The sequence below is a fragment of the Leptodactylus fuscus genome, chromosome 8 (assembly GCF_031893055.1).
Source record: "Leptodactylus fuscus isolate aLepFus1 chromosome 8, aLepFus1.hap2, whole genome shotgun sequence".
Lineage (NCBI taxonomy): Eukaryota > Metazoa > Chordata > Amphibia > Anura > Leptodactylidae > Leptodactylus > Leptodactylus fuscus.
The window spans coordinates 26,299,567-26,371,655 of NC_134272.1; the positions used below are offsets into that span (position 1 = coordinate 26,299,567).

Here is a 72,089-nt window from a genome sequence, read left to right on the forward strand (position 1 = left end):
CCTCCAGCCTCTGGACACTACGCTGACAGACACAGCAAACCTTCTTACCACAGCTTGCATGGATGTGCCATCCTAGATGAACTGCACTACCTGAGCCACTTGTGTGGGTTGTAGAGTCCGTTTCATGCTACCACGAGTGTGAAAGCACAACCAACATTCAAAAGTGGCCAAAACATCAGCCAGAAAGCATTAGTACTAAGATGTGGTCTGTGGTCCCCACATGCAGAACCCTCCTTTATTGAGTGTGTCTCCATAATTGCCAATAATTTCCATCTGTTCTCTATTCCATTTGCACAAGAGCATGTGAAATTGATTGTCAGTCAGTGTTGCTTGGAGTTACATTGTATTGCTTAAGTGTTCCCTTTAGATTTTTGAGCAGAGTATAATTTGACAATGGATTTTTTTATTTCTTTTTTACAAAATATTTCTTTAATGTGTATCTGTGTGCTTCTATGGGCATCTGATCTACTAGTATGGAAGGCTTTCTATCCAATCAGTAATAATTTTATTATTCCTCCTTTTAATAATTTTTATACCCCCATAAATTTTCTGAACTAGCCAATAAAAAAAACAGATCAGCACTTAGTGGATTAACAGGCAAGAGATCAGTAGAAGGTACTCTGAAGCAGAAAGACACAGAAACAAACAGAATGGAGGCCAAGAAGGCTGGGCACAGCCCCGCTTTGCCGCCAATGATTGCCACTGAACCACCAATACAGATGGTACTAGGTACAAGTCACTGGTCAGGGGGCATGCGGACAGCACGGACCCCACTCTCTTTGCACTTCCTGAATGGAACAGAGTGGTGATGGCTACTTTAAACTCGGGAACCATGGCTCTAATTGGTCAGATATACCGATCAGTTGATCTGATTGGTCAGACAGCATCAATATTCACTCTCCACTGTGCCAGTGGTTGTTGGCCTTGTTTAGCTGTGATAAGCCAGTTAGAATTGACCGACCAATCACAGTGATCATGAATGTGGGAACCTAACATACTAATACGTCACGTGTTGGCAAGGGGTTAATGAGTTCTCCCCTTTGGTCAATCCCTTTTTGTTAGAATTTCCTCCAGTAAGCCAATTACCCAGTGTCCATCCTGAGACCACCAACAATAAACTGTAATGTGGGGGAACCCAGAAAGTGCTTAATTTCCCCACAGTGCTACCACTGGTGAAATAGGCATCTTGTAACAAATGGTAATGTTGGGGAGCAACATGGAGGCTCAGTGGTTAGCACTGCAGCCTTTCAGCGCTGGAGTCCTGGGTTTGAATCCCGCCAGGAACAACATCTGCAAGGAGCTTGTATGTTCTCACTGTGTTTGTGTGGATTTCCTCCCATTCTACAAAAGACATAGTGATAGGGGAAGAAATGTACATTGTGATCCCTATATGGGGTTCACAATCTACTGTTAAAAAAAATAAAATAAAAATGGGAATGTTGGATCCTCCAGAGGAAAAGGCACTATTTGCAACCAATTTTTACTAACTTTATGATAGGGTAACGCCCTACTGAAGTTGATGGTCCTATAAAAATATCTAATACCCTGCTTCCCTGAAAATAAGACACCCCCCTTCACCTCCTGGACCACCTACAACCGGTGGACCTACAAGTCATGCCAGTGCTCCACTAAGGAAGCGCTGGCATTGACTGGGATTGTCCCCCGCTCCAGCCGCAGCATAAGACATCCCCCGAAAATAAGACAGGTCATACTGTATATTTCGGAAGATAATTTAATATAAGACACTGTCTTATTTTTGGGGAAACATTATTATTATTATTATTATTATTATTATTATTTTGTGGCTTGCTATCCTTAAAGTGGAACAATTGCGTTATGAGCAAAAATATTTAATAGCTTGAACATCTATGGGCAGCTGAACCTACTGGCACGGAAGGCTTTCCAACCAATCAGTAATAATCTTTATAAATAGCACACCCCAGGCTCTATATGTGTTTGCAATGCCCAGTACAGTGTAGTTTGCAATGAGCACTATACACTTGTCCGCTCCAGTAGTAAATATACAGTCTACCCCCCTTTACTGGAGCAGCAACTAAATACGTCTGTGTGCAATAAAAGGGTTAAAGGGGAGTAAAAAGTGCTCTGAAACAAGATGTTGGTATAAAGATGCCAAAGGTGTTTGCTAAATATAAAGCCTTTCCCAGCACGGATTTACAAGGACATGAATTATTGCTGTGCACATATCACTGCTAAACAGCTGGACCCCACAGCCCTATTTAAGTGTCAGATTTTGTCCTAAAGTCACCACAAAATCTTCCATCTCAGGAGGAAGGAACTGGGGCTCTTTGTAAACCTCTGTGTTCATCTGCAGAGAAGACATGGTCTGGCAGTGGGTTTGGCAGACTTGGAGACATTTGTCTTTGATAATAAGGCTGTGACAGAATGTACAGGCAGGGCGCAGCTTTATGATCAGCAAATATCTTACATTATTTATAGCTTAGACTATATAGATATACCGTAGCTACTGAAATACCTTATTGAGAGATATTGCAATGCATATAGTGACATGATAAATTAGTAATAAATCGGCTGACTTTTAAGACATAGTCTTTTCCCATGCATATATTATGTAGGAATGAATAGACATGCACATGTACATAGACATACTGCATATATTAGGATATAGAGATGTCTATGCCTGTTCTGTAGACAATGGCACCTATCTGGGCACAGAGGTTTTGCATCCTGTAGGAACTTCTGGGAATAGATCATGGAATGTCTAGAAATAATGGTTTCCATGAGTCAAGTTGCTTCTTCGTGTCTTGTATTGTGAATTAGAAGATGTGTCTGTGTCAAGGGATGTTAGGTCTCCTTCAAAATGTAATTAATATACAAAAGCCGGGAGGATGGGGGCATGTGCGTACAGTACATTCTCTCTGAAACAGGAGGAGGTGACAAGGACGACTTGCCATATACGTCTGCTTTTATTTTTAAACCCTCGGGCTGCACACTGCTTGATCAACACTTTTCCGCAAATGAAAGGAAGAGAATTGGGGGAGGGCGAATAAGACTATGTGAAAAGGGGGGTGGTGGGAAGAACAAGGGTAAGGGGGGCATAGACATTTCTGTACCCCATTCCTAGGAACGCAACATTCCATCCTGAAATCACATCCTCAGGGAGATCTTGGCATTTATGAGAAGGAAGGGAAGAGCTTGTGTGATTTACTGCAGAGGAACAACACAAAATTCCTGCAAGAAATTGAGGGCAAAATGTCCCCACCTGCAACTAGATGTCAACAAGAGCTTTCCAGGCAGCTTATTCATGTGTGTTTGTCCTTTACACTTATCCTAAAAATCCAGGCAGGGTGAAAAAAAAATAGAAGTCCCGTGGCTTGATGTAGCCCTGACCCCCTTATATTCCATTTATAGTCTTAGTCCTTATGACATCCTCCTTGCCTGGGGAACTGTCCAATCCAGCAGCATGCCTGGAGATTGTGTTAGGTACTAAGCGAAATATAAATATGCCCTAATAGTGAAAAACACACTGGGTCCCACTTCTAGGCTCTGGGCTGAGGATCATCCTGATCTTGCTTCCTCCTCAAGATAACACTTGGGCTGGTTTCTTTTTGGATCCTTAACTACCTCCCCTGTTTAAACTAAAGCACAATGGCACCCAAGAAGGACGTGAAGAAACCTGCTGCTGCCGCTGCCCCAGCACCAGCCCCTGCCCCAGAACCAGTTAAACCCAAAGAACCAGCATTTGACCTGTCCAGTGTCAAGGTAACAGGGCTGCAATGGGATGTGATGTGTCTCGGTCACTGGAATCTTAGGGAGATAGGGAGAAGCTGCCTTCTGTAGCTTGCACAGAAGACTAGATCCTACACTTTGAAGACTAGATCCTACATCTTATAGTGTTCTTCTGGGTATTTTGGACAGATTTTGTGGCTTCCGTGATCATTTTACTACAGTTTTGGACATAGGGATAACATATATTTCATGAGATGGATATTATTCTGCAATACTTTACATTGTAAAGAGAAATAGGAAACAAATATCTTATGATACAAGGGAAAGGCACGCTAGGACTAAGTTATACAGAACTTATGTTACCATGAATCATGCAGTACTTGTGCCTGGTGCATTCGTTCTACTTACCATATAGTAACATATTAGCCATATACTTGCTGCTCTACACTCATCCAACAAGGTGTATTATTACTGGGGTTATTGGGGTAAATTCACAATACTTTAGGATTTCCAGTGACTGTGCACGAGCCATCTCTCTACTTTGTGTGCTGTCAATGACTGCAGTGTGAAGTGTGATGTGTCTTCAGAAAGATTGCTCCTTGGAGTGATAGTAAGACAGACAGGTGGCGAGTTAGTTACACGGGGTCTCTCCGCTTTCCTAGACTCTTATTGGTCTATAAATGTGGACAGAAAGCGGGTGACCTAATATGGAGCAGAAAGGCTTGGCTTCCATTATCATCAGGGCTAAGGCATAGTGGGGTGTCACTGTAAAGGGATACGGATCCTAAAGTACATTTGTTGAGCCATTGAATACAATGTTGTGTATAAGCAGGGATCAATCTATAAAATATCAATATCATGGTCACTTTTTCTCCCATATCTCTAGTTCCCCCATACATGGTTCCTCATTTTATAAGCTGTGGATTTTAGGTTTATAATACTATATTATATACATATTACTATTATGTTGATTATTTGCCATTTATTCATTTTATGATTTATTATAATTCCGAGTCACTATTAGCGTCATGAAGGAGCAATGTTTTTGAGATAACGTGATGTTTTGATGTGATAATCTGCATTAATTTCTATTATATTATTAGAACTAATCGTAACCTGTACACCTAATGTAATATCTATAGGAAAGGGGACTTAAAGGCAGCGTCCCATCACGTGATCGGTTAGATCTAGAAAGTTACATTTGACATCCATATAACTTTCCGCTGCTCGGGATACATAAATTCATTAGTAATTGAGCTAATTGGTTTGGTTATAAAATAACGTGAATGTCACTAAACTCTTTCCACAATGAATCTGTTTGCTTCAAAGACTTTAAGAGTCCTGTTTAGAGAACCAGCCACTATATGTGTGTCGCTATAATGGCAGCTTTGATGAGAATTGCCTTCTTTAATTAAGCATCAAGGGTGTTCTTCCAGGAGACGCGGAACAATATATTTCTCCTGATCGCAAAGGTTGTGTGTTCAGTGATACATTAAAATACTTAAGGAGCTAATAAAACATCAATGTTTATACGTATTGTCATTTAGCAGCTGTTACTACAGAATGTGCATTACATTGTCTAGCAGCTCAGACGCCCAATTAAACCGCAATCACAGCTGCAGGCATAGCGCGCCATCTACTGGCCATGTCCCTGCACTGCATCTATCCTGACATATGCAAATTAGCACCTCTCTATGAAGGATGAACACTTTCTCCTATCAGCCAAACCATAGGCTCTACCAAAAGGAGGAGAGCTTATTTACAAACTTCTTACCCATAAATCACTGCCCGTCAATAAATCTCCATATACAACCTAGATCTCTTCAATGAGGACCAGTACCCCCATGAGCTATATAAATGAATATCTTTCATTCATATTTCTAATTGTACATTTGTAAGACCAAATTATTTTACCATACCAATAGTATTCAAGTAAAATTCACACCTATGTGGTTTTTTTTGTGTTTTTATGCATGTTTATTATGCAGCATGGAACTATTACAGATAATGTTTTATTGTATTGTGTGTGTTTTTTGTGACGTTTTATGATATGGTCACTTGCCAGACCTCTAGACGCTGATGGGAGCCTGCAAGTCCGGAAATAAAAGATTACAGTAAAGTAAGAATTTAATGGTGGCAATGCATTGACAGACTATGACGGGATGATTAAGATGATTGACATTTATGATACACACAGGATTATTATCTGAGCTGTTAATGGGTTGTCTGTTCACATACTTGTCATCGCACATCTCAGAGGTGCCTAAATCTTTTCATCAAGGCATCTGGTATGTCACATTATGTCATCTAGTCCATTATTGGCCATCATAATGGCAATGAACTGCAACTACTACAAAGAGTTAACTTTTACACCTATTAGACCAGCTAAGACAGGAACCAGGGAAACCTGCGCCCTCTAGTACAGCAGTTGGTATTACATCTTATTTATAGCAAGGGTTCATGTGCAATTAGTCTGCTTGTGTAAGAAGTCTTAGCAAGCAAGAGCCATTTTGGAATGTCTGATCATGTGACTCCAGGTTACTCTTATGACGTTGCACTGAGTGCCATTGGTAGATAACGGTAAAACGGTGCTTGTGCCCCTGCCCCCACTCTGCCCACATTCACTGAAAGCGGTGAGTGAGGGTCCGAACAGGGGGTCAGAAGGGACAATGTGACCAGGTTAACACCTATCTGAAAACTGGCATAGATGGGTTGATAAATTTCACTATATATATATATATATATATATATATATATATATATATATATATATATCATACCTATGTATTTACTACATTAAATGTAAGGTAATTATAAACATGAGATAATACCTTCTACATGTAATTATAATAGGCGCCAATAGGTGGCGCCACCACTACTACCCACCTCACTTAATATCGGATTGCTTACATCATGTGATCACATTCTGATATTAGAAAATGAGGGAGCCAAATATAGGACTCCTAAGGCTACAGTCAGGCAACCAAAGTCAGTCCATTGTTCACAGATTGTATATAGCTATATAATAGGGTATATTATAGCTATTTATAGATCCCATTCACTGACATTGAATATAATGCTAACGTGTGACATCCATTAAAAAAACGGACATCACACGTCCATTATTTTCTGTTGTGTGAATGTAGCTTAAGCCCTTCCCCGCCATATAATTTAACAACTTAATTGATCTTATATAGTGACTAAAGATATAATAAAGTATTAATATTTATTTATACACATATAAATGTCTTTTTTTTTTTTTCAAAATTATGTAATAAGCTTAATATTATATGTATTTGAATATTACATTACAGGACAAGAGACCCCTACAGATAAGCTGTGGAGTTAATGTATTAAATAGGTTGTCCATAAATAAAGCCTATCCCATACTTATAGGATTGGGAGCTGAGAAAGTCACATGATGGGCACCAATGGTACCCAGCAGACCCCATTCTTGTATGATAGAGTCTGTGGGATGATATGGTCTAGAAATATATGATGATTTATTTTTTTCAGCGAACATGATGTCTAAAAGAGTTTCTATCAATAATGTGTGCGGTGTAAAGACTGTATTCACATGACGGTATTTTCATCATTTGTTTGAACCCTTATTTGTAAGACGCCATTAACATGACAGTGGCGTACACGCGGCCCTGAATAAGGTACTTTTTTCATGGCCAAGTGTACCCCAAGGGTAACCCATTTTCAACAATCCCTTATAGACTCAAGCCTCTTGAGAGATGAGTAAGAACGGTCTGAGACGGTCCATTAAAACAATGGTGGTGTGAATAGATCCATTATAGTTGGTCATGTCCTGGGGCAAATCCAGAATAGGAAAAAATGCAAATCTTGATATTTTATTTTTACCCTACAAATCCTATATTCATGGAATAAACTAAACAGAATATATAGATGTCAAAGTGGAATATACGTCAAATATTGACCTATAATAGACACATCAAGCACTAGTTCATTACTTGTAATATATATATTTTTATATATATATATATATATATATATATATATATATATAAAATCTATCTATCTATCTATCTATATTAGCATACTTGTGATTTTAGGCTTCTCATGCCATACACAATACCTTGACTATCATTCTATAATTCACTTTAATCCCTTTAAAGTGAATTATAGAATTATAGAATTATATTTCACATACTTGTCATCGCACATCTCAGAGGTGCCTAAATCTTTTCATCAAGGCATCTGGTATGTCACATTATGTCACTAATTATAGAATTATAGAATTATATAACATACTGCCTACAGATTGAACAGGTGACAGGTTCCCTACCTGTCACCTGTTCAATCTGTAGGTAGTATGTTATAGAGCAGAAGGAGCTGAACAGATTGATATACAGTTTTGTGGGCAAAAATTCTGCATAACCTGTCATTTATCCATAGAAATCTCTGCTCTTTCTATGCTGAGAAGTCCAGGGGGCGGAGCGATCAGTGATTGACAGCGATCAGTGATTTGCACCGTCAGAGCTGTCAATCACTGATCGCTCCGCCTCCTGGATGTCTTGCCATAGAAAGTGCAGAGATTCCTAAGGATTAAGGAAAAATTATACTGAATCTTTTCTCCGGAAAATCAATCTGCTCTATAACACTCTGCCTGCAAACCGAACAGCGCCGCTCATGAGTCCCGTATAACGTAGAAAGGCCTAAGGACATCTGTACAAGATGGTTTCTGTAGATGGGAAAGAATTTCGGAATTACAAATAGACTTTCTTCCCGATTATCACTAGCACATTCCAGTGATCGCACAGCAAATCCTTTAATACCAGCAGCTTTGGAAACGCAATTTTGCACGTAGACGACCACTAGATGGCGCTAACCACCAAGCATAGGTTTCACTAGAGTCTTAGAAAGTGTGCAAGGAATAAGCAAACAAACCAGAATTTTGTCCACAAACTTTACAATATTTGCTAATATTTACTGAGATTTATTTAGAATTTTATGGGTTTTTATAGCTTTATTTATATTTTTTTATTATATATGTCATTGGGACTCTTAAATAAAATAAAACATAATATTTGCAAAACTATCTTATACTGTTTAATATAATTTTGTTTGCAAATGTATCCGTATACCACTAGGCAGTCACATTGATTTGTAGCAGATTTGTATTTCGATCAAATACATCTTTCCATATATTTGAGGCTTCCTGGCCATTAGTTCACATCTATGGGCTGATTTATGTCATTTACTACTTTTTGTCACTGTACGATTGTGCAGGGTTCTCATAAGAAGGGAGTAATAGGGTGCAGGGTATTTTTAGACCCGGTCCCTTGCACAGTTGTAAGTTTTGCAACAATGGCTATTCCTGAAAAACTCACACAGCCCAAAATTGTCCCTGGAAACCTCCTCCTTCTTGTTGAAAAAACCGCTGACAAGTTTCTAAGTCATTAAAGCATGTCAGACCCACTTCCTACTAAAAATAGCTCTCCAAATTGGTGGTACTGGAAGGAGATCCCTCCTTTCCCTTTGCCCTAAGAAAGCCAAAAACTCACCAAGAGGAGGGGCTAGCTTCCCCTCTGACATCTGAGATGGGCGGTCATGTCACTGCCCCCGGATAAATAAGAGGAGCTCGGCCAGGGCAGAAGGACCACACGCTCAAGCCCTCCTCAGGACAACTTCTCAGCTCCCTGCTCTTCTCCCAGTCCCAGGCTCAACATGGTGGGTGTCGTAGTTTGCTTGCACTATGCAGGGTAGAAGAACTTGAAGACTTTACCTAAGACCTTATGTCTTAGGAAGACTAAATCCCTTACAGTCCTTAACTTTGCATAACACGTTACGTCTAAATGGGTCTTTGGATAAAGTAAATCTTCCATTGCTACCTATGTAGTATAATAGGATCATCCTTGCCCATGTTGTATGGCTAGTGCTAGGCTATATAATATATGAAATACTTTACATTTTTGGATATTAAACTTATTAGCCTATAGCCTGTTGCTTGTATATAGTATATTATACATAGTTAGTGCCTAGCATCAGTGCAAAGGATTCTGGGATTAAACTAATGCCATATGTCTGCATAAGACACCATACCAGTGAATCAATAAAACTCATAAACATAGTAATAGCAAACCCAGTACGTCTTTAGATGCTTTATATTGATACATTGTATTCTGTCAATGCACTTGCCACCATTACTAGTCTTTGGCTTTTTCTCTTTTCCTTGCAGTCTTTCTCCGCAGATGAGGTTGCTGGTAAGTGATAGCTGGAAGTGAAGTCATGCCTTTACATCAGGGACAAGGAAAATGATTATTTATTAATAAATGACCCCAAAAAAATCTCTCAAGCCAAAACGAAAGGCAACGAGTCGCACCCAGGCATCTCCTTCATTGCCGGCCTTGTTTGGTTTCCAGCTTGCTGTATGTCCTCTATGCATGGACTTGTCTTCTGGACCTCAGAAAGCTGTGAACCCCAACTTCAAAACAGGCCTTTAACTAGAGCGTTTTGGGTTATTTTCTTTTAACAGATTGAATTCTCTCAAGATCAGCGGGATGGTAAGTCAAGAACTAGGCTGCCTTTATAGATACTACCTGTTCACATTGGGAGGTGCTGTCTGAATTTTCTGGTATATACTACTAGGTTATGATCTGTGCATAGTCAATAGTACATATATATGTATATGATGAAACAGCTTGTGTGCAAACCTCGTGTAAAGCAACACATGCCATACTAAGGATGCCATATCTAAGTTTGTATTTGCCACCAGATTTGACCTAAAGCTGTTTTATGAGCTATACATTGTATACCCCATGCTTTGCTGTCTAAGACTATTTGTTGTGACTGTCTACGTCTTATAAGTGCAGGCTCTTAGCTGTAAATGTGGGGTCACTGTAATATCAGAACAGATATTGATAGTATGAGACTAGACCAAGTTTGGGCACTTGGGTGTAATTGACAGAGTATACCATAGATGGCAGTGTGAGTCATTGAGGGTATTCTGGGGTGCCTTAGTGTTGCCAGGGCATACCCATTACATTGAAAAGTTAAGGCCACTATAAATCTGTCATCAGAGCTGCCATAAAGTTCACTGTCTATTCCCTAGAGTTCCCTTTTGCACTTGGTGTAGCTACAGACCCTCTCAGGAGTCACCCCCTACCATTCTTGGGGCACTGCCAACCTCTACTTTTGCATTTGTCATATCTGCACTTATATGTAATTTCGTCTCACAGAGAGGTTCTGCATCAGCTGAGGCTAGTGATTCTCCATGTAATGGCCAGGATATGTACATACAATGCCTATATATGTAACACTAGCCTTGTCATGTTGTGCCTGACAACATTCTATGATAATTCTATATTATGTATTTTGATCATTAGTAGCAACCTTATAGCAAGATGAACAAAGGGAATGGATAGATGACACCATATAGCAGTAATATATAGATGACTAAACCTGCCAGGTGCAGCTCTGGTGTGAGCATGGCGTACTTGTGAAAGCAAATGCTGACACTGTCAAGCTCTTCAGTGGCGACAGGTGCCTATGTTAAGTATGTTAATTGCTCGCCACTCCGGCACTTAAAGGGTTAGAGCCTGTGCATCTCTTGGGTTAGTGCTAGGAATAGGATATCCCATTACAGGAGCGCTGACCCTTCGCTAACATTAGCAGCTTTTTACAGTCTGCCTGTAAAACCATCTCTGACTTGATTTGGAAACCTCTCAGCGTTACTGAAAATAACTTCGGTTCAGATGTCCCAGGCGGAAAAGTCGCTGAACCAGCACAAATTCCATCTCCACTACTACAAGTGGCCATTCAAGTGTAACCTTTAATTCAGGACATCATATAGTCAATACAGAAAAGGCTTTATAGATGTAGCAGTGCTGGATTTGTTATGACGCATCAAGTCTACCCACAGATTTACTATGGAAAACTAGAAATATTATGCCATGTTCTCATGTGGAGTTTGCAGTGAAAAAAATTAAAACTTACCTTTATTTTTTGTTCTTTTCTACAGACTTCAAAGAGGCTTTCCTGCTCTTTGACAGGACAGGTGACAGCAAGATCTCCTACAGCCAGGTCGCTGATGTCATGAGGGCTCTTGGCCAGAACCCCACAAATGCTGAGGTCAAGAAAGTCTTGGGCAACCCAACTCCTGAGGGTAAGTCGTCATACTGGATATATAGTACATAGTAAAAGTAATAAATAATAGGTAAATACTATACTATAGATTCCTTATGAAGAGTTCTCCGTTCTAGTTCTAGACTGGCCATGTACTTTTATATAATCCTTTAATAGTCCCACTATGGGGAAATACAGTGTGTTACAGCAGCATGGATAATACAGTAATATATTACAAGAAAAAACACATACAAGCTCAGAATAGCAGATAGAAAAGATACTAGGAGTCATAGCAACTAGGAAGAAAAGAAGACTCAGGATCATTTAGTTCTCTGTACGGAGTGATCTTCCTTTAGCCTGATGTCGATTATACAATCTCTAGGCTGTTTCTTGTAAAAACACGTAACAGACTAAGATATAAAAGAGAAAATTCATATATTTAAAAAATAAAAATATTAACTAAATTATAGTTAATCTAGTTATTTTACGATACGTCTTAGTCATTGATGCTGAGTTTATATGTCATGTATTCTTCACAGAGATGAATGCCAAGAAGGTTGAGTTCGAGCAGTTCCTGCCCATGCTGCAGGCTGTTGCCAACAACAAGGACCAGGGCAGCTTTGAAGACTTCGTTGAGGGTCTCCGCGTCTTTGACAAGGAAGGCAACGGCACTGTCATGGGTGCTGAGCTGCGTCACGTATTGGCCACACTGGGTACATTTTTGTCTTCATTGCCGATCAATTCTTCTTATGATCAACGGGGAGCAGATCATGACCATTTGTTATCCTAATCCCAATAGGTGAGAAGATGAAGGAGGAGGAAGTAGAAGCTCTTCTGGCAGGACAGGAAGACTCCAATGGCTGCATCAACTATGAAGGTAACAAGCGATATCCACTGTATCCTAGAATATCTAGTATATCTGCATGCTTGGATCTTGGCTGTCATGTTCTTATACTCTTTCTTTTATTTCCTAGCCTTCGTGAAACACATCATGTCCGTCTAAATCTATCGTTTAAAGTAAGTTAGACTTTGGATTGAAACCCCAAAACAACTTTTTATGCAAAATCACATTATTACCTAATATATTATAAAACAATATTATAATAAATTGATTTATCAACTTAGATATACGTTATGAGATACAACATCTACTTAATATTGTAAAGTAAATCCTATGACATGTTCATATTGTGTATTTTTACATAGTTTATGCTATACTATATTATATAGATATTTTATATATTATATTATGTCCTTGGGTATCATCCTTATGCTATAGCATATTATATATTATATTATATATTATATTACATTATATTATGTCCTTGGGTATCATCCTTATGCTATAGCATATTATATTATATATTATATTACATTATATTATATTATATTATGTCCTTGGGTATCACCCTTATGCTATAGCATATTATATATATTATGTCCTTGGATATCATCCTTATGCTATAGAATATTATATATATTATGTCCTTGGATATCATCCTTATGCTATAGCATATTATATATTATATATATTATATTATTTCCTTGGATATCATCCTTAAATTTCCCTTTTTCCATCTCTTTTAGCACTACCTTTGAATGTCTCAGAAGACCTGGAGGCATGGAATCTGTACAAAGACAAGCAACTGGTCATTACCAACTTTACGGAAATGTACTGTATGAAACACCCAGCAATATATTTTTTTTTATTTTCCACCATTGGGACTTTTTTCCACAAACCCTGTTATTATTTAAAGGAAAGAGCACATAGGACGTATTTCCCTGGCAAAGCTGGCGGAGATCTCAACCAAGCCGATATGTGTAACATGCCATGGAGCATTGTACATCAAAAGACATCTCAATAAAATACCCTTTGCTAAGATGGTGGCTACAAAGTCTCTCTTAATTTATCTGCCCTAGGTTTGGGGCCAATTTACCAAAGAACACTGCGTCATTCACTGCCAGAGGCCTACTAGCCTAAGGTGTAGTGGGCTCCTCTGATAGTAGAGTGGTTAATTTATTGTATTTCTGTATTCCATACTGTCGACACAATAAAGTTTTATTGAAAGAAACAGAAGGATGCCATGTTGTTGGTGGGCCAAGATCACGCTAAGAACCATCCTAGACGTCTTAAGAGTGGTTTCACACACGGCATTTTTGGGACTATACCCCGCTGCGGTTTTTTATATCAAAGCCAGAAGTGGAATGAGTGATAAGAAGAGTTATTAGTCCTTCTTTTATTTCTCCCATTCTTGAATCCAATTCTGGTTTCAGTTCCATGAAAAACTGCTACAGTTTGCCCAAGATTGCTGTATATAAAACCACCTTAAGTCTTCTAATACAAGGTATACTGACGTGGGTCCGACCAGTGTGATCACGTGACATATGTATCTTACAGGGGTAGTCTAAGATTAGGAAAACATGGCTGCATTGTTCTAGAACGACCTCTGCACCGCTGCAATACTACACACAGCCTGTGGACGAGGTGGCGCTGTGTCTAGACTAAGGCAACCATGTTTCTCTACTCCTGTAGTACTAGTACATGTCCTGGAGATAATATCAGTCCTTAAGGAGAGAGCACATGTACATGTGATAGCACTGAACCTACATACAGTAAACTATACTGACTTGGTATCTGGGACATGATACGCACTAATAGCAAACATGAACACATTATTATATAGGATACCTATCCCCTTAAGTCATTTTCATCAATGCTCTATGCAAGACAGACGCATCTTATGATCTAAAATAGGCGTACGATATTAGAGGCTTATGCCTATGAGGACATTGAGGTCTCTTCAGAACGTATTACAGTTTATTGGTTCATTTGATTTCCATTTGCTGTGGCTGCCAATAAATGTCTTGTCTCGTTCAAGAGCACCAAGACTGCGGTCATCTTAAAGGTCAAGATTTTAACAACTTGAACTCCTGACCTGTGCTAGAAAGCTAGTGAAGAACTGAATATAGAGGGAAAGGACAGTTGTGCGGCTTGTCACAGTTCTGTATAAACCGGTCCCTATATATCCAGATTTCACTGCATCATTATCGGATGTGGATCCTTTGGGGTCACCGGAAGAAATGGTTCTGAGATCTCGCCTTCTGTCTACATCTATGGATATATCAAGTCAGAACTAGACCTAGTGGCAAGTAATAGACTCATACGGCAGCTCCAGATTGGGTCCTCTGCCGGATACTTTGGCGCCATTTATTATGCAGGTCAGCAAGTCCGTCCTGGTACATTTACAAACAGAACTAACTCCCTATATCTACACTTGTCCCGGTGTTGACCTAAGATTGTGTCATTCATCACAATACTGGATACCTCCTGTCGTCTGGTAGGCTAACACGCTAAAAAAAATAGAATATTATATCACACGCTGAAATGATCAGCTGTAGATGACTGTCCCGCAATGAAGCAATGTAATATGTTTAGTGTTAATCCTGATGGATTAAACAGCCAGATGCTGATATACTTAATAATCTAAGATCTTCTTGAAGTTTGTAAATCCAGTATTAAAAATCTAAACCCTGGATTACAATTAGTTTTGTATAAATAAAGAAGGGAACATCATGGAAGCTGCAGCCCAAATGCCATGAGGTGGTCCAAGTGTCACCAAGGAGTTATAAATATCTACTCAAATACTACAATGCAAATGTCACACAGGGAGGGAGAGAAATACTTGTCCTGATCCCCCACTGTCTGTCCAGTTTCCAGGGTATAAAAACCACCTAAATTCACGTATATTGGGTTTGTACCTCCAAGACCAGGCACAGGCTCAAATGGTGAAATATAAATGCTGTAGTTATATCCATCTCCAGTGGTGTAAACTGATGCTCGCTCCCTAATATAATATCTATGACAGGCCCCCATCTACCAAGTGCCATTTATAATAACGGGATCCTACTGGGCAGTGAAGATGCTGCTGTGCCCTCTCAAGACCCCTGCCCAGGTGATAGGACTGCTACCTCTGCACCCTGTGGAGACACTACCATACACCTCTGAAGATAACACAGCTTCAGCATTGACCCTATAACAGCTCAGTAGGGCCCGGGTGATACTGTCTTAAGTGCATATGCTAGAAATATGAATTTTTCAGCACTTCAATGTCATGTTACAGTGATTTAGTTTACCAAAAAGCAATAAGAAAGAGTTTCATCGTGTATTCAGTGCAAGCCTGAAAGGTTTGCAACTGCGGAATAACCGATCAGCGCTCCAGACTCCTAATATTGGATCTATGGGTGATGGGATTGTGAGAAACGTCATACCGTACAGTTCTGCAGACTGTAATAAAGTAAAGAAGCAATGCATAGAGAATAATGAAATGCTGAAACTGCAAGTACAAAGAGTCCTCGTCTGTAAATCCATTTAGTTGAAAGCATTAAGATATTAATTTGACTGTTCTCAAAATATCCATCGGCCCATGTATAAACCCTCTTAGGCTGGGGCCCCACATAGGGATGGGATTTTAGCTCATTTCATTCACACATTGCAGAAAAATACCTGCAGCGGTAATGTTGCGATATCCATAACGGCTATGTTTTTGGAAATCACAGCATGTCAATTATTCCTATAGAAACGCCGGTGGTTTCCCTACAGATATAACTGAAGCAGAAAGCTTCTTACAGTGCACTTTAGCTGCAGCTTACTATGCTTAGCCTTATGCTATAGGTCCACAAGATGCTGATGCAGCCATTCTGTCCATTTGTGGATGATGGGCTTTCCAACACACAAATGTAAAAAAAACAGTAACTCTATTTCATTTCCTATACTCTTTATGTCACAGGGTTTGTTAAAAACAGAGGTCATCCATCCATGTAATGCACCCGTAATGTATCCGCATGGCTGAAAAAAACACATTGAAATATATATACATTGAACTATACATATACATACGTGAAATGTGGACATGTGAATATAGCCTTACTTAATACACGATTCCATTAGAAAGAGTTTCATTTCATCTATTTCAACTACCTGATGGTTTAAAATGGGGAACGAGGGAAACCCAAAGAGCCCTATAACTAGAGATACTGGGGCAGGACACTCCATTTTTCCACTAGTTGATTTTTTGCCCATTGAACTTATTTGTAGATTGTTTTATTTGCAGCAGATTCCACTGTGTAACCTTACACTAAATATTGGACAGTCTAAACATAGAATAGACTGTTTTAAAATGTGCCATATATAACACGGTGGCGGCATCTTTACATCAACAACAAGTTGGCTTAGTTTGAATCTAAAAATGTGCCAAAATTAGGGCACATAATGTTGCATCGTGAAGGGGGTGTCCATGATTTTAGGATAGGCCATAAATAAGTGGATCATCCTTTTGGGGTCTGTCCATTCCCTGCACAGTATACTACATGAGTAAGAGGCAGATAGATCCATGACCTGTATAGTAAACAGGTGCTGTTATTGCAGAAGTCAGGGAGAATTCATCTGTACAGAGTGATCTTAAGGATAGTCCATGAAATTTATTTTTTTTTTTAAAAACATGGACAACCCCTGTAAGCACATTTTCCTTTATTCAATTAAAAATTATCCTTTCACATTATTCAAAGCACTGAAAACATTCAGGGCAAAGAAAAGAGTAAGGCCATTGCTAAAGGGATATTCCCAGACTGACAAATCATCATTATCTACAGAGTAGGTGCTACGTAATCGGTAGTGGTTCAACCACTGAGACCCCCACCCATTACCAGAAAGGGGGTTCCTGAATCCCATGTGTGAATGAAGCTATGGTTATATATTCGCATATTCACTGCCTCTCCATTTAGCTCTATGGTACTCACCTCTGAGTTCAGAGTTTGCTATTATTTGCATTCAGTATAATGTACCCTTGACTGTCTCCCCTTTAACATCGGGATTTAGGAAATCCTATTCTTGTAATTTGTGGGTTTCCCTGCAGACACCCCAAAATAAGACACTTATCATCTATTCTTGGTGAATGGTGATCATCTTCGAGATTCATGGAAAAAAAAAAATGATATGGTTCCCCTTCCAGTAGCAGTGTCATATACTGGGTGCACATCCTTTGCTTTAGATCTGTTCCAAATCCCACATAGTGTCTTGGGGACCATTTGGCCCTTTGTCCTCCTTACAATCTATATCTGGGAATGTTCCTTAGTTCCTTCCTGTGAAGTTATCATTTGGGCGGGTCCACTTTAAGTCTTGTATTATCTTGTTGTCTACACCAGTAAAATTAGACACTGCCGGGACCTCTGATGAGAAAGAAGCCCACCTGCCTGGATTCAGCTGTTCACCATTCCCTGGTAATGAAGGAGGACAACTGACACTATTCCATTAACAGCAGGGAGCCATGGCTTTAGCTTTAACCTCTCCCAATCCTTATTATTCCATGTAATATTTCCCCTGAGAAAAACATGACTTACAGAAACACACATGCAGCTTTTGTGGCAGTTTTTGATGCATTTTTTAAGCCAAAGCCTGGATGAGGGATTAAAGGACATGGAAGATATAGAAGAAATACCTCTCCTTAATTCTGGGTTCTGAATTTGGCTCTAAATATGAGAATATGAGAATGTTGGGACTGGGGGAAAACATATGCATTTGGGTTCGCAAATGGCTCACTGATAGGAAACAGAGGGTACTTGTTAATGGTAAATATTCAGACAGGGCCACAGTCACCAGTGGGGTGCCGCAGGGGTCAGTATTAGGTCCTCTCTTGTATAATACATTTATTAATGACCTGGTAGAGGGTTTACAAAGCAGGGTGTCTATATTTGCAGATGATACTAAACTTAAGGTAAGGTAATCAATAATGAGGAGGATAGTAGAATATTACAGGGGATCTAAGGAAACTGGAAGCCTGTAAATGTAAAGTAATGCACTTGGGTCGATGTAATAACATGTATGACTATGTACTTAATAGTAAATTACTGGGTAAGACTGCCAATGGAAAAGACTTAGGGATTTTGGTGGACAGCAAGCTTACCTTTAGTGACCAGTGCCAGGCAGCTGCTGCCAAGGCAAATAAAATTATGGGATGCATCAAAAGAGGTCTAGATTCTCATGACAAGAACATAGTTATGCCTCTATACAAATCACTGGTACGGCCACACTTAGAATATTGAGTGCAATTCTGGGCCCCGATATACAAGAAAGACATAAGTGAACTTGAAAAAGGGCAAAGCCAAGCAACAAAAACTTATTAGGGGAATGGGTGGACTGGAGTACAACGATAGATTAACAAACTGGGGGTTATTCAGTTTAGAGAAAAGAAGTCTATGGAGAGATCTAATAACAATGTACAAATACATGAAGGGACAATACAAAGAACTTTCTAAGGATATTTTTACTCCTAGGCCAGTGACAGTGACAAGAGGACATCCTCTATGTCTGGAGGAGAGAAGGTTTCACCAGAAACATAGAAGGGGATTCTTTACAGTAAGAACACCAAGGCTCTGGAAGTCTCTGCCCCAGGAAGTGATGATGGCGGATTCATTGAACAAGTTCAAAGAGGGCCTGGATGCCTTTCATGAAGAGAAAAGTATACCAGGTTATGGACTCTAGATTTTAAGGAAACGTTGATCCAGGGTTTTTATACTGACTGCCAGACAGGAGTCGGGAAGGAATTTTTTCCCCCTGAAATGGGGCAATTGACATGAGCCTCATGGGGTTTTTTGCCTTCCTCTGGATCAACACTGTAGGGATTGTAGGGTTCAGTGGCAGAACTAGGAATGGCGGAGCCCCACGGGCGAATTCATGCAGTGCCGTGAATTACGGCCATGTTCTATAATGTGCGGACCTCGGTTGCGGCCTGGCACACCACAGACAAAATATCCGGTGGTGTAAGAGGCTGCATTGAATATAATGTGTCCGCAAATGGTCCGCAATTGAAAACCCTCAATTGCGGACCATTTGTGGTCTTAAACTACGTTCGTGTAAGACCAGCCTAAGTGTTGTGTTCTATAGTGAATAAAATAGGGCGATATGAAATTTCCAAATCATTGCATTCTTGTTTTTTTTTTACACTTTACTAAGTGTCACAACTTTTTTGGTATTGGGGTTGTATTTTAAAAACATGCACTTTAATATACAAATTTTCAGATGAGTCTTTCCCAGTGTTTCAAAGCAAAATGAAAACACACATACAAAAAAACCCAAAACAACACATAGTGTGAACTCAACCTAAAAACTGCACACAAGGTTCCAGCTTTAAAAATAAAGGGTTTTTCTGGGCTTTTGATAGTGATGTCTTAAGGATAGCTCATCAACATCATAAGCACAGAAAAGAACCCTTTCAGGTTAATGCCCCATGGGGTGGAAACGCCGCGGGAAGAATTGCGCCATGCCCACTTTGCGATAAAAACTGCAAACAGGCCGCGTTTTCCAGGAAGGTTTTAGAAATCGAAGCATGTCAATTATACCTATGGAAATGTCGGCAGTTTCTCCATAGGTATAACTGAATCAGAAATTCCACAGACGAAACCTCTGCAACCTTTCTGTCTAAAGCACTGCAGGAAGAACCACGATGCGTTGCCGCTTTGTTTTTTCCTGCAGTACGTTTTTGCTGCGGGACGCCCTGTGTGGCCTTAACTCAATACTAAGGCCCCTTTTAGCAAACCACAGCCAAAAAGCGCTGCGGAAAAGACAGCGGGGGAAATGCATGACGTTTTTTTCTACAGCACTTCTCGCAGAAAGTCCATAGAGTATTCCTCTGCGGACTTGCTCTCCCTATTATATCTATATGGAAAACACCAGCGTATAATTGACATTTTCACTGCGGATATTTTTCTGCCGTGTACGGATGAGAATAGCCATCCACTTTGCAGATACTGTAAAACATTGTGATATTTTCCGTTGCTTTGCCAAATCTTAGCCTTTTTACAACATGGGGCCTTGGCCTAAGGCCAAGGCCCAATTGATCCAACATTGTGGAAACGCAGCTTTTTTGTTGCAGATTTTGCTGTGGTTTTTTGAGTCAAAGCCAAAAATTACAAAAGGAATGGAAAAAATATAGGGAATTCTAATAATTCTACCTTCCGCTCATTAAGGGTCAGTGCATATTGAGTTTTTTGGCACTGATTTTGATGCTGAATCCGCCTCAAAATCAGCCTCCAAAAAAAGCCTCCCATTAGGCTTTTTTTGGAGGCTAATTTTGAGGCGGATTCAGTGTCAAAATCAGCGCCAAAAAAATCAGTGTGCACCTACCCTAATCATTGGTTCACAACTGCGTTTGGTAATCCGTTCGGGGAGTCTGCATGGGGAAACCCTCCGAACGGACTACCAAATGCATTTGCAAGCGGTGTGCAGTGAAAGCCCACGGACCCCCATAGACTGTAATGAGGTCCATTTGCTTGCAGGAAGATCTCTGCACGAGTCATGCGGACAGGAAAGTAGATTGTGAAGTACTTTCCTGTCCGCATATTCCCTGCGGAGATCTGGTGGCAAGCACATGGACCCCATTATAGCCTATGTGGTCGGTTTGCTTTCACTGTATACCACTTGTAAATACATTTGGTAGTCAGTTTGGGGGATCCCCATGCAGAATCCCCCGAACGGACACAGATGTGAACGAGGCCTAAGACCAAAACAACATGTTGCAGAAAAGCTGCTTTTTTTATGCAGATTTTGCTGCATCTTTTGAACCAAAGCCAGAAGTGGACTTTATAAAAAGGGAATGTATAAGAGCTGCCTTCATATTTCCCATTCCTTTAAAAAAAAAAAAAAAAAAAAAAAGCAGCTTTAGCTTAAAATGTGGTCCCAGTGGTTCAGACTCTATCATATGATCAGAACCAGCAATGGGAATAGGACCAGCAGGATGTCCTGTAGTTGTCCTCTGATACTACTACCCAAATCACTCTAAAATAAGCTAATAAAATACTCAGTTATTTATTTACCTATCATTTATTTTGTGTAGAGATGAGCGAACGGCATTCAATTGAATTGATATTCGATCGATTATCAGGCCGTTCGAGGTATTCGATTACAATCAAATACCACGAGGCAAACGCACTAAAAATTTGTATCCCCTCCCATCTTCCCTAGAGCTTTTTTTGCACCAATAACTGTGCAGGGGAGGTGGGACAGGAACTACGGCAACGGAGGCATCGAAAAAAAAAAGAGGCGGAGTCTAAGATTAGTCCACAGCAGACTCCATTGTGGTCCAATCTCAGATGTAGCAGTGTTGAGCGCACAGGTGTAGCAGAGCTGGCCGTGCGCTGAGCTCTGCTACACCCGAGATGAGGTTTGATATTCATTCAAATAGTCGAATATTGAGGGGCTATTCGAACGAATATCGAATATTTCACTGTTCACTCATCTCTAAATTTTTGTATTTTGATGGAAATTTTATAATATATATATATATATATATATATATATATATATATATATATATATATATATAAATATATATATATATATATAAATATATATATATATATATATATATATATATATATAAATATATATATATATATATATATATATATATATATATAAATATATATATATATATAAATAGATAGATAGATAGATAGATAGATAGATAGATAGATAGATAGATAGTAATAGGCCCATTACATTCCAGTGCCTATTAGGCTAAGCCTACCTGTCAGTGACAGTCTGCCTTGTCCAGACTTAATGACTGAACACCCTGGAGGACAAGGCCGAGGTATGTTTGTAGCATTCCTACATGAAGGATACACTCGGTGTTTGCTTCCTTTGTGTTCATATATATTTTCATTATTGATAATAAAGGCCAGGCTCCTTTATGATCGGCACACACCACACTCTTAAACCTGTGAAAGGAATTTGGAGACTGATTTGAATTTCCGTCGGGTTTAAATAAGACTAAACAGCTGCTCCTTCCCAGCAAGTGGAGACGATGAGAGACGCTGCCATGGAAGCCGGGGCCGCAGCTGTTGTCACCCCGGTTGTGCTTGTGTTACACAAGGATGCAGAAAACCGTGCGGCTCTATGGTTGTATGCCACTACAGCACAGTATGACATAAGAACCAGGACACGTCAGCCATTTTTCTAGTCAATTGATTTGGATTGTTTCTCAACTCAGGGTCACTTGAGCACTCCTTGAAAACCATATATGTTGATGGTTTGTTGAGCTTATTTGGTAGACGTTGACTAGTTCATTAGTCTCGTGGCTAATGTCCTTGGATACTGATATTAGTGGATAATAGTGATATTCAGAAATAAGCGCTGTAGCACGGTTTTGGAAATCGCAGCATGTCAATTATATCTACTGAAACACTTGCGGCTTTCCCGTAGATATAATTGTAACAGAAAGTCCACGGAGGAAAACTCAGCAAACTTTCTGGTCAAAGCGCAGCGGGAAAAACCGTAATGCGTTCCCGCCGCGGATCGTCCCATGGGGCTTTAGCCTAGGTTCATACTTGCACTGGGTTCTCCATCTTTCATGGCCCCGAGAGCCAAGCAAATGTGATCTCAATACGCCTTCCAGCAATACTTCCACAATCAGAGTTTTGCTGAGATGGATATTGATCAAGAGGAAGAACTTGCCACAATACTTAGTGGTAAAACAGTGGTCACATGTGGACCCCATAGACTAGAATGCAGAACTTTTCTCTACGATGATTTCCAGCAGAATCTGCGACGAAGTCGATTCCGACGCAGATGTGAACCTGTCTATGGCAAAACCAGCAAAAATTTTATGCAAAAGCGTCTCTAAGGGGGCATTCACACGGAGTAACGCCGGGCGTGTATCACAGCCGCACACGCCGGCGTTACGGCAGACTGCCGAACACTTCCCATTCACTTCAATGGGAGCGCTCGAATGTCCCCTAAGGTGAGTGTGCAGCAATAATTGAAAAGCTGTTTGTTCAAAATCCACAGGTCAAGACACTGCGTTGCATTTTTTTTTTTTTTTTTCTGATTGGGATCCCTTTTATTCCCATCCACTGCAATGTTCTTGTACGTTGCAATGGGTTAGCTGCCAGCAATTTTGCAGAAGCTAACCCACTGCGAGTCTGCAACATAGTGTCCCCAGCCTATGGCAAAAGCAAGGTGCATTGGGAAAAAAATTGCAGTTTTTGCTGTATTTTCTGGTTTTCTTCCACAATGTGTAGATCAGCTAGAATGCAGCAGGTAACACCGCCCCCCCCCCCCCCCCAACGTGGGGCTATAACCTAAAAGAATTTTCCCACACTTAAGATTTATGAGCCATTCTTAGGATAGGCTAGCAAGAGCGGATTGGTGGGGTTTGACTCCTGAAACCCTCAGGCTGGGTTCAGGCGAGGTTTTTTGGATCAGATTCTGACGCGGAATCTGCCTCAGAATCCGGTCCAAAAAAACACCTCCCATTGACTTCAATGGGAGCCATTCACTTCCTTTTTCCGAGAGCGGTTTCTTCCTGCTCGTGGAAAAAAGAAGCAACCTGCCCTTTCTCGCTGCAGATTCCGCGGCTGAATCTACCGCGGGTGTCCGCAGCACAACACTCCGACCCAATTAGGCCCATTCATTTGAGCCTAATCCGGAGTGGAATGCCGCGGGACATGTTTTTTGGACCAGGTTCTGAGGCGGATTCCCGTGTCAAAATCCTGTCCAAAAAACCCTGTGTGAACCTATCCTCAAGGATCAGCTGATGGCAGGGCTGGCCTTACATCAGAACCAGCTACACATTGCAGCTACCGTGAAGCTATAAATGCAGAAATCAGGTTGCACTCCAAGGATCCAAGTGAAACGGTGAGGTTAGTTTATTGCCTCATATTGCAGTATGACTGTCCATTGTATAATGCTACAAAATGTTTCAATTTTTTTTATTTTTTTTAAATTCCATATATTCTTATTTGCCAAACCATTGAATTATAATTCTCACAAGCACCACAAATTTCATGCAAAATAATAATGATACTGTGACTGGTGACATAGCACAATGAAATGACTCCTCCTTGTGGTCACTGTTAAAATTACAACTACTCTGTACAGTACCAGTTTATCTTTTACATAAGGTGTTCCGTTGTTGCTTGCTGTGAATAGTGGGTCTGTACAAACAATAAAAACTATTAGAAAAAAACCAATATCTCTAAGGGTGCTTGTACATGACGTGACCTTGCTGTGGTAATCGCATGGAATTAGTGCTAAGTGCTGGTCCGCGCATGTACATGATCCGCTGCACCTGCACTCACTATTGTTTCACGCAGCAAGTACAGCTACAACCGGGCAATTAGAAATAACCGTATCCCCTCCTGTGCAAGACAAGACATCGGGAGAATAGAACTGTGTAACAGAGGCACAAAAACAGCGTTTTTATTTATATATTTTTTTAAACTGGTCAAGGGTCTGATTACTTTAAGGGTCTGGATTCAGATAATTTTAGTATGGGTTAGGCAGTGACATAATGATCATGGTCGCAGGGGGTGTGACTACTACCAGGCCCGGAGGGGTAGGGGACCTATGAGCAGCTAAACATGGCCAGAGCCCTACAACATCAAGACAGTGACCAGGAACCCAGCTGCTGGCTCCCTGTAAAGACAATACATCACTGGCAGCAGACAGCGGCGCTCATCTCTGCTGCTGGTGTAGACATCACTGTGCTGAACTTAACAGGAAGTATACAATGAGGCTTACCCAGTGGCATAGCTAGCGGGGACAGTGAGGGAGACAGAGGGGGCAGCTGTCCCAGGCCCACTGAATCTGTGGGGCCCACCATGGTGTCACCATTAATAAATCCTTTACGATTTCTAGATTGGTGTCTGCAGACACTGATCTAGTTAAAATGCATTCTACAAATAACTGTCTAGTAAAACCGCAAACCACTTCAGGCCTGCGGTTTACAAGACGCCGAGACCACAGACAGCGGAGCCTGCAGGTGTCCTATTTGACCTGGCAGTAAGCCCATCTAAGGCTCACCGGCTCTACGGCCCTGGACTTGACATTAATTGGACTTCTCTACATGATATCCATATATGTTTTCTTCCATACTGTGTCCTAATTGACCTGGTGGTAAAGTCTCTCTAAGGCTCACCAGCCCTACTGCTCTGAATTCAATATTAATTGGACTTCACTACATTACTATTCTCTTCCTTACAACATCCATAAACAATCTCTTTCATGCTGTAGGTTTACAAACGACTGATGAAGGATTGTATACCCGAAACGTTGTACTTTATACACCAATAAATGAAATTCAGAAGTATAACTACATCTGGGGTGCAGTTCTATTTTTCTCTGGTTCCACAGACAGCAGACGTCTGATCTCTGCATAGGTGGGTGCGATGATGTCCAGCAGCGCGCCTCCTGCGCCAAGAAGCAGACATCCAATGAGTGGACAAGGAGGATGCGGCAGCTCCATTCATCAAGGGATCGCAGGAAGATGAAGATAACTTTCTCTTTTTTTGCTTTTTTAGTACAGTTGTAAGTATAAGGAGTGGTTAGGAGGGGAGGAGGGGGAATTATAACTATAAGGCTAAGGCCCCACGGGCCGTAATCGCAGCGCTAAAGCGCTGCGGAAAGGACCACGGCGTGAACGCACTGCAGTTCTTTCCGCAGCACTCTTAAGAGAAAGTTCACAGAGTTTCCTCTGCAGACTTTCTCCTAACATTATATCTACAGGAAAGCCGCTGGCGTTTCCGTAGATATAATTGATATGCTGCGATTTGCAAAGCCGCAACGGTGCTGAGATTTCTTCCGCAAAGTGGGCATGGGATTCGCATGACTCCCATCCCCTTTGCTTGCACTGTAAAATGCCGCGATTTTTCGGAGATGCTGTGGGCAAATCGCGGTGTTTACGTCCCGTGGGGCCCCTGCCTAAGGGAGGATTCATTAAGGAGAATTAGGACGATGGAGGGGGTAATTTATATAAGGGGACATTATGAACATAAGGGGGGGTCATTTATATAAGGGGTCATTAGGGATGCAGTATTTATGTCAGGGGGAATCAGGGTCATAATATAAGGGGGCAATTAATTCAATTAAGGTGGCACTTGGGTTTTATTAAGGCTAAGGCCCCACGTAGCATGCTGCAGCAACAACCGTGGCAGTAATGCCTTGTGGTTTTTCCCGCAGCACTTTTCACAGGAAAAGCTGCTTCCATTATACCTATAGGGAAACCTTCAGTGTTTCAGTAGACATAATTCAGATGCTACGATTTCTAAAACTGCAACAGTTTTTAAAATCGCAGCTTCTCCGCTGCACATATTTTTCAGCAATGTGTGGATGGAATTTGCAAGAACACAGCATTTTTTCCTGTGGCATTTCCACCACATGATGCCGGTTCTTAAGGAGTTTTCCAGCTCATTTTTATTGATGCTCTATCCTCAGAATAAAACATCAATAAGAGAAAAGTGACTCCCCACTGTACAGCTGTATGAAAGGGCTATGGCGCCTGTTTATATCACATGCTATCTGTCTATAGTGACCGTGTGATGTCATTCCAGCCTTGTCACATAGACGTGTATAGGACAAGGCTGTAGTTACATTACATGGCCACTATGAGATGATTGACACTAGTAAACAGAGAAGGGGTCACAGCGCTTACGCAGGTACCACGGTTCATTCAAAGAGCTAATCTTGGGGGTCCTGGGTATTGGAAGGCCACAAATTTTTTTTTACCTTTTAAGTAGGAAACACCTGGGGAATTACGAACAAGGGGCACTATTTATGGGGGTACACAGGGAAGTTATTCATTTAAAGATGCACTTTTTTTTATTATTATTGTTATTATTATTATTGTTTATTTATATAGTAAAATTAATTCCATGGTGATGTACATTATTGTACTAATTCCGTGGCACTGTACATTATTATATTAATTTCATGGTGCTGTACATTATTATATTAATTCCGTGGCACTGTACATTATTATATTAATTCCATGGCGCTGTACATTATTATATTAATTCCATGGCGCTGTACATTATTATATTATCCCAAATGCACATGAGTTACTTGAGAGAACCCTGACCTGAACCACAGACGAAAGGGTATTTCCAGGTAGCCAGGCTGGAATGCCGGGTGGCCCAAAATAGGATAAACCACAGAATTTGAGGGGAGCAGGTGGTAGTGGACAAGTTTGTGGGAACATGCCTTGTAGCTACAGTCTTATAGCACCTAGAACCATAGTTCTTGTAGCATATGAAAGCTCTGAAAGCTGAGCAGTACTGGCTATACAAGAACTGGAGATATGACTAGTTACAAACAGTCGGAAATGGCGCATGATCTGCTGCATATAAAGCTCACATTCCCAACTAGGGCTGGACGCTTATGACCTAAATCAACATTGCAATTAATTCGTAAATTTACCTTGATTACGCTTATTTAGGTCATGTTCTCGTTACACCCCAACTATTTTACAGCACAAGTACATATGGGATGAACCTTGCCAGATTTGTCTTGTGAGCACCAGGTGCTCAAGCACAGCCAAACCAAAACTGCTGTTATACTCTGGGGTCTCTTCAGACAACAGACTATAATAAGCAGAGGCCTTGGGTTATATGGCTTGCATCTATGCATCACAACACCACGTGCCCTGCTAAGGCCTAATGTGTGACATGTACTAGATGTCAGTACTAACACTCACACCCATTACGCCCCTGCTGTGTCACAATTACAGGTGAACACAGGTTATGTACTTTATCTAGCACCAGCGGGGACTGTGAGGAACTGCAATATTTGTTATTCAGTTACAATATAAATATATATATAAGTAAGCTAAATAAAAAAATAAATAAATAAATTCTGGCACAAACATGTAACATAGGAGACACCTCAGGTTTTATGACTTCAGTACTATAGCAGCCTCGGGACAGACATGGCTCACTACTAACCTTGTAGGTTTTATTATATGACTGCATTAGTTTCATATTGTTACACGATTGTGCTTTCACTCCAGTTTAGTCCCTGATGAACCCAGGTTATGCCAAAGGAAGCGCCTGGAAGTGGCAGGTCTTTCCATTATACTGTATTAATATGTAATCTCCACTCCTGCTTTTGGCTTTCATACATTGATGCAAAACACTAATGTGAATAAAGCCTTAAAACTGCACCAAACACTTAATCAAAGCCTAATGCAGAACCTCGCTGTGTATGATAGCCTAAGGATGCATTCACATGGTGCAGTTAAACAGCAGCGGAATAAACTGCATGCAGTTTTGATGTGGTTTTTGGTGCAGTAGAATTACGAGGAGGCAGGGTCTGCTAATGTCATACATCACTATAATGCTTGGAGTCTTGGTCTCCTGAGTAGTTTTGGGCTAGGAAACCCAGATGATGTACAGACCAGCACAGATTCTACTGTATGCATGGGGCCTTAATGGCTGCAGAACTGCACCTCAGTTATCAATAACATTGCCTTTACGTAAACCCAGCGACAATCTGCGTATCGGTACTGCTCAGACAGGGACACAAGCAGGGCCGGATTACATGAGAGATAATAAAATCCATCATTCCTGTGCTATATATCCGGAGACACTGACTGAATGGACACAAGGACTGTATATAACTTAGTCATTAATAGAGGACTTACCGCAGGTGCAATCACCATTTTTTCATTTCTATAGTTGTATTGCCAATGTCAGAAAGCATCCAAATAAAATGGCCAACAAAAATGCTACTGAGCATGCCCGGACCATTCTATCACTAGGGATCTTTACTACTACAAAAACATGGCCACCGTTGTAGTCTATTGTGCATGCTCTAATACAAAACCATTAAAACTTTATTAAAAGAACGATCGACAAGGCAAATTGTGACAACAGATCCACCAACAGAAATTACATGGGTAAAGATGGATAAAACCTTTATACCAATTGTACTAATGGGAATAAAAAAAGTGTGCTAATCATAAGACGCAAATAAGATCATGTAATAATAAAGTGTAAAAATGTAGATAATTCATTATATAGTGTGTATCAGTGGTGTAACTACCGCCATAGCAGCAGAGGCAGCTGCCACAGGGCTCGGGACATTAGGGGCCCAGTGACAGCTGCTACCGCTGCTATCATTATACTCGGGGGTCGTTTCGGACCCCCCAGTATAATCATCAGCGGCCCGGGAGAGGTAAGAAACATAAAAAACTGTGTTACTTACCTCTCCAGGCAGGCTTCGGCCTAGTTGTCTGACGTCCCATGACCCCGGCCTGCATCCCGGGTCATGTGACATCCGATGTAATTGAAGAAGGACGATGGCAGAGGCCGACAGAGTAGGAGCCGGGGGATAGGGAAATAACAGCAGTTTTTATGTTTTTATTCCCCCGGGCCTCCGATTATTATACTCTGGGGTCTGAAAAGACCCCAGAGTATAATAATTGTTATGGATGTCCACAGTGGAGCATAATACTGTGTGCAGGGGCCACTAAGGAACATAATACTGTGTGCAGGGGCCACTATGGGGCATAATACTGTGTGCAGGGGCCACTATGGGGCATAATACTGTGTGCAGGGGCCACTAAGGGACCTAATACTGTGTGCAGGGGCCACTAAGGGACATAATACCATGTGCAGGGGCCACTAAGGGACATAATACTGTGTGTAGGGGCCACTATGGGGCATAATACTGTGTGCAGGGGCCACTATGTGACATAATACTGTGTGCAGGGGCCACTATGTGACATAATACTGTGTGCAGGAGCCACTAAGGGACATAATACTGTGTGCAGGGGCCACTAGGGGACATAATCCTGTGTGCAGGGGCCACCAAAGGACAGAATACTGTGTACAGGGGCCACTCTTTATTTTCGGCTGTGTTTTAGTGTTCACTGTTTTTAGAATAGTGTAATTTTAATTTTGCTAACAATTTGAATGTAGGCCCCTCTTGATCTTGAGGCCCTAGGCATGACCATTAGGAGTGCTTGACTATTGGATTGAGAAATCACTATCAAATGCTAGAAATGCAGTGACATGCCACTAGAGGGCAGTCTTGTATCTCACCCCTACACTAGATGATCTGTATGACACCATATTGATACCACCCATCCTGCTTTCTGGTTTCTACTTCCTGCTCTGCTCGGCTGTGTTGTGGTCAGTTCACACGTCTTTACAATGGCTGCAGGTCTGAGACTCCTTGGAAGATCATTCCAGCAACTTGGCAACATCTCCAATGTCTCTTCAGCAAGAATCCCAGTGTGCGCCAGTATTAGGTAAATATATGTGTGTTATGTGTTGTATTTATCTCTGTGAACCTTTTGTTATGTCAGGGGTATATGATGCAGGACACGCCTGATCTTATATATCAAGGTCAAGGTTCTGACATATACAATCCATGTAATAAAAGGTTTATGTCATGTAAATGTATTTTTATTCAATTATTATATATATTTTTTTTATAATATATTTATTTTATATTCACCTTGATTGATATTAAAGATGTCTTATGTGTCACCACAGATGTGATGTTGTCTAGAAACTTAAAACCCCTTTCTAGTATAAATCTAAGAATTCTTGGGGTACTTAGAGGTGCCGGAGAGGTCACAGTATAAGTATATAGCTAGTATTGTATATTGCTAGACTTAATACCATATGCTTTGAATGTTGACTTGTCTGCTTGATGCAAAAAATGCAATTCTGTAAAATAACCCCTTGTGTTCTGCAAATGTGACCAATGTCAAAGACGTTCACAGCACAAGAAGGGTCTAAAGTCTGTGTACGTTCTGCACGGTATCTGGTGTGAACTTTACCCTACTTATGCGTTGGCAATGAGCCTGTGTAATAAGAGGAGTCTTCTGATCGGACCTTAACCCTTCACCTACATTACGTTGAATATTCGGGAGTCAGACGTCACTATCACACTTATTCTGTAACCTTGCTGTTATGTCAGGCTGTGTTGTTGCACTGGGCCCGGTCTTGTGTGTGAACACTTAGAACAACCAGGCGATACCTTGCATGCAGTATGGATTTAAAGGGATCCTATCATTAAAACACATTTTTTTCTGGGTATCACGTCAGAATAACCTTAAGAAAGGCTATTCGTCTCCTACCTTTAGATGAGCGAATATACTCGTTCGAATACTTCCGCCGCATAGCTCCTCGTCGGAGGTATTCGATCGAGTATATTCGCTCATCTCTATTTTAGATGTCTTCTCCGCGCCACTGTTCTGTAGAAATCCCGGTTTTTGTCGGTATGCAAATGAGTTCTCTCGCAGCACTGGGGGTAGTTCAGCGGAGTAGAGAGCGTACTGCTCGCGTAAGCGGCCACAAAACCATGGTCGCCAGCATGTGCATTCGGTTCTGCCTGCGGCCCAATGGCAGAGCCGACTGCGCAGGCATACAAGTGTGACCCCAGCGCCGGAAGATAACGCATGCAGAGGACATTCCAGGAGAAGATAGAGGCGGCGCTGGAGAGAGTTATCTCACAGCATTGGGGAGGCCCCCAGTGCTGTTTGAGCACTGAGGACTGCCCCCAGTGCTGCAAGAGAACTCATTTGCATACCGATGAAAAACAGAATTTTAACCAAACAGCGGGGCGAAGAAGACATATGACGGTAGGAGAAGAATAGCCTTTCTTAAGGCTATTCCGACATGTCAACGAGAAAAAAAAAAAAGTTTTTGATGGTAGAATCCTTTTAATCCAGATGCAGTATACGGTTCCTAACCTCTAATTCTGGGACCTGTATATAGGTAAGTCTGAGATAGGAGGCTCCAGCCCTCACAGGTTTAGCCAGATTCTATGCACATCCATTCATCTGAGTTTATCTTCCCAGCAACGTGACTATCTACAGGAGCCTCCTGTGACCTCAGCTAATCAGCTTTGGTTTCAGTGGTATCCGGGTACAGCTACTGGTGACTTACAATAGGAAAGACCTCATTTTTAGCAATAGGTTTAAAGCAATATCAGTTTATATGTAAATAGGTTTATCATTGCAGAGGTGACCGGCTACTACATTAGAATTGGCACCCAAATCTGTCCTTGTTCCGTCTTCATAGGTGACCTTGTGGATTCTGCCAGTGGTCAGACAGTTTTATCACCGTGCTAGCACAATAACTTGTAATGAGCTGACTATACCTTGGGTGTACGTTTCCAGATGTTATAGAGTTACAATCATCACTTGGTTCAATCCCATGTTTATATAAAATAGCAACTAAGATCATTTTGTCAGGTTACCTGTAAGGCCTGGTTCACATTTGCGTTTGGGGAGTCCACTTGGGGACCCCCCGAACAGAAAACAAACTGCTTTTTAATGCGTATACCTAAGGAAACCCGTAGACCCCATAGACTATAATGTGGTCCGTGTAGTTTCTGCTCGGTTTCCACACAAAACACGTGAAGAGAGAAGTCCTGCAAGCAGCGCTTTTCTCTCCACAGGTTTCGTGCAGAAACCCCACGGACCCCATTATAGTCTACAGGGTCCATGTGCTTTCTTAGCTAACCGCTTTTTAATGCAGATAGGTTTCCATTTGAACAGAATACTGAACGCAAATGTGAACTGGGCCTGTGTATATGGACTACATGCCAATGTACTCCAAGTTTTCCACCGCAGAACTGCACTAAACAATCCATAGCATAACATCCACATATCATCTCCTTCCACTGTATAGTGGCCATTCCTGATTCCTTCAGATCAGTTCCTATTCTGCCAATACACAATACATAGAGATGTCTTCTGGCTCCACCCACTGTATAGTTTCAGCACTGGAGACCCCCTGGAATAGCTCACTGGGAGGCTACTGGATTCTGGACCCTCAGTGATCAAATATTTATTTATCCCAGTTCATATTATTGGCCTTTGGATAGGCCAAAATCCCTTTAATGAGGAATTGTCCAAGTGAATGGTCCAGAATTTCAATACCAGATATGTCCACCACTTTGCTAACCTCATCTAACAATTGCATCAGAGACTTAGTCCATGGAAACCATTGTCATATAGACTTATATAAGTTTTTGACAACTACAAATATTTTTTTTTCTTCCAACTTTTCCAGATGCCAGCATTCTCAGCCCAGCTCCCAGGAGGAGAGTCTGCGGATAGAACCAAGCCAGGCCAAGACCTTAATGGACATTGGCACAAGACGCATCTTCACTGGCGACCATGACATTTTCAGAGAGAGTGCAAGAAGGTTCTTTCAACAAGAGGTGGCACCTTACCATGCAGAGTAAGTAGCGGGTACATTCTCCACATTGAAGAGAGAAAAGCCTACCTAGTGTATAGCAACAATCTCTGACCTGTGACTCATCAGTATGTGATCCGTCGTGGTCCAACACCTGGACCCCTGCAGTTCACCGGGTCTACGTCTATGCAGTGGTTGGGCCACTGTGCTGCTCCTGTTTTGTACCGTCCACTAAAGGCTTCCGGCACCTAAAAGCCGCTAGGACAGATGGTCTGTGTCAGACACCTGGACTCGGCAGATCAAATACTAATGACCTATCCTGTAGTTGGGTTATCTCTGAAAATTTGGTTAGATCTGGTTATGGCTTCTTGGTTGCAACATATGTACTTGTGCAACAAAGAGAACAAAGGTGGACAGTTCCTGCAAAGAAAAACCATTGCACTGTATACATGGATTGACTTCTATAGTTTTCTTCATCCTCCATAAATAAGTACATGACCTCATATATACCACCTGTGCCACCACGGCCCCATTCATTGTGGTCAGTGAGCATGGTTTGCAAAAGGGACAGGAATAAGACCTGTCCTGAGTTTTGCTTGCAGCTCTCTGCTCATATACATGTCCGTGAAATGGTGCCATAGAACCTAATGAATAAGCGTGCTAGCTGTGAAAAACATGGCTAGCACACTAACACTAGGTTCACAGTAGTGTCGGGCTCGCCATCGTTCGGGGACGTAGAACCGGACTGCAACAACTGCAGTTACATAGAAACCCTGGTGGACCCCATTGACAGTAATGGGAATCCGCTGGGTGTCCACCGTTTCCAAACAAAGCAAAATAAGTAAATACCATTATTTGGCAATCTCTTACTTCCCTGCTGAGAGAGGTAATAATAATTGGTACATAATTGTGACTATGGCCACTAGAGGGGAGCACAATCAAACTTATCATGTAAAGTGCTGTATATTTTATATGCGGCATCACAATGGGATTGCTATAATATCTGCTACAGGTATATTCATAGGTGTTTGATTGAAATGAAAAATACACAGCAGAAATTTAAGGGTATAGCCTGAGGTTTAAGTTGTGAATATGCATGTTGCATTTTAACATGTGAACATACCTTTAGACTGGGAACATACAGTCATGGCCAAAAGTTTTGAGAATGATACAAATATTAATTTTTACAAAGTCTACTGCTTCAGTTTTCCTAATGGCAATTTGCATATACTCCAGAATGTTATAAAGAGTGATCAGCTTAACAGCAATTACTTGCAAAGTCAATATTTGCCTAGAAAATGAACTTTATCCCCCAAAACACATTTCAACATCATTGCAGCCCTGCCTTAAAAGGACCAGCTAACATCATTTCAGTGATTGCTCCATTAACACAGGTGTGGGTGTTGATGAGGACAGGGCTGGAGATCAATCTGTCATGATTAAGTAAGAATGACACCACTGGACACTTTAAAAGGAGGCTGGTGCTTGGCATCATTGTTTCTCTTCTGTTAACCATGGTTATCTCTAAAGAAACACGTGCAGTCATCATTGCACTGCACAAAAATGGCCTAACAGGGAAGAGTATCGCAGCTAGAAAGATTGCACCTCAGTCAACAATCTATCGCATCATCAAGAACTTCAAGGAGAGAGGTTCCATTGTTGGCAAAAGGGCTCCAGGCACCCAAGAAAGACCAGCAAGCACCAGGACCATCTCTTAAAAGTGTTTCAGCTGCAGGATCGGGCTACCAGCAGTGCAGAGCTTGCTCAGGAATGGCAGCAGGCAGGTGTGAGTGCATCTGCACGCACTGTGAGGTGGAGACTCTTGGAGCAAGGCCTGGTCTCAAGGAAAGCCGCAAAGAAACCACTTCTCTCCAGAAAAAACATCAGGGACAGACTGATATTCTGCAAAATGTACAGGGAGTGGACTGCTGAGGACTGGGCTAAAGTCATTTTCTCTGATGAATCCCCTTTTTGATAGTTTGGGACATCTGCAAAACAGCTTATTCGGAGAAGATGAGGTGAGCGCTACCACCAGTCTTGTCTCATGCCAACTGTAAAGCATCCTGAAACCATTCATGTGTGGGGTTGCTTCTCAGCCAAGGGAATCGGCTCTCTCACAGTCTTGCCTAAAAACACAGCCATGAATAAAGAATGGTACCAGAATGTCCTCCAAGATCAACTTCTCCCAACCGTCCAAAAGCAGTTTGGCCATCAACAATGCCTTTTCCAGCATGATGGAGCACCTTGCCATAAAGCAAAGGTGATAACTAAATGGCTCAGGGAACAAAACATAGAGATTTGGGGTCCATGGCCTGGAAACTCCCCAGATCTTAATCCCATTGAGAACTTGTGGTCAATCATCAAGAGACGGGTGGACAAACAAAAACCTACAAATTCTGACAAAATGCAAGCATTGATTGTGCAAGAATGGACTGCTATCAGTCAGGATTTGGTCCAGAAGTTGATTGAGAGCATGCGAGGGAGAATTGCAGAGGTCCTGAAGAAGAAGGGTCAACACGGCAAATATTGCAACGCTGCATTAACTCATTCTAACTGTCAATATAAGCTTTTGTTACTCATAATATGATTGCAATTATATTTCTGTATGTGATAAAAACATCTGACAAACACACATAAAAACCAGAGGGCAGCAGATCATGTGACAATATAAGATTTGTGTCATTCTCAAAACTTTTGGCCATGACTGTACTAGTCATACTCACTGCCTGTATAGTAAAGCATGGTAGATAAGATTTCTACAGATTGCAACTAAAACCCACAGCATAGAGTGACCTGTCCTGGATGTCGGGTATGCTAAGGTTGAAAGCTCAGCGAGGACTACAGCAATAGTCCCCCAACTTCAGATGGTTTTTGCCATGTGGGCTTTTAGGGGAACACATTGTTGAATTTTTTCCATACAGATATTCAGGAGCATATCCATTCCATGTAGCCTCAGTCTTAAAAACCACCCCAGGCACCCCCATGGTCCCATCCAAGAGAATAAGGTCGGCTACGGTTCCCTATTCTGCTGGCTGGGCAAGAGTCAGGGTGGGTTCACATCTGCACCCCGGTCTCCGCTTTCAATTTCCATCTTCTGCCCAAAAAACTGGACAGGAGACGGAAACCGCAGTCATTTTTCAAACCCATTCGTTTGAATGTATTTGCAAAGTGTCCGCCCGTGAGCGCCCGTGAGCGTTCTATGGTCTCTGTGGTGAAACCGGTTTCGCCGCGGAGACCATAACATACAGGCGCTCACGGTCTGCCGGGTTTCCGTCTCCTGTCGGCAGAAGACAGAAACTGAAAGAGGTGCAGATGTGAACCCGCCCTCACTGTAGAAGTGAATGCAGTACAGGATCGCGTCCACTTCCTTCTCAGGATCTGGTTGGACCCTTAGTGTTTTTAAGCTTATAAGATCGAGAAAATTTTAATGTCTATAAATTTAGTTATAGTTATGTTCCTGGGGAAAACTCCTTTAAGTCTCTTTGGGGCTACATGAACATGTAGCACATGTATGACATCCATGTACCGACACGGCCCCATTCACTGCCTGAAAAATGGAGCAGTATAGGACCTGTCTTGAGACTTGCCCCATACTCACTGCCGCATGCCCGGGCGCATTGACCTGAATGATCCTTGTGTTGACTACAAGAAAGCCTTTTTGAATGTAGCAGACATTAATGTAATGTATGGTCACGATATATACTGACTCACAAGACTTTGTTTGAACTTTTCAGATGGGAGAAAGCTGGTCAGGTGAGCCGGGAGTTGTGGGAGAAGGCTGGTCAGCAGGGGCTTCTAGGTGCCTCCATCCCAGAAGAACATGGGGGCATCGGTGGTGACATCTTGTCGTCTGCTGTTGTGTGGGAAGAACAGTAAGTCCTTTAGTTACTGAGACTTCAGCTGTTAGCCTTTTATAACACAACATCTTGTAACTTTTATATCTGATCTCCAGAATGTACGTGAATTGCACAGGTCCAGGATTCAGTCTCCACTCCGACATAGTGATGCCTTATATCTCAAGATATGGTAGTAAGAGCCAGATCCAGAAATATATCCCTGAGATGGCAGCTGGCAAGTGCATTGGGGCCATTGCAATGACTGAGCCAGGAGCTGGGAGGTATGTTGTACAGATCTGGAGCGGTACATGGTGTGCCTGGTGGATTAACATGCTGATCTTATTATATTCTATCCTTTTAGTGATCTGCAGGGGGTGCGTACAAATGCTAAGAAAGATGGAAGTGACTGGATCTTAAATGGCAGTAAGGTGGGTTTATAGTCATCCACTAAACATGTCATTTTCCCTTCTGTAGATAATGTCTCAGGATATGAAGCAATCTTACCTCTAGACTGTCACTATGCTGCAGGTTATGATATTCTCTAGCGCCATTTAGGCTGCTGTTATACTGTAGTGTCCATTTGCCATATGCGCTGGAAAGCTCCTTACGTATACATCAAGTGTACTCATAGGACTCACTTCACTTTAAAGAGCCCAAAAATGTGTCAATTTGGCCTCTGAGCTGGGATAAGGAATACCACAGTATGTGCAAATTCTATCCTCACTTTGCAAAAAAATACGCACAGCGATCACGTTGTGATTTCCAAAACCGTTGTGGTTTTGAAAATCGCAGCATGTCAATTATACCTACGGAATTGCCAACGTTTTCCCTATAGATACAATGGAAGCAGAAAGTCCACAGGGGAAACCTCTGCGTTGCCTCCGCGGTTTTTACTGCAGCACTTTTTTGCAGCAGGACGCTACGTGGGGTCTTGGCTTTTTTAAAGGCTAGAACTGATTTTTGACCTAAGAATAGGTTAACCATATCAGATATTTGGGGTTACAACACCAGATATTGCTGCAAGTCAGCTGCACAGAGAATAGAGCAGAAAGCAGACAGAATTGACTGATCTGCAGTAACATGCTCTGACCACTACGCAGAGAATGGAGCTGTCTGCTTCCTGCTGTGTTCTCTGTCCATTAGCTGTAATGATTTTTTTATCCCCATTCCTGCCCCTTGGCTCTAAAAGTTATTCTCATGGAAAACCACTTAAACTTCTAACATGTCTGAGGCTTGACCCAACGCCTAAATCCCCCAGCTGTACCCACATTCGTTTTAGTACTGCGTAAGACCGCCAAATCTTTGTTTGTTTCTAAGTACAGACTATGGGTGTGAGAAGAGTTTTAATGTGAACTCCTTCAAGAAACTGAGATATTTGGGTCTACTGTAGTTGGCACAAATCACCGTGAAAGAATTTCAGTCTTTAGCCAAATGAGATTTCAGTGTGACCTCCCACACAACATATGCTACAGTAAAGTTCCTCGGTCTGCACACAGTACTGAGGCCGACAAACCTCTGTGACCTGTGATATCCATTTTACAATAATATGATATTGTATCAAATTCTTCTTTGTAGGTATTTATTACAAATGGATGGATGAGTGATGTGGTTATCGTGGTGGCAGTGACTAACCGGGAGGCCCGCACCCCAGCTCATGGCATCAGCCTCTTCCTCGTGGACAATGGAACAAAAGGCTTTGTCAAAGGCAGAAAATTGGAGAAAATTGGTCTGAAGGCACAGGTAAAAAGCACAAAACATATCTACTGATTGTCTTATATGCATTTCACTTGATGGATTTTGTCCTGTACAGATGCGTATTACTGCTGTGTGCCAGAGCCATATATTTAGAGCCAAGGATCATATTCGATTCAGTTTGGGCTTCTCTTAAAGCAAAAAAAGATATGTTTAAAGAGGACAACACATCCACTAATTCAAGTTCTTAGCATCTGTTAATAGGCCCCGCTCCACTGGTTCCAGTGCATTTGGAATTTTCTGTAGCCCCCACCATTCTTGAGCAACAAGCGCAGTTAGTTTTGATCCCTGATCTGCTATTTAAACTCTGTAATGTCAGGTGGGCAGTGTCAGACGGGGTGTGATTCAGAGCTCCAATTAGAGGCAGCCAATGTTAGAGCTCAGAATTGCACCCCTTGTATGCTCCTGCCTGACACTGTCCTCCTGTCCTCCTTTGAGATGCCAAAATGTCCAGCACAGATTGCTCAGGAATGGTGGGGGCTAGAGAAAAAATTTCATCTGTGATGCAGAGAGCTGGACCTGTTGGAGGTAATGAAAGGTCCTCTTCAATAGCGTATGTGGCTGTTTTATCATTCAGAAGACACTGGTTCAAGAAAGCAGGTATAGTTTAAGGTTGGTTTCAGACAACAGAATACACACACACACACACACACACACATTTTTGTGAGTCCTGGACTGATCGCTGGTGACTGTAACAACAACATAGATCCCTATGATGCTGTTAACTGAGGCTGAGGAGGGGCGGGGGGACTCCCAAAACGGAATGCTGAATGCAGATGCTAAACAGGCCTTACACTCTTCTAGAAGTGTCTCGTCTCTCATTACATGTGTGGTCCACCTCCATAGTTAAGAATATTATTACTAGGCTCTGATCATTGTGGTCAAGACCATCATTCATAATGATCACTGCAGGCTGGAGCAACCCCCGCCCATTACACGTACACCATTTTGCTGTCATCAGGTTTGTATGCTCCAAAACAGCCATTTGTAAAGGGGTTTTCTGAAACTGATATTGAGGAGCTATCCTTAGGATAGACAATCGGTTTTAGAATGGTAAAGTTTGACACACTGTAACACACACACACACTCACACTCAGCTGTTTGGAGATCTTGTAGCACTTAGATGAGTGCCACTTTCTCTTCTCAGACCAGTGACATCTCGTCTATTGATCACATGGCTTATCAGTCCCCTTGAGATAACTATGGCTGAGGTCCAATACTAAGCACAGCCATAATACAATCCAATATTATCCAATACGAAGCACAGCCATAATACAATACATCCCTGTACATAGCCACAGAACTTGGCCAAACGTTGCGGCCTCCTGATTCAGCTGATCTGATATTGAGGATCTAATGATGACACTTGATCAACACCATAGTCCTGGAAGACCCCTATAATGTTCTACCTAGATGTCTATTATTTGGATACGGATTTGACACCACCATCCAATCCTCTGCTATAAGCTGCATACACAAAGAATGTTCTGAGTTGCATTTCTTGATGTGTTGTATTTCTTGATGTGTTGTATTTGTTCTTTATCCGTTTATGAGCCGTAATAGAATATCTGAGTAGCTATGAGCTTTACATAAACCAAAAGCCCTCTTTACTTCTAGACGTCTTAACATTCTCATCTGCAGCAGTTTGTAAAGTATTTTGTAACATGAAAGCTGACGTTTTCTCTGACTATGAGCCTACTTGTGATGTAAGATTGTATAATTCTTTTTGTTGTCATCTACATAAATGTCTTCGCTTTATTTCTAGGACACCGCTGAATTGTTCTTTGAAGATGTCAGGCTCCCTGCTGACGCCTTATTGGGAGAGGAAAATAAAGGCTTCTACTACTTGATGGCAGAACTTCCCCAGGTTTGTTCATGTAACAGGGGCTGAGATGTAACAAGAAGCCCTGATAAAGAAGCGGCAAGCCAGGGGGTACATGCACACATGAACATATCGGCTGCAGATTTTGCCTTGGATTTGTGGCAGCCTTCTCACTGAAATGTATGAAATCTTCACAAACAATTGGCATATTGCAAATGTGCACATAATCCACACTGTGTACACGTACACTAAACGCAAGCAGGATGACAAAACGGTTGGAGAGCGCTCACACAGAGTTTTTTTGCAAACTGATTTTTTTTTTTTTCTTTTTTTAAATGTAGATTGTGAGCCCCACATAGAGCTCACAATGTACATTTTTCCCTATGAGTATGTCTTTGGAATATGGGATGGAAATCCATGCAAACACGGGGAGAACATACAAACTCCTTGCAGATGGTTTTCTGCCCTTGGCGGGATTTGAACACCAGGACTCCAGCGCTGCAAGGCTGCAGTGCTAACCACTGAGCCACCGTGTGGCCCCTGCAAACTGATTTTTGAGGGGGAATCTGTCTCAAAAAACACCGACCCAATCCTTTCAAGTAGAGAGAGAAAAAAGCGACCTGACCTGTTTTCAGGCAGATCCTACTTGAAAAACCAATTCAAAGCAAAGGGAGGCGGAATGCAACTTTTTATTGTACAAACCGTAACATAATAGATCTGTGAAGGTCTGAGAGTATGGAGTGTGGGCAGAACCACTGCCAGCACGGTGCCAGGGCAGCTGATCTATGTGGGTCCTGGGTGTCAGAGCCTTGATCCCTGTCCTGCAGATTAGCCATCAATATCAGAAAGTGGATAATCCATTTCAGAGTTGAAAACCGAGCCCATCCCAGCTCTGCCTTTCCCCTTTCAGTATGTTCTTAAGTTGGAGTCCAGTCTCTGGGGCCCCCAAAATACCAAGGGTACCTGGTTGTCCATCTCTGCTAAAGCAGCAGCTGGGCATCTTTGTTTTCTGGATTTTTGTGGGTCCGGTAGGTTGGTTGAAAAGATATAATCGTTTTTCCTTGTCGCTTTCTAGGAGAGACTGCTGATAGCAGACATGGCACTTGCAAGTTGTGAATTCATGTTTGAAGAAACCAGGAATTATGTCAAGCAGAGGAAAGCCTTTGGAAAAACCATTGCACACTTACAGGTAATGTGAAGACACCTGTCTATAGATGGCAATGTACAATGGTGGTGACAACTGCTTCTGTATTTCTTCCAATCTTATCATTTAAGACCTATTTTATGCATTTTCTATTCACCTACGAACAGTTAAAGGGGATCTCTGGAATTATACAAATCGTGTTTAAAGAGGATATATATGTTAAAAAAAAAAGTGTTCAAACACCCCTATAGGCTATGACTACCTCTAGTAGTATATGATCACTAAATAGACCACCAATAGAATAGAAGTCTAAGATTTTCCAGATATTTCAGCAAGATGTGTGCAAGTGTATCTACAGAGGTAACAGAGTTAACCCGAACTTCTGCATTGGTTAAACTGAGCAGTGATAGAATTTTGTTTTGTTTTATTTTTCCCATTGGTACCCTATAGATCAGGGGTGGGCAATTAATTTTCCCATGAGGCCACATGAGAAATTGAAACGGATCTAGAGGGCTGTGCATGCCATGGCAAATTTAGCTCCACCCACTTCTACATTAACTCCGCCCATTCCGATCCATTTTACCATGGGCCTCCACACAGTATATATATGCAAAAAGAGAAAGACATGGCCTGCACATCCCAGTCTTATACATTGATCTAGTGCTTCTCAGCAAATTCTACAATACTGAACATGAGGTTCTTAGTATAGATATTGATCAATCAAGTGTATAAGCCCACTAGCCATTTCACGGCAACCTCTTTATAGTGGGTCCCTACTCTACTGGGTGCAGCGATGCACAGTGACTGCCACAACTGCAACATGGCGCCCGCAGGGCGAGTGACCAAGTGATCCGGCAACACCCCTGCCACCAGACCAAGCCCCCAGGCTCTGGGCTGCGCCGCCCCATGGGCACCACGCAGCACCGCTTGAACAGATCTCAAGAATGCACCTTAGCATATTGCCCCAGTTAGAGGACTGAGAGCTAGTAGGTGGGTCCCTTTTTGCAGTCTCCTGCCAATTAAAAACACCTGGGCACCTCCACACAGTATAATGCTCCTACAGTCATCTGTACATTATATGCTCCCCACATTATAATGTTTCCCTCCAAATGTCCCATAGTAATAAGTCCCTCTCCTCGTGCCCCAGTTTAAACTGGAGGAAACTAGAGGGGACATTAAACTGGGGCAGCTGGAAGGGGAGATTAAATAGTGGGGGCAGTTGGACATTAAACTGGGAGCAACTAGAGGCAGATATGTCCCCTTCCAGCTACCACCCCACGGTTTAATATCCTCCTTCAGTTGACCCCTGTTTAATGTTCCCCTCCATCTGCCCCCTAGTTTAAGTCCCTCCTCCATCTGCCTTCATTTTAACTGCCCCTACATCTGCCCCCAGTTCCTTCCTCTTGCTCACACGTACTGTCTCTTCTTTCCTCCTTCTCTTCCACCAGTTCTGTGTAACACAACCACACTGTCCCGTGCGGCTCTGCCCACTAACAAGTCTTATCGTATCCTAGTGTGCTAAAGGACCTTAGATGATGTAATCAAAGGTCCTTTAGCCAACTTGCCATTCGGCATCTACCTTTATCCAACATCCTGTGTGGGCCGGTCAGAGACAGTTAGAGGGCCGGATGTGGCCCGCGGGCCGTACAATGCACAGGTCTGCTATAGATCATGAATACATGACATCTGTTAGAAGTCTCTTGTAAAGGTTCTTGGCATATATGCCCTCTTGCAGGCTCAATGTACAGTATACAGAGACAAACTTCCTCTTAGGCAGCACAAGCCGGTCTGTTCTGTTTCTCTCTTCTGTGTGATTCTGCTAGGTGTAGGTATCTTGTGGTTCTAGATGTTCATGACGTTCTAGATATCATTAAAGGTATTCTAGCATTAATATGATGCAGAACACAATGTGCACAGTACTTGGCTGTGTCTTTCATTGTACCGTATAATTTTATTTTTCCTCTCTAAGACAACACAACACAAGTTGGCAGAAATGAAGACACAAATCTGTGTGGGTCGTTCCTTCTTGGACAACTGCCTCCAGCTTCACGCACAAAGACGTTTGGATTCCTCAACAGCTTCCATGGCAAAATATTGGTATGAAGGAAGCCTTTCACAGGCTCGCACTAATACACACTCCTGTTTTATTACATCTTCACTTTGCATTGTACTGATATAATACTGTTCCCAGGATTCCTTAGATTCCACTTGAAATTTACTTGTTAACTTACTTATTGAATCCGTTTTCCCTGCGTTCCTCGGTAACGGTTTACCCAATGCTGCTAATGCTGAGGGGTTAACCTTGTTGACTACAGGCCCGGTCTCCATGGAGCTGTCCTTTCAGCTCTTTCACAAGTCTGGCATTTGTTTTCACTTGATCTTTTCGCGGCATTGTCTGGTTAAAGGAAAGCAGGCATTAAATTGCCCTTTTTACAAGCGCATACAGTACTTTGCTGTTTAACGCTAGGGGTATGTCAGCTGACAAATTGGTCTGCATACTGTTTCATGGGAGACACTCTTGAATTTTATGGCACACTCTTTTGACTATGCTCGCGGTAGTCACCACGTATATACTTTGCTGACGTAAGACTGAATGTTTTGCATGGGGTAACAATAGGCCCCTCCACTGCCTTTTCTTCTCAACTGGATGGTTTGTTTAATTTCTTGCTAAATCTTAAGCACTAAACCATATTGTGCCGTTCCAGCGCAGCTAGATACAGTAGTCATAGGGTCACGTCACCTAGGCTATGCAATGCTGGTATACAGATTTACATAGGAATGGCCTATAATAAATTGTGTAATCGGAGGGTGAGCAGGAGAACATAAAAGATGGCTGAATAAAGTAGTCAGAGATGAAGGAGTAAATAAAGTACATATAGCATGACCTTCTCTTACAGCAGCGATGCAATATATTAAAGGGATTCTACCATTAAAAATCTTTTCTGTGGCTAACACGTCGGAATAGCCTTTAGAAAGGCTATTCGTCTCTTACCTTTAGATGGCATCTCCGCCGCGCCGTTCCTTAGTAATACCGTGTTTTACCGGTATGTAAATTAGTTCTCTAGCGTCACCTCTGTCGGCTCTTACACTAGTAGAGCCGACTGCGCATGCTCGCAATTGCGGCCTCGGAACTATGGCCGCGCATGCGCAGTCGGCTCTACTAGTGTAAGAGCCGACAGAGGTGACGCTGCTGAAGAAAGAAGGGTAGGATCCAGCAGAAGACAGAGGCGGCGCAGGATCCTGTTCTCGGGCAGCGGTGGGGACGCCCTCATCGCATTTTCAGCACAGGGGCCCGCTCCCATCGCTGCCAGAGAACTAATTTACATACTGGTAAAAAACGGTATTACTAAAGAACGGCGCGACAGAGATCCCATCTAAAGGTAAGAGACGAATAGCCTTTCTAAAGGCTATTCTGACGTGTTAGCCACAGAAAAAAGATTTTTAATGGTAGAATCCCTTTAAAATCCTGAATACCAAGGGCAACACAGTGGCTCAGTGGTTAGCATTGCAGCCTTGCAGCGCTGGAGTCCTGGGTTCTAATCTGGACTGGAACAACATCTGCAAGGAGTTTGTCTGTTTTCCCCGTGTTCACATGGATTTCCTCCCATTCTACAAAAGACATACTGATAGGGAAAACAAATGTACATTGTGATCCCTATATGGGGCTCACAATCTACATAAAAAAAAATCCTGAATACTAGATGTGCATTGGGTTACTAGAACTTTACATAATTTGCTCATCGCTAAGGAAAATGTCTAAAAATGATCAAATAATGGGGTACTCTGTTATGTTACAGGGCGTCTGACCTGCAGAATACAGTGGCTACTCAAGGTGTTCAGCTTCACGGAGGATGGGGCTACATGTGGGAATACCCTATTGCCAAGTAAGTAGCATCGTAACATATGCCCTCCGTATCCGATATATCCTGTCTGTTTATACATTACACTTACTGCCGTCACATACTATATTAGACATCATTTGGGAAAATCTCCCATTTGGCTACAAATATCTTCTCCTCTTGCAAGAGACGTAAATTGAAGTTGCTGGGTTACAATGTAAAGTTTGCAGTATGGCGCTTCCCTTTATGATGTGCCGTTTAGTGTATCCTTATGTGGTACAGGGGCCCGGTTGCCTATAGCTTTGCCCCTAGAGGCTGCCCTGCTTAGTGAGTAGCCAGGCAGCTGTTCCCAGGGTGCACAGTAGGTTTCTAAGTAGTATCAGTAGTAGTATATAATAATTTTTGTTTCTCCCTTTTCCTATACAGGGCCTATGTGGATTCTCGTGTTCAGCCCATCTATGGTGGCACAAATGAGATTATGAAGGAGCTCATTGCAAGAGACATTGTAAAAGACAAGTGATGTCCTTGTAGAGATGACACCAAGTGCCTGTAACTTATCACATTTACCTCCTAAGGACTAATATTTGATACTGACTGATTTGACACTTGCAAAGTGTAACCTGTGGATGAGCTGAATTTCCCTATGAGGCATTGTCTGTCTGGTTTGCTGCCAATTAGTTTTTTGGAATGTAATAAAAAGACTTAATGTGGCCCCTGAAGGAGCACATATAAGGGCACCCCGACAACACCTGCAGTCTGCTTACATATGACTACATCTGCTTTATTGCTAAACTGACCAGCCCAATAACCTATATAACTATTATGGCCTGATATATAAAATATATGCTGTGCTTGTATAAGGGTCATGGAGTGCTGGCAGTAAGGTAGACCTGAGAAATGACTTATAGCTACGTATATATTACACCTCGCGGAGACTCTTGTCCGTTGTATTCTTAATTCATTTCAGTTGGGTGGTTTGGTTTTTCCCATCAGAAGGTAACCACTGGCTGATGACAAGGCTCAAGACTTTGGGTACGTTCACACGGCAGAAAATGAAGAATTCCTCTTCATTTTCCGCCACCGTGCTCAGCTGCAGGTGGACGGGATGGCGATGAAGGGCATCGGCGTTTAGTTGCATCTTTTAACTGTTGATGAACGGGCCTAATCGTCAGGGAATCCCGGGCCACGGAATCCACAGCAAGATCGAGCAGGACATATTCCACCCAGAATCTGCATCCCATTGTCTTCAATGCAAGTCAGAGATCACAGCAGGAGGCTGGTGGAAAAAAAAAAAAAATATATATATATATATATATATATATATATATATAATTTTTTTTTTTTTTTTTCACCAGCCTCCTGCTGTGATCTCTGACTTGCATTGAAGACAATGGGATGCAGATTCTGGGTGGAATCCATCCAAAATCCACAGCAAATTCTTTTGTGTGAATGTACCCTTAGGGCGGGTTCACATCTGCGCCTGTGCGTGCTTTAAGCAATTCTGCTGGGTTTCTGTCTTCTGCCCCGAAAAACAGTACAGGGGACGGAAACCTGGCAGTCAGTTTTCAAACCCATTCAAGTGAATCTGTTTGAAAAGTGTCCGCCCGTCAGCGTTTTGTACCTGTCCGCGGCGAAACCGTTTTTTTTTTTTTTCACAAAGTCCTGCATGCCCAACTTTGTGACTGGTTAAAAAAAAAATGATTTTGCAAAAGCCAAATCTTCACAAAAAGCATTGAATACATGTTTTCGGCACCATGGATGTAAGATTGTCCATTATTATACTAGAACATTTCTGGAATACTTCAGGATGGGTGAAACAAAAAATCCAGTTATTAGGTAACACTAGCAATAACTGTAGAGCGCCCACACCCAGCACTTTCATGCCCTGCAGTCATACATGTGTATGTACAGGTTTTTACAGTGCAATAACATCACGTGCATGTTTTATTAAACCTGCCATCATCGTATAGGTCAACATGAATATTATATAGAAGTGCTTTGTTCATGTTTGCAAAGCTTTTCTGTAAATTTTTGACAAACTACATACAGATGCAGCCCAAAAAGTTAACCCAAACTTCTGCAATAGGTTAAACCGCTGCCGTGTGATATCTCATCACAGAAGACCACAAAAACCAAAGAAAAGTCATTGGAAAAAAAATACATTTTCAATAACAGTTCATTGTTTTGTTGTCTTGTGTGATAAGAGAAGACACTGCAGCGGTTTAACCTATTGTAGAATTTGGGTTAACTCTGCTACATCTGTATTAGTCATCATGAAGAGAGGCTGCAGAGACCTTCAGTGTTCCCTTGCAGAAATGCATAGGTGCTGGCAGCTTCCCCAGGGGTACTGTATGTAATTCACCCCCACCCCCGGTGATTTCCTACAAGTGAGTATACACCGTACATCTGGCATTACTTTGGTCAACCTCTGCATGAAAAAATTTCAAGCATGTCATACTGCACATACACATAGGAATTTTTCCAGTCTGCCATGATTCACTGTGAAATAACATACAATGGAAAAATATACAGTAAGGCTCTGTTCACATTACTGCTGTAGTTTCAGATTAAGGCAGAAGCCATAAGCCTTTGCTGGAGCCATGACCGGGCAGATACTAGTGGTGCTAAGCAGACCACAATGATACGCGCGTATCACTTGAAAGCAATAGGGGAAAAAAGCAGCCCATTCATTTCTATGGGGAGCGCACGTATGCCGATTCCCATAGAAAGCAATGGGATCTGTTTTAATGCCGCTGATTCGGAACATGTTACACGTTTTCAAATCAGCGAGCGTATACTCCGTGTGAAGGAGCCCTAAGGCTGAGTTCTGATGGGTTTTTTGGTCAGGATTTTGACTTGGAATCCGTGTCAAAATCCTGACCGAAAAAACACGTCCCATTGAAATCAATGGCAGCCGGTCATTTCTTTTTTTTCGCAAGTGATTTGCTCCTGCTCACGGAAAAGAGACACTCCCTCCCGACTAGGCTCATTCATTTGGGCCTAATCCACATCCGAGTGCCGCAACTGGATGCTGGTGCACTGCACCGGCATCCAGTCGCGGCTACCCATTTTTTGATTGAGGAATTTGAGGCAGCCTCCGCGTCAAATTCCCAGATCAAAAACCCCATCTGAACTCAACCTAAAAGGGTTGTTCAGCCCTAAATAGATTTTTCCATAGCGATTGGCCGCTGGACAGGGAGTGTATGCAGGCTGCTCTATTTAAGTAATAGAAGTGGAGCCTTGTCCATGGCGTAGTGCTGACCCCAGGGAAGTGCGGTGCCGCTTCTATTACTTGACTAGGAGAAGCTTACACTGTCCACTACCATAACTTCCACAACCCAGATGCTGCCGGAACAACTGACCCGTGCGGGGTTTGGACGTCGTACCCCACAAATCACATATTGATGACCTATCCTGTGACTAGGTTATCAGTATGAAAAATCAATTTTGAGCTGGACAACCCCTTTAAGAGACTACTTGATCTTAAAAACATGTAACAAGACCTTACATCCACAATGATTCTTAAACAGGAGGCGCCATGGTGCTCAGAGAACACTTAATCCCCTATTAGCTTGTATGCCAGTACTAGTTCATCCATTGTAACAGAGTTTATTAAGGCGGGTTACTCCTTTAAATGATTCTTTTAAAGGGGGGAAAGTCATTTTTAACTAATCACATGCTTGCATAGGCTTTAGAAAGGCTATTCCACCCCTCCCTTTACTGTGTAGATTGCCTCAGTGGTTTCTTTAATTATAATAAACATGTACATATATTACATATAGCCTAAAGGGGTTATAAACTATGTTCAATATATCATATTTTGGCAAGATTGATAATAGATGTTTTTCAGGGCAGGGTAGGTGCGGAGACATAACATTGCTGCATATAAGCGAATGAAGATTTGCATTTTCCTCTCTTCATTACCATAGTGCAGCAGCCCCAGTGTGTGTCCTCGTGCCTCTGCATACAGCGCTCACATTACTGCTTAGTGACTACGTCTACGAAACCGTCACACCGCCATATCCACTAATCTCATATATTTGTTCCTGTCAACAAATCCTGCAATATTTGGATATTAACTTTAGGTAGATTTTATGTTTTGTGATCCTATTTACATCGAAGCCAGAAAAGCACATTTCTTATAGGGTATGAAGCGCTATGTTATATATGCAGCGTGCCCTAGTTTTTTTGCAGAATTATGGCTGTTGGCCAGTTTATACCGCTGCAATGTATGCATGTATATGAATAGGTCCATGTTATATTACATTTCATGGTTGTGGACGCGCGCAGATTCACAAAACAGCATATTGTTGGCACGGCTGCATTTCAGAAGATGAGACAACCACTTCACTGTATTTGGGTAAGACTGTTTATATATATTTGGCACCGGTTTGACATGCTGTGTATGCCAGGAAAAGTTCCTGATGTATACTTTAGAGGAAGACTATGATGGCTACCATCTCTTCCCTGGATGCCGTTGACTACTACATAGTCTAGTCCACTAAACTAGTCCATACATTTAGCATGTTGATATCCACAGTCCACATGGAGGCCAATGGACACTCTTCATACTGAGCGGACATTGCAAATGTAATGTGCTGTTTTGATCTGGCTTCGCATTGACTTTTTAATGTTAGATTTCTGATAACCTGATGTGATGCTCATAGCTGAGTGCAATGCGGTATGGCATGGGGGCGCTAGAGGTTCTCTTCTGGTCTTTAGTAGTACAGTATACAGAAAAAATCCATTGGAAGTCTATGGAAACGGATAACCCCCTGCACACATTACACACCCCTTAAGACCAGCGTTGGATTTTGCCTGTCAAAAAAAGGATTCTTGGTGGGCATCTAATTTGCCATGGAAAAAATCCTACTGAAATCAATGGAGTTATTTAGAGGAGTAGAAACAATAGAAACATGTATTGAAAATTGCTGCAGTGAACAAAGCCGCCATGTTCATGCTGTCATTCAGGGTCCCATACCGAGTCTCCATCTTCAGTGACATCACTTTTAATGGTAAGAATAGAGCGACGTGCAGTGTAAAGCAATTAGTACTGTAATGATCCATTACTAGTAATGATATTGATGGCCTTAGGATAAGTCATCATTATTAGATCTGTGAGGATCCAACATCCAGGACCCCTACAGATCATCTGCTCCAGAACAGCACCGCTCCTGGTAATAGGGCAGTGGTCAAGTATCTAAAGTCAACGCTCAGTGGCGTAACTAGCAGTGTCTGTGCAACCCCCCCTGCAGGCTCTGGCACACGCCCTGCTGATGTTGGCCATCTTCAATGATGGACCAGATGCCACGTGAGCCGGGCCCACGTCACCCATTAGGCCTGAAGCCATCCGGAAAACAGGAGAGGTAAGTAACAGCGTTTTTATGTTCCCTCACCTCTCCTAGCCCTATGATCATTATATCGGGGTGTTAGAAAAGACCCCCCAAGTAAAATGATAGCAGTGTTTGTGGGGTTCGCAGGCCCACAGCCTCATTTACTGATCCCCTCTCCTGATCACAGCTGCCCACGGGGAAGGGGCTGTGAGCAGGAGTAGGGATTGGTAAATAAATAGGGCCTGTTACCTGCTGGAATTACTCCAGCAGGTAACGACCTATCAAACAAACAAAAAATAAAAAAAATCAGGGGCCCGCCAGGTCCCCTAAAGTCCCAGGCCCTGTGGCTTCTGCTAGTTACGACCCTGCCAACTCTACACTTTGTATGGTGTGTGCACAGCTCAGCTCCAGCTATGTAACCAGTATTGGGAGCCATGTTGTTGCAGAGCAGATAATCTGGGGGTCCCGACACTCGCAGATCTAATGTTGATGGCCTAGCCTAAGATCAGTTTACCAGTATTAGAAGTGAACCACTGCTTCTGGTTCAGGATCCACTGCAAGACAGACCTGTTTATGGTTTCCAGTGTGAATGGAAATCACTGCTTAAACCTGGTTCACATCTGCGTTTTGGTCTGTCCGAAAAATGCTGCAAAGAGAGCTTCTCTCTCCTCATTTTTCGTGTGCAAACTGAACGGAAACCTCATGGCCCCATTATAGTCTATAGGGTCTGTGGATTTCTTAAAGGGGCTCTATCAGCAAAATGTTGCTGTATGAGCCCCGCATATGTGTGAATATTTATTCAGGCACCGCTAATCTTATTTTAAACCTCCCTATCGTTTTAAAGTAAAACTATTAAAAACATAGCTGTAAATCATACCTTTGCGGCACGCTGGGCGGTGATGCACAATCCGACGTCATCTTCTGGCATGCCTTCCTCTTCTTTCGGTGCCCTCTGGTCCTGACTTCATCGTCATCTTCTTCCAGCAGTTCAAATCCAATTGGTTCAAATCCGACGCACGCACAGTAGTGCTCCTTCCGGAGCTACAGCGCGCTCTCTGGCGCCATTTTTCTTAATGGCAGTGCGCATGCGCCGGACTTCAGCCAATCGGATTTCAACCGCCGGAAGAAGATGACGATGAAGCCGGGACCGGAGGGCGTCGCCGAAAGAAGAGAAAGGCGTGCCAGAAGATGACGTCGGACAGTGCACAACCGCTCAGCGTGCACGCAAAGGTATGATTTACATCTATGTTTTTAGTTTTATTCTAAAACAATGGGGGGGGGGGTTTTAAAATAAGATTAGCGGTGCCTGAATAGCCTTTTTTAAAGGCTATTCACGCATATGTGGGGCTCATACAGCATAATTTTGCTGATGGAGCCCCTTTAAGGTAACCGCTTTTTTATGAGGGTTAAGTTTCGGGTCGAGGGGTGCCCAAGCAGACTCCTTAAATGGAAATCCATGCACAGATGTGAACCAGGACTAAAACAGAGATTACACACGGAACTTGGCGGACCCTATGGACTATAATGAGGTTCATTGGGGGTCTGTCATGGCGGTGGTAGATAAGGGACTCCCAGACTTGTTACTTGGACGATTTTCGCAGTTTCCGAGGGAAGTAAAGTGTGAGCACTACACAGGACAGAGACTGACAATGTGTGTAGAGCGCTGTGGAATATGTGGGCGCCATACCAATCTTACAAACAGCCCCGTGTATTGTGGCAGCGCCGTCACCCTGCACTGTCCCTACTGCAGCCCGAACTATGTCGCAGCGCCGTGTCAGCGCCACATGTCTCATTCATAATATTTACATCACTGCTCGCTCTCCCGCTGCCGCCCGCCCCTCCTCCTCCTCACACTCCCCGCCCACGTCACTACACAGATTGATTAACCCCAGCCACATAGACACGCCCGTCTGCGCTGCTATTGGTCGGCCGGGGAGTCTTCGCGAGTACCGATTGGCTCTCCTCTGACGTTTCTGCTGTACTCTTTTGCATGCGGCCTCTGATTGGTCAGCTAGGTTAGCGCTTGGTACTTGGTTGGCTGAGTCGCCTGTGTAGCTCGTATTACTTTACTAGCAAGCCCGGGGCGGCAGTTGGGCAGATGGGCAGCTCGTCACTGAGAAAAAGCTGCTAAAAGTAGAAGGAGGTGTTGGCACGGACCGATCTGGGGAGCACCACGTACTGCAGCCGCTGAGGAGGTAAGTGCGCGCCATGAGGGGCACTCGTACTAACACTCACATACTTCAGCCGTCCGTAAGGAAGAGAGGATGGATGATCGGTGTAGATCGGGCGATCAGATTTGTTCTTAACAAATGCATTCAAGCACGTGATTGGCGAGAAAATTATTGCGCAGGGGCGGAGCTTAAGATCGGAGCGCGTGGGTTTGATCCGGCAAGTGGCGCAATACGTCATAGCATAGGAGAGGAAATAACTGTATATAACGACATGGAATCATCCAGTAGTCTGATCTAGGCGGTAATAGTCCATGGCCAGTAAACAACCCAAAAACATAGTGGCCTCTGGACTTGTGTAATGACTGGTATATAGTCAGGGAGAAATGTATATACAGACTATGGATAACTGGACATCTCACAGGGGACCCATAGTAATGTAATAGGACCTCACTGCAGGATAAACACCTTTAAGAGGAAGCTGAGAACAATAAAATCTTTTAATTCCTTTATTCACAGGAGTAATGCACACAGTGATGTCATAGTACGGGAATCATACATAGTGATGTCATAGTACAGGATCACACATAGTGATGTCACAGGAGATAAATAATGCATACAGGGATGTCACAGTAGTGCGATAATGCTTGTGTGTGTATTGATGTCATAGTATAGGAATAATGGATACACATTAAACAGTACAAGGATCATGCACATGGTGATATCACAGTACAGGAGCAATGCACACATGATGTCACAGTACAGGAACAATGCACAAATGAGTTGTATTAGTGGGATAATGCATGCAAATATGGCAGCACAGTTATAATGTGTGCAGTGATGTCACAGTATAGGAGTAATGCACAAATCGATATCACAGTACAAAGAAAGCATACAGTGATGTCACAGTACAGGGAAAATGCACACAGCAATGTTACATTGCAGGGACAGTGGAATAATGCACACAATGAAGTTACAGCACAGTTGGAATATATAACTTGATATCCTTGTATTGTCAGTAGGGGGCGTTCCTCACAGCCCACTGATGACTGTAGTCTGTAAGACCAGCCCTTCTGACAGTGGAGAGATATCGGTGCCAGAAATAACATCAGTGATATCTCCAGCACTGGATTCAGCGCAGTATCAGCTTTCTAGAGGTATATCGTGCCGCTGGTGACAGAAGACGTGATAGGTCCCCTTTAAAGCCCCTTTGACCTTTATATAAAACACACTTTAAACTGCTACCCCAGTAGTAGAGCCTGATGCATGTCTAGCAGAGCACTCATGCATAACATAGATAAATAAGGGAGGTTCAGTCCTGGTCAAGGATACTTTACTTAAAGGAATTTTCCAGGCAACCTGGAAAATCGCAGGAGGAGGAGACAGTGATGGGCTAAGATAAAGGACGCTATACTCACCTACTGCGGTCCTCCGATCTGGCATTGGATTCCTTGATCTATCCTATTGCACAGGTTGAGCCTGCTAATACATCACCACTACCCGATATACAGGGGTGTAGCCATAGCGGGTGCAGCAGTAGTAGTGGCTACCCGGCCCTTGACTCAAAGTTCCCTGTGACAGATGCAATATAGCACTATTCTGTATGGCACATGATAGTGCCCTATTACACGTTTTGCACTGGGGCCCAGGAGCGTGAAGCCTTTGCCATCATGTGACCACAGCGTGGGGTCAGTGATTGGCCACAGCGGTCATCTGAGCTTAGGGCAGTGGTGATCACATGACCACCAAGTTTCGGTTGCTGGAGGGGGCAGGAGAGTATCGCGTCTTTTCTATTTTAGCCCCTATAAACATGTTCATGCGGGAATATTAAATATTTGTATTTTGGAGGTTGTTCTATGTAAACGTTTGGGTTCTGCAGATCTGGAATGTAACATTTCTCTGCAATACTATTTTCATCCTTTCTGAATAGGCCCAGTTCACATCTGCATGCAGTATTCTGTTCGGGGAGTCCGCTTGGGGACCCCCCGAATGGAATATAGAATGCATTAAAAAGCTGTTAGCTAAGAAACCACACGGACTCCATAGACTATAACGGGGTCTGTGTGTTTTCTACGCGGTGTCTGCGCAAATCATGCGGAGAGAAAAGTGGTACTAGCAGTACTATTCTCTCCGCATGATTCGTACGGAAACCACATGGACCCCATTATAGTCTATGGGGTCCATGTGGTTTCTTAGCTAACAGCTTTTTTAATGCGTTTGTATTCTGTTCGGTGGGGAGTCCCAAGCAGATAACCATTTCATGACCAGGCTATTTTCCTTAGTTCATAGGTGGACATGTTTTTTTTTTTTTTTTTTAATATTTTTTCCCTCTCCATTATGGAAACCTTTATCTAGGTTAAACTAGAGGAAGGATCAGCAACCTTCAGCCCTCCAGCCGCTGTGAAACTACAACTCCCAACATGCTCCATTGTCTTCCATATATGCTTAAGTATGCATGCTGGGAGTTGTAGTTTTACAACAGCTGGAGTGCAGAAGGTTGCTGACCCCTGAACTAGATACTAGAATACCTGATTTGGTGGAGGAGTCTTTTTTTTTTTTTTTTTAAATCTGCCTACACATTGTGGCCTACCACACAGACATAAGACACCTTTGGGAATCTTTTTAACATGTCATGTCATTTTTTTTTTATGGGGGGGGGGGTGATTTCCCCTCCAAGGGTCTGTTCACACGGATTTTGACGTGGAATCTGCCTCAAAATCCAGCTGAAAAAATTCCTCTCATTCATTTCAATGGGAGTCACTAGCAGTTTTTTTTTCCTCTAGTGTTTTTTTTCAGCTAGCAGAAAAAAAAAGCGACATGACCTATCTTCAGCTGGATTCTGTGTGGAAAAAACACGACAGACTCCACGGACATGTGAAGGCAGCCATTACTGTCTGTGGAGCCTGCATATAAAGAAACAGCTGCAGGAGGAAAAGGCAAAATCACACAATAAAGGTAGACGGCATGGAAATAGTGATTTTTATATGGAGAGGAACATGCTTATTAGAGATGAGCGAGTACTGTTCGGATCAGCCGATCCGAACAGCACGCTCCATAAAAATGAATGGATGCACCTGGTACTTCCGCTTTGACGGCGGCCGGCCGCTTAACCCCCCGCGTGCCGGCTACGTCCATTCATTTCTATGCGAGCGTGCTGTTCGAATCAGCTGATCCGAACAGTACTCGCTCATCTCTAATGCTTATCATCAAAAGAGACACAAAAGACCAGAAATGGACAGCGTTAGAGAAATGGGGTGGGAAGGGGAACATCTGTAATTGAGCCTTTACCTACCTTGTGCCATTTAGAACAGCAGTACATTTTATTTGGGAGAGGGACCTTTGTTGGACTCGGGTTCCAAAATGGGGAACAGGAAACCATAAATAGCCCAAGGTCACATCAAACAATATCGTGTATGGTCCGACCAAAATGGGAGAGGGCAGTCAAGAACGATTAGTGGTGGGGACCTGCAGCGACCCTTAACATCATGACACAGAGCCCAATTGGGGCGGAAGCCTTTTCGCTGCGGGACACCCCGTGGGGCCGTAACCTTAGGCTGAAGACCCACGTTGTTTTTCTTGCGGATTTTGTTATGGTTTTTGGAGCCAAAGCCAGGAGTGGATTGAACAGTAGTATACATACACTTGCTATATATTTCTCATTCCTTTTGTAGCAATATTTTAACAAAAGAAGCTGCATTTCCGCAACGTGGGGCCTCAGCCTAACTCCACCTTTCATGATTATATTTGAGCTAGCCCTATATATAGGTAGCTGTCATTCAAACACTCATGGTTTTTTTTTCCAAAGACAGTGCCCCACCTATCCACAGTATGCATGTGGTTTTGTAGCTGAAGCCCATTGACTTCGAGTTAGGCTCAGTTGCAATGCCAGTCACCGCCAGTGAACAGGTGTGGCACTATTTCTAGAAGTCACCTGTGTTTTTATACTCCCATACAACCTGGTTCACTGGCCGAGGGATTGCAGTGGTATGGACTTTGTCTATCCTCTGCATTCATTGCAGTGTGCGTGCTTGGTAGCCCCTGAGATCAAGACCAAGTGACAGAGACATGTAAGCGACAATCTTTCAGGAAATGTTATTTATTAATCCTGAAGCATCCCTTGAACAATGATGGTCTGTTCCATGACTGCGTCTTTCGTCAGTGAAGCCGTGACCTTAGCTTTTATCAGATTGGTTGTCACACTTGTGTTACCCCAGTGATTTTGTAGGAAACATTTCAGTGATGTTTATCTAACCCTACTTGTTAATAATAAACCATGTCTGCCTACGGGTCACGCTGGCACATTGAAGTGTCGGATATTTAAGATGATGATGGGTTCTGACTATTGGGTTTGGGTGTAGCCTCAACTTCTCATACTCTGTTCTTTCTGTATTTCATACAGCCTCTATCCACAAGAGAAGATGACCCTGGCCCCTACTGATACAGGACCTCGAGAAAGTGGCGTTCATTTCTCTCCTCTCGGTATAAAGAGCTTGAGTGCAAATCTTAATGTATGTCTGTATCATTCCAAGACTGGATCCAAAGACGGCAGCTCGAGCATCGCTTATGGTGATCCTGCACGGCGCCTTCAAGAAGACTTCACTAGCTTTCAGCAAGATGAGTCACTTTCTTCTGCACATTACCAAACCGTCTTTGTATTGACAACAAGTCCTGATACGAATGTGCAGGGTAATAGTAGCATTCCATTGGAGACAGAGCAAGATTCATACAGACAGAGGTCTCATGGACAGCATGACACTCGCCCATTGCTTACTGAAAGGAAAGTCAAGAGACAACTGTTCCCAGGTACCGTCAGCAAAGTCCTGGCCGATGTGAACAAACTATGGGATATATCTGTGTCTGAAGATGAAGGTATACATAGATTGAATGGACGAATAGATGGGGAAAGCCTTGCCATCCCATTTGCTAGTATCTGCACTTTACCAAATTTACGGTGTATTTCACCTGTATCAAACAAACTGCAAAAGACTGTTGATAAGGAAACGGAGGCAAAGTTATTACGTCTCAAATGTCTAAAACGGCAAAGAGAACTTCTAAATCGGGTGCAAAGAGCCCGGAAACATTTGCAGTTGTTCTTAGCCAAGTGTGCGGTGGATCATTGTAGCCAACAGATAAGCGGCATAGCGAAACATACGCTTGAAAGGGTTAATGCGCACCACAACTGTACTAGCCAGCCATGTACTGACGTGCACACAGATCCAGATGTAGGACTGACCACAAGTGCGTGCACTGACGTTAAACATGGGGCCCCTCGGGATACTTCCACCGCTATCAGGAGGTTTTCTGCATCGGCAGCCCAGATTATAGGTTGTATCCAGCAGGAGTTGGACTCTGATGTTACAGAAAACAGCTCAGATGAGGAATGGGATGACAATCCTAAAAAGACACATGACTGGTAAGTGTTTGAAGCGTAAAGCCCCACGAATATGCTAAAAATTGCATTATAGGACAGTAAAGTGTGTATCTGGCCAAAAATCGTTGTGACTTATTATTTTGTGGTAACTGTGTACAGTCCTACAATTGTCAGCTCACCCGTTTGTGCTACAGCGTCGCCCGCTTTGAATTTTTTAAAACAAGGAGCGACTTTCTGTCGGCCATATTGGCTCTCATGTCTCATACCTGTCTGATATGTCTTTATGTCCTGGGCAGTGTAAAAATCAGATCCTTTCTTCTAATCTTGGAGATCCCCTTTAGACTGGTGACACTGCAGAATTTCCTTGAGAGATTCCATAGTAAAAGCTACTGAAATCCGTTTTTTTTTTGCCGTGGCTCAACTGCAGATTTCTCTGCGGGTCTTCACAGCTTTAACCTTTGTACAGCAATAAGTGACATAATGTAGGTTAAAAACCCGCAGTGTAAATCACTTTACATGGCATTGTTTAGTCACAGCATGTGGATCCCATGAGAAATCTAATATACATCGCTGCTCCTATAGATCACAGTGGGCTAGCCACTGGTAATTTTGCAATTGCTACCCCGCAGCGGTCAGGTGGTACGTGACTCCGGCTGTAGACTAATATTTCATTTCGGCTCTGCTAAAAGGGGAATATTACCTCTACACTTAATACACAGCTCAGCTTAGCCTACATAGTGGAACGGTGATTCATTAATGGGATACGCCAATCTTGGCATATGGCTATATCCATAGAATAAGCCATAAATGCTTGATATATGCATATTGAGAGGGTAGATCCCCCATATATCTTGAGAATGAGTCCACTTCCGCAGCCGCAAGGCCACACACGTGCAAGTCTCTCTTGTACTGGATTTCCGAAAATAGCCGAGTAAGAGTATAAGTGAACACATAGACTCCTAATACTGCTCGTCGTACTCTGTAAGTGTGCTGTACATATTGTAGAATATACTCAGTTTTGAACTCTATTTTAGACTGAGGCCCACGTGACGTAAATGCAGCATGTTAAAGTCACTGACAACCGGTTAGTATTCTAGCAAATTCCATCCACACATTGCAGGAAAATACGCCGTACAGATTCACTGCGGCTTCCAAAACTGTTGCAGTATGACAATTATACCTACGGAAATGCTGTCAGTTCCCCTATAAGTGTAACAGAAGCATAAAGTCCTCTGCGGACTCTACGTGAAAAACAGTTAAAAAGGCTATTCAGGCACCGCTAATCTTATTTTAACCCCCCCGTTTTACAGTAAAACTACAAAAACATAGATGTAAATCATACCTGAACGTGCACGCTGGGCGGTGATGTACGATCCGACGTAATCTTCTGGCATGCCTACCTCTTCTTTCGGCGACGCCCTCCGGTCCTGGCTCTTCCCTGGCTTATTTGTCGTCTTCTTCCGGCAGTTCAAATCCGGCGCATGCGCAGTAGCGCTCCCTCTAGAGCTACTGTGCACGCACCGGCGCCATTTTTCTCACTGACGGCGCACACGCGCCGGATTTGAACCAATCGGATTTGAACCGCCGGAAGAAGACGACGATGAAGCCGAAAAAGAGACAGGACCGGAGGGCGTCGCTTAAAGAAGAGGAAGGCGTGCCAGAAGATGACGTCAGATCGTGCACGACCGCCCAGCGTGCACGCAAAGATATGATTTACATCTATGTTTTTAGTTTTATTTTAAAACTGGGTGGGGGGGGGTTTAAAATAAGATTAGCGGTGCCTGAATAGCCTTTTTACCGTCTATTCACGCATATGTGGGGCTCATACAACATGATTTTGCTGATAGAGCCCCTTTAATCTAATGCAAGGAAAATTCTTAAAACATTTACATTGTTCAATAAATTCACATGTGCTTTATACAATTTACAGTGACTATTTTCTGTCTTTTCAGTCCAAATCTGACAATACAACCAAAGCAGGATGTAGCATTGTCTGTGGGAAACCCAAAATTCACATTTTAATTGTCCGTTTAATATGTGAACAGCAGTTCCAAAAATGTGTACTTTATCCAAGGTCTAATGTGGCTAAACAAACTCATTCTGGGAAATATTGATTATTATGCTTTGTGCCTTATAGTTTGTGGCCTATGACACTTTATGTAATTCTAAAACACCGAAAAACGCTGCAAATGTAAGGAAGAGAATACAGAGGAGCCTGTTACTAATATTGGTTGTACGTGGAATTGGTCGCAGGACTCTTCGGTATTTTCTGTTTTGTATCAGGTTTTTTGTATTAGCTTTTTCTCTGTGTACTGTTCTCCTAGATCTTACTGCCCAAGGGCTAAGAGTAATACTGACCTCCACAGCGTGCCCCTAATGCCAGTAATCTCTAGACAGTGGCAACTGAGACACAGATGTGGGCAACCTGCACTGTATTATTGGGAAGTCCAGAGGAGATGCATTGGGTGGCCTCATCTCTGCTCTGCACTTGGGTTACCCTGATAATTTGATATATTTAGGCTTCATGCCTACTTCCGAGTGTGCCATCCAAGGGGGCGTCCAAGGGTTCATTGCCGTTCCGTCCTATCCTGCTCCATTTCATCAGAACAGATTGGAAGCCCCCATAGAGGTAAGTGCATAATAGAATGCACTTAGATGACACTCCGTGTGGTATCTGACTGCAATTGTCCCCAAATCGTTGTGTGCATGGGGTTTCCTCATTGGTCGGCACCAATATATTCTATTGTACAGAAATTATCCAATCTCGGTAGGACCCACAATGTAATTTCTTAAACAAAAACCGGGACAAATTTTAATAGAAAACCAATTGACCTATCCTGATATTTCTGGAGCTTACGAGAATTTACAGGCCCCATGGGGCTCTACTTTCCTGTACTGTTTGTTCTCCAATCCAGATTGCCCCATGTACATGGGGTCGTAGATTCCAACCATCTGTTACCATTGGTCATATCTGAATCCAGGACAGTGCTAACCACTGAGCCACCGGGCTGCCTGAGGACACAACTACTTATGGGTTATCCAAAGCACGTAAAAAAAACCCAGAACCCTTAGTCCATGTATCCCCAAGAGAAGACGTCTCACCTCTCTCCAAATGTGATACCGACAATAGATCCCAAACCCAGTTCCTTAGCAGTCCAATAAACAACTAGGAATATCTTGTGCAGTTAAAATGGATTACTTATATCGGTTTCTAGTATTGATGGACCTTAGGATAGGCCACCTATATTAGATCTGCGCGGGTCCAACACCCAGAACCCCCACAGATTACCTGACATGAATCAACAAAGTTAGTGTGTATGGCGGGTGAGCAGAGCGCCTCCTGGAGTGTAAACAATATCGGGAGCCGTGTTGTCTCAGTATTGGTCATCTACAGGGGTCCTGGCCTAGCTAACCTGTCCTAAGGATTAGCCATCAATATTAGAAACTGGACAACCCCTTTAATGGAGATGTAGTGCTCATGCATGGCCTCCAATGGGGGACATAGTACTTCCGTTTTTTGTATCAGACCCCCATTATTCATACATCTCCCTTCTATCCTATGGTTAGGTGATAAATATTCAGGTGCCATCCCCTATATAATGTTTTGTATATGAGGCGAATGATCGAGGTTGGAATGGGTGGGTTCTCATTGCAGCGACCTCCATGTGCCAGTACACAGCTGTCCTTGTATCCCTAATTCTAATGCGGTTTTTACAAGTCTCGCCACCTGTTCGCTTTCTCCTAGCATCATTTAATCCCTCTGTATGGAGCAACCGAGGACATCCAGCCAACACTCATGTGCATTGTGGATAGAAGTCTCAGGAAACGTTAAATCCTGCATTTTTTTTCTGTTGAGCGACAATCAGGATAGGCGTTGATGGAATAACCTTCTTTCTTTAGAACATTTCTCTCCCGGGACCTCTATAGTGGTGTGAAATCTCTTGTATCTCTAGCTGCTCTGGGACTCTCCCACTACTAGGTGGCCTGTACGGTGTATAATTAAGTGATGGCAAGTCGCGGCCTGTATATAGTCGCGCTTTATTAAACAGAGATCACGTAGAAAAGCAGAATCTTAAAAAAAGCAAACAGCCTCCTGCATGCCTGAGCCGCCTCAAAGGCCTGGTGCTCAGATAATGTCTGCCATGTAATGTTTTACTGGGCTCAGTAGGAGGCCTCCAATCCTGTTAATAATGTGGTAACTCTGCTGTGAGCCCACAGATAAAATCACTGACTTCACTTACAAAGAACATCAGCCTGGAGGAAAAAACGGAAAGTTTATCCTGTGTCAGGGTCTGGGGTTGCTAGGTGGGGTGGCATAGACACACAAGTCCAGTTTCTTTAGTCCAAAACAAAGGTAGAGTTTATTTTCACTCAAAATACAGTGCAGCAACAAAAGGAAACTACCAAAATACCTGCCCGGCTAGGCACTAACTAAACATAGAATAGGTTACCTCACCTAGAATCACAGAAATTAAAAGGTTTTTGCTGAGGGGGCCACAGCACAGGTCCAACGCGTCCAATCCAACGATTCGGTTGTTGATGTGTTCACGGACGATACAGCCACAATGGGGAGGTGGTCCATCCTGCTGGAGCCACATCCTTGCCCTCATGTTCAAAGGCACGTCTTCGAGAAACATCGTCAAAGCATCCTGCAGAAATGCACTGTGCCGATCTACCTGCAGCGCCGCCACGGTGCATTTCCAGTCACATGTTCATTAATAAAAAACGCTTCATATACCGGCTAAAGTCCACCCATTCATCTTGTGTACTTACTTTCCGGACAGCCTGAATAATGTTCTCACCATCAACATTAATATCTACAGTTATTTGTTTTAAAAAAAAAAAAGAGAAGAAGAAGCAGCAGCGCAGTCAGTCCATGCAAGCTGACTGATGATTGGCCAAAAGCTGACCATGCCAAACACTGGTATTTTTGGGCGACAGCTGTCCGAACATTTACAGCGTGGCCGATCAGATATTGGCAGACTAAAGTCTGCCGTCAGCCAGGAGCGAATGACAGTTCTTGGCAAACACATATCAGCTAGCAGGCGGTTTGTTGGCTGAAATGGCGTTATTACTGAATGACTGAAGCCCCACGTGGTGCAAATGGCGTGGCAAAAACTGCAGCATTTTACAGTCCCTGCGAAGTGGAAGGGATTCTTGCGAATCCCATCCACACATTGCAGGATGATACCAGCAGCGGAACTGCTGTGATTTCCAAAACCATTGCGATTTTGGAAATTGCAGCATGCCAATTCAACCTACGGAAACGCTGACGTTTTCCATATTGGTATAATTGAAGGAGAAAGTCCATAGAGGTAAATTCTGTGGACTCTCAGTGAAAATTTCTGCGGGGAGAACCCATGTTGCATTTCCGCCACGGTTTATTCTGCTTTGCTCTTTGGCTGTGTTCTGCTACGTGGGGCCTTAGCCATATAGTGCACTCTTACTCTAAAAAGAGGTTCAGCAGCAGCTGTGGTATGTAATGCTCAGTTTTCTTTAACTAGATTGGACCTTTTTATTGTAAGCCGTGTGCTGTTATCCAACGTCCTTATAATAACCTTATAATTTAGAGTAGGGCGTATCCGCGTATTTTCTGTCCTCTTGATATGTGGCATGGAAGGTTGTAAAAAGAACATCTCTATGTTGGTGTCGGTGTGATCCAGCATAGATTGGCCTCACATTTAATTGGCCTCAGAGGTCACATTAAATGCGTTTACTAGGTCTTTTATTCCCTGCAGTGGGTTGGCGGAGTAAACTGCTGTGCCATGGAAACAAACATGAAGACGTGACTGATGTGTCTCACCAATGCCGAGCCTTTATTATGTCCTCTCTGCAGGTTATTTGTTCTAATAACCCAACATTTTGACCACAGCTGTTCTAAAAGGTTTATATTATCCGGCATGTTTTGCTGTCAGGTCTGCCAGTCCTTGCGCTAGTATACAGGCTAGGCTGTAAAGGATGAGCCCCAACTCTATATAGGCCACGACTTCAGGGGTCCATATGGGAAACAGTTGCAAGTGGTTTTGCAACTATGGCAAAAAAATAAAATAAAATTGCTCCTATTTTAGTAACCCCAACATTTTTCTAGCAGGTTGTGATGTCAGTGCGTGATATTATTGGTTATTACCAAGCATTAAAGGGATCCCAGACTAAGGGTGCATGCACACTACGTAACGCCGGGCGTGTATGAGAGCCGTACACGCCGGCATTACGGCAGACTGCCGAACACTTCCCATTCACTTCAATGGGAGCGCTCGTAACAGCGGCGTTTACGAGCGCTCCCATTGAAGTGAATGGGAAGTGTTCGGCAGCCCTGCTGTAACGCCGGCGTGTACGGCTCTCATACACGCCCGGCGTTACGTAGTGTGCATGCACCCTAAGATTCTCTATGGCCAGAATCACCCTATATCAGATCAGTGGGGGTCCATTACCAGATCAGCACTCATCCATCCTCTTCACTGCTCACCAAGCACGGTGCTGCACATTGTATAGCTTAATATTGCAGCTCGGTCCCATTCACGTGAATAGAACTGAGCTGTACACTGGCCATGTGAAAGATGAATGCGACTCTTCTAGAACACAAAAGTGGCGCTGTCACTTCCATCAGTTGATCTGTAGGGGGTGACAGATGTTGGACCCGCACCGATCAGATATTGCTGACTTATCCTAGGAATAGGACATCAATATTTAAATCTTGTAAAACTCCTTTAATACTGTAGTCATTCACTCATCTATTGTATGATCCATGGCTTCATCTCAGAATTAAGCTAGCGCTCGGCTTCCATTCGGGGATTCCATCCTCATTCCACTTGAAACCTGGCGGACCCCATTATAGTCTATGGAGTCCATGGGTTTCCATGGATAACTACTATTTAAACAGATTGGGTTTCCATTTCTCTGGTTCCCAAGCTGAGCCAAACAACAGGAACCCGAATGCTAGTGTGAATTTCGTGTTAGCTAGCGTTCATTTAAATAGGGTTCCAGGAGCTATAGGGTAAGCAACAATACCAGATAGGTATTTTGGCCGTAGAGTTCCCCTCCCCACCAATCACCTATTTGAATGGGCTACAGCTCTGATGACCCCATTAGATTTCCCAATATTCATGGCTATTATAGGCAATGAGCACCCCTGTGTAATAAGAAATAAGCTGCCGATAGTTCAGTCAATGGGGGAGAACAATCGCAGTAGAGATCGTTCCTCCCCATCCAGTTTGCATCGGCATGTGTAATGAGACCAGTACCAATGAATCGGTTCTTCTCCTTGATCAGGTGTCCATGATCTGACTGGGCAATACTGTCTATAGGCAAGCACTGCAGCCACATCATTATACTGCTGTATACTCCAGATTATCATCAGACCTTGAGAGCTGTTATATACATTCTGTGTCCGCTATTAAATACATTGTTTGTCTTGACAGTACTGCCGAATTGAACTGGCTTTCAGGAAGAGCAGATATTGGGAGTCGCTGGACATGGCTACAGGCTCAGATTGCAGAGCTGGAATACAAAATTCATCATCTGGGGGATTTACATAGTCATCTACGAAACAAGAAGGTACTTAGTGATGCCATGCCACATCTGCATCTAGGTGTCCATTGTTCTGGTCCGTCAGGGGATCAGAACAATGGACACACACATTGCAAATACACTGGACACAAACAGTGCCAGATAGCAGTTTTTCATCTGGCGATTTTCAATCTTAGAGCCACTTTAAGGTTGGGGACATTGCCACACATTAGCCCCCATGAGTTTGCTGGCGGCCTACCCCGTAGCAATGCAAAAGTTGAAAGCTTAGAAGCCACAGGGGACGGTAGAGAAATTTGCAGGGGAGTTATAGGCAAAAAAAACACCTGATTGCAACTCTCCATTGATAAGATTTGTTAATAGTAGCGGGGATTGGGGTGCTGTAACAAGTACCTCTATACTGTGACTATCAGGCTTGTTACGTATGGCTCTCTTAGGCACAGGGGTTCCTTATCATTATCTTAAATGTTATATTTCCAGTATGGTTGGCGTCCCTAATCTGCAATGTGTAGACACAATGGGCCTGTGTATAATTACTTTGCACACTAAATTATAGCTTGTCACTCCCCCTCCTAAAATGCCGGTGTCCGTGGGTGGCCTTTTTAAGAACAATCCAGCTAAATGTTACCGCTGCTGGTTTTATTTCTGTATCCTAGAGAAAACTGGTGTTTCACGAATATTCAAATTGCGTTCTTGGAGAAGAGACACATCTGCCATATCCAGGCGCTTCACTACAGTCTGCAGAGACACTAGCAACACCCCTAGAGGAAACAGATCCAGCAATGGATTTAGAAATGTCTCCAAGCAGCCCGACCTTGCTCCTGAGAAACATAGAGAAACAGGTAATAAAGTACCGAAGCCGCGGAGCTTCATTGTGCTGCATAATTGTAATGCAGAGAACCGTGAAGGTATTTCATCTCACCGGCAAGCACGGAAAACACCATTAACCCAATGAGAAATCCGTAATCTGGATTTACAATTAACTTAAGTTGCTTCATCTACTGTGTCAGCATCAGGTATTTTACTGGTTCGCCCACTGGTTCACTGTGCGGGATATAGTCATACATGCGCTGCGCAATACTGTTCATTCCCGTAAACGATCTGTACAGAAGGCTTTGCTTCAGCGATTCCCAGACAGAAACTGGTTGACTCGGTTTTCCCTGCGCTGCATTATGTTACCCATTGATTTAAAGAAAACTTGTTACTTTTCACTTTAAGGCTAAGGCCCCATGGGCCGTAAACGCAGCGCTAAAGCATGAACACATTGCGGTTCTTCCCGCAGCGCTTTGAAGAGAAAGTTCATGGAGTTTTCCTCTGCGGACTTTCTCTTACCATTATATCTATGGGAAAGCTGCTGGCGTTTTTGTAGATATAATTGACATGCTGCGATTTCCAAAACCGCAATGGTTTTGGAAATCGCAGCGTATCCGCGCTGCGATTTCTTCCGCAGAGTGGGGATGAGATTCACATGAATCCCATCCACTTTGCAAGTACTGTATAACGCCGTGATTTTTCCTGCGGCGTTTCCAGCCTAAGGGTGCATTCACACTGAGTAAACGCTAGCTTATTTTGTAGAGTAAAATTACACTTGTAAATTTTGCTATCCCATTGACTTCAATGATATTTTTTTACAAGTGTAAAAATACGCCTGTAAAAAATACGCCTGTAAAAAATACGCCTGTAAAAATACGCCTGTAAAATGTCATTGAAGTCAATGGAATAGCAAAATTTACAAGTGTAATTTTACTCTACAAAATAAGCTAGCGTTTACTCAGTGTGAATGCACCCTAAGGCCTACCAAACCTTCCGACAAACTTCACATACATCAGTAATGCAGTGTGTATACATGAGGGTAAGACTATAGCTGCCCATTATAGTTATACTTTGCAGTTTTCCCCGATCTACAATTTGCATTAATCTCTGGTCTTGTGGCTGGAGACTAGTTGCTGTACACTGCACACTATACGTAGAGGCAGATCTGCTGTATAACAGTGTCTTTTTCACCCAGAACCAGTCCAGGATCTTGTAGGACATATATAGAGAAGTACCAACCTATACTGATGTGAGTAAAGTGCTTTGGTTGTGAAAGCTCCTACTTAGCTCCAGCATCCCTTCCCCATCCCCATAGACCACTGTAAACACGTGTGATCCACGTTATGTGATCTGTTGGGGACAGGTATAGCAGTCCAGTTTTGGGTTAGTGGCTATTTTTATGTAAAAAGTTATTTTGCACAATTTTTTTTTTCACTTTTCTTCTCTATTCAGTGTGAAGCGAAAAAAAAAATGGCAGGTATTAAAAAAAAAAATTGTGACCACACTTCATTTCCAATATATATGAAACAAGGCAGAAAGTCATGACACCTAAGCAGCATGAGACAGAAACAGGGTTTCCCCTGAACTGTTTGGTGAGACACCAGAGGTTACTACTAACTGGCGGACACTAGTAGCTCCTCCGCAGTGGTAACCGGACGCATAGAGCTGTGGATCTCTCATTATGGAGCGTTATTCTCCCTGACATCTAGGTTCTAGACAAGCCTTCTCCTCTAGCTGGATAATGCCAGTTCACGAGTGCATATTGTAGCATTATACAAACATACTATACAGAAAGGGCCGTGATGCCTTATATACCTTACCTTAGACAACTGGTAAGGTATGGTGGCTCAGTGGTTAGCACTGCAGCCTTGCAGATCTGGTGGCCTGGGTTCAAATCCTACCAAGGACAACTGCAAGGAGTTTGTATGTTCTCCCCGGGTACTCCGGTTTCCTCTGACACTCCAAAGACATACTGATAGGGAATGTAGATTGTGAGCCCTCATGACACAGTGACTGACAATGTCTGTAAAGCAATGCAGAATATGATGGCGCTATATAAGTAAGCAAAATAAGTACATTGTGTACAAAGGGAGATATAAACTAGTTTCTATACTGTCCTTCCTCCCATATGGGATAGTGGTTATAATATGACAACGGCCATTTTCACCTGGCACGTATACGCCGTGTGAGATTTTGAGCGCCGTATACGCTCCCATTGCTTTCAATGGGAGTTAGTCTTGTATACGCCGTGTTATTTTGCTGCCGTGATTTTGCAGCCGCAAAATAACGCGCCGTGTACAATCCAGGCTCCCATTAAAATCAATGGGAGTGTATACGGCGCTCAAAATATCACACGGCGTATACATGCCAGGTCACGCGGCACGTTACTCCGTGTGAATGCACCCTTATCTACACTGTAACTGCCACCTTTTTGTTTTTAGACATATTTTTAAGTATACTGAATAAACATTAAGTTTTCTTAATATTCCCAATTTTTCCATGCCCACTTCATGTCTTCTCTTACCCTCCATATATTCCAGACAGTGATTGGACAAGGTTCACATTAGGCTATAGGGCTTTCCTTAAAAGGGGTTTTCTAGATTGGGGACCATTTTTTGAAACTGAAGACCTGTCTCCAGAATAGGTCATGAATATCAGATCGGTGGGAATTTGATACCCGGAGCCCTCATGTATAAGCTGTCTCGGTTATCCTCTACTGCTGCAGGTGACAGAGCCTTGTCCTGTGCCGGGGTACAGCAGCTCTGCTTGTATTCACTTGGATGGGATTACAGCTGTGGCTCCATTCAACTGCCAGAAATAGGCAAGGAATACAATGACAGTATCAAAATAGGGGGCATTGCGGGGGTCCCTGCAGTCAGACACACCACCTAGTTACCTAGTCTTGATACAAACCACGTAGCAAACTGTAGCTTCTGTTGTTCCCTAAGGAAGAATCCACGTGTCATACCACAAATCCACATACTTTGATGATAAGATTTGACTACAAATTTTTTTTGTAAAGAATACAAGAATCTGCACATGACTTGAATGCAATTTTTGGTCACCTTGTATCCCTATCCAAGAGACACGGTAAAGACTCTACTGTGGGAACGCATCGGTGCTCACTGAAATCTAGGAACACCATATAATGCTCCATTTAATTCTTGGCAGTAAAGCTGTTCAGTAACATTCTTCTGCTCTAGTAGACGGTCTACCTGCGCTCAGCTTCATTCCAGGAGACATGCAGTCTGAAATGCGGCAATTCCAATTTTTTTCTCTTTCAGGGTGTGTTCACACAATGTAACGTGGAGCGCAATCTGGCACGTATACACGTGTCAGCAGATTGCGCGCTCAAAAAGATCCCATTCATTTCAATGGGAGTTACGAGCGTATACGCCGTGTGATTTTTGCGTCCGTGATTTTGCAGCCGCGGCGTATACGCTCGTAACTTCCATTGAAATGAATGGGATCTTTTTGAGTACACAATCTGCTGACACGTGTATACGTGCCAGATTGCGCTCCACTTTACATCGTGTGAACGCACCCTAAATCACCAAGAACCCAGACAAGAGCGAAATGCTACGTTACTTACTAACAGGAAACGGGACACATTTGTTAATATTATATGGTGTGCAGACCTGGGCTTTGCAAGTTTTTAAACGCCACTACTTTGAACCAACATTTCTGCAAGTGTCTTTTATACGACGCCCTTGCCCCGCTCATAAAAGGGTGCCCATAACTTAACCGAACATCTTCAATTGGTTACTGCTGCAGTGTGATAACGTATCACAGAAGACAACAAAACCAATAAAAAGGAATTGGGAAAACATTTCTTTGTATGTTTATTACATTCTATGATAAAACATCAGACTGGAACAGTTCAACCCTTGCAGACGTTCATGCTAACTCTGCTACATCTGTATAAAAAAGTAAAAATAGAATTTTTTTTACTATATTTGGTTCGCGTGGAATTCTGAGCTGCCTGTGCCAAAATAAGGAGACGCCTTGGTCTTTCATTTACACTTTTCCTTTTTTTGTGGCTACCTCTGACTCATAAAGTGGCACCAAAAACCGTGCATAGGATTCCATTGTTACGGGAGTTCAAGTAAACTTTTTGGAAAGTGTGCGTGAAAGTACACAATGACTGTAATAGAGATAGTTAGAGATGAGCGAACACTGTTTGGATCAGCCGTTCCGAACAGCACGCTCCCATAGAAATGAATGGAAGCACCTGGCACGTACACTTTGCCGGCGGCCGGCCGGCGTCACAGGTGCTTCCATTCATTTCTATGGGAGCGTGCTGTTCGGAACGGCTGATCCGAACAGTGTTCGCTCATCTCTAGAGATAGTATCTGTACAAGAAGAGTAATAGTAATACTCCATATTTTTGAAGACCATATCTATAGGTACAGGGGTGTTCAATGGTGGACATACAATAAATTATATTATATCAAGTCTATTTTATAGGCACATTATGAATTGCCAAAAGGTACACTATTGTGTATGTGATGACAACTAGTCTCAAGATTTGCTTTTGTTGTTGTTTTTTGATTCTCTCTTCTTAGGCCCCGTCCACACGGGATACGGGACCGCGTATTTTAGTCCTGATTCTGATGTGGGAAGCTGCATCAGAATTGGACCAAAATGCGCCTGACACGACTGTTGCGGCTTCAGACAGTCACGGCTTCCCCCTCCAGAGTAGGC

The 72,089-nt window shown here is 42.7% G+C and overlaps 3 protein-coding genes across 4 annotated transcripts in view; all 3 read left to right on the forward strand.

Moving 5' to 3' along the window:
* Positions 1 to 3,491: 3,491 nt before the first annotated feature.
* On the forward strand, positions 3,492 to 13,681 carry MYL1 (myosin light chain 1). Of its 2 annotated transcripts, none has more exons than XM_075285005.1 (7): positions 3,492 to 3,741; positions 10,211 to 10,238; positions 11,696 to 11,839; positions 12,339 to 12,512; positions 12,599 to 12,676; positions 12,774 to 12,816; positions 13,387 to 13,681. In XM_075285005.1, the coding sequence occupies exons 1-6, from the start codon at positions 3,628 to 3,630 to the stop codon at positions 12,800 to 12,802; spliced, it is 567 nt and encodes a 188-aa protein (XP_075141106.1). In that variant the 5' UTR covers positions 3,492 to 3,627; the 3' UTR covers positions 12,803 to 12,816; positions 13,387 to 13,681. The 2 variants fall into 2 exon arrangements, with proteins under 2 accessions (XP_075141106.1, XP_075141107.1); XM_075285006.1 differs by lacking the exons at positions 3,492 to 3,741; positions 10,211 to 10,238 and adding exons at positions 9,287 to 9,405; positions 9,914 to 9,938.
* A 17,059-nt stretch (positions 13,682 to 30,740) lies between these two features.
* On the forward strand, positions 30,741 to 46,922 carry ACADL (acyl-CoA dehydrogenase long chain). The gene is made up of 11 exons (XM_075285923.1): positions 30,741 to 30,878; positions 33,658 to 33,828; positions 37,518 to 37,655; positions 37,736 to 37,900; positions 37,981 to 38,047; positions 39,195 to 39,359; positions 41,137 to 41,238; positions 42,269 to 42,382; positions 44,307 to 44,434; positions 46,135 to 46,221; positions 46,603 to 46,922. The coding sequence occupies exons 1-11, from the start codon at positions 30,781 to 30,783 to the stop codon at positions 46,694 to 46,696; spliced, it is 1,329 nt and encodes a 442-aa protein (XP_075142024.1). The 5' UTR covers positions 30,741 to 30,780; the 3' UTR covers positions 46,697 to 46,922.
* An 11,161-nt stretch (positions 46,923 to 58,083) lies between these two features.
* Positions 58,084 to 72,089, forward strand: part of KANSL1L (KAT8 regulatory NSL complex subunit 1 like) — a 25,806-nt gene continuing 11,800 nt past the window's right edge. Inside the window, exons 1-3 of the mRNA XM_075284960.1 lie at positions 58,084 to 59,090; positions 66,467 to 66,602; positions 67,229 to 67,414. Of these exons, the coding sequence (XP_075141061.1) occupies positions 58,096 to 59,090; positions 66,467 to 66,602; positions 67,229 to 67,414 (1,317 nt within the window). The 5' untranslated portion in view covers positions 58,084 to 58,095. The remainder of the gene's footprint in view (positions 59,091 to 66,466; positions 66,603 to 67,228; positions 67,415 to 72,089) is intronic.

Excerpts from the sequence above, each read along its gene's own strand:
- MYL1 (XM_075285005.1), top strand. The coding sequence starts at position 3,628 with ATGGCACCCAAGAAGGACGTGAAGAAACCTGCTGCTGCCGCTGCCCCA. Across the intron at positions 3,742-10,210 it reads TTGACCTGTCCAGTGTCAAG|ATTGAATTCTCTCAAGATCA; the intron begins GTAACAGGGCTG and ends TTCTTTTAACAG. Across the intron at positions 10,239-11,695 it reads CTCTCAAGATCAGCGGGATG|ACTTCAAAGAGGCTTTCCTG; the intron begins GTAAGTCAAGAA and ends TCTTTTCTACAG.
- ACADL (XM_075285923.1), top strand. The coding sequence starts at position 30,781 with ATGGCTGCAGGTCTGAGACTCCTTGGAAGATCATTCCAGCAACTTGGC. Across the intron at positions 41,239-42,268 it reads TGATGGCAGAACTTCCCCAG|GAGAGACTGCTGATAGCAGA; the intron begins GTTTGTTCATGT and ends GTCGCTTTCTAG. Across the intron at positions 46,222-46,602 it reads TGGGAATACCCTATTGCCAA|GGCCTATGTGGATTCTCGTG; the intron begins GTAAGTAGCATC and ends TTTCCTATACAG.